General features: G+C 40.8%; 1 protein-coding gene across 1 annotated transcript; it reads left to right on the top strand.

The window, feature by feature from the left end:
* Positions 1-15,448: 15,448 nt before the first annotated feature.
* On the top strand, positions 15,449-58,605 carry LOC126957083 (UDP-glucuronosyltransferase 3A1). Its single transcript, XM_050794515.1, has 7 exons — positions 15,449-15,923; positions 18,202-18,303; positions 43,724-43,838; positions 45,934-46,465; positions 54,336-54,567; positions 55,896-56,115; positions 57,219-58,605. Exons 1-7 carry the CDS (start codon positions 15,830-15,832, stop codon positions 57,493-57,495), a joined length of 1,572 nt encoding a protein of 523 aa, XP_050650472.1. The 5' UTR covers positions 15,449-15,829; the 3' UTR covers positions 57,496-58,605.
* The last annotated feature ends 13,484 nt before the right edge of the window (positions 58,606-72,089 follow it).

The raw sequence follows: 72,089 nt of genomic DNA, 5'->3' as shown, positions 1-72,089 counted from the left end.
TCTTTGCACTGGGTACATAATTCCTCCTTTAGCTCTGAGAAATTTGATGGACTGAAGCCTTCTTCTCTCATCTCGTCAAAGTCATTCTCCGTCCAGCTTTGATCCGTTGGTGGCGATGAGCTGCGCTCCTTTGCCGGGGGAGATGCGCTCTTATTTTTTGAATTTCCAGCTTTTCTGCCCTGCTTTTTCCCCATCTTTGTGGTTTTATCTGCCTCCGGTCTTTGATGATGGTGATGTACTGATGGGGTTTTGGTGTAGGTGTCCTTCCTGTTTGATAGTTTTCCTTCTAACAGTCAGGACCCTCAGCTGTAGGTCTGTTGGAGATTGCTTGAGGTCCACTCCAGACCCTGTTTGCCTGGGTGTCAGCAGCAGAGGCTGCAGAAGATAGAATATTTCTGAACAGCGAGTGTACCTGTCTGATTCTTGCTTTGGAAGCTTCCTCTCAGGGGTGTACTCCACCCTGTGAGGTGTGGGATGTCAGACTGCCCCTAGTGGGGGATGTCTCCCAGTTAGGCTGCTCAGGGGTCAGGGACCCACTTGAGCAGGGAGTCTGTCCCTTCTCAGATCTCAGCCTCCGTGTTGGGAGATCCACTGCTCTCTTCAAAGCTGTCAGACAGAGTCGTTTGCGTCTGCAGAGTTTTCTGCTGCGTTTGTTACAGTTTACTGTGCCCTGTCCCCAGAGGTGGAGTCTACAGAGACAGGCAGGTTTCCTTGAGCTGCTGTGAGCTCCACCCAGTTCGAGCTTCCCAGTGGCTTTGTTTACCTACTTAAGCCTCAGCAATGGCGGGCGCCCCTCCCCCAGCCTCGTTCCTGCCTTGCTGGTAGATCACAGACTGCTGTGCTAGCAATGAGGGAGGCTCCGTGGGTGTGGGACCCTCCCCGCCAGGAGTGGGATATGATCTCCTGGTGTGCCTGTTTGCTTAAGGCGCAGTATTGGGGTGGGAGTTACCCGATTTTCCAGGTGTTGTGTGTCTCAGTTCCCCTGGCTAGGAAAAGGGATTCCCTTCCCCCTTGCGCTTCCCAGGTGAGGCGATGCCTCGCCCTGGTTCAGCTCTCGCTGGTCGGGCTGCAGCAGCTGACCAGCACCGATCGTCCGGCACTCCCCAGTGAGATGAACCCAGTACCTCAGTTGAAAATGCAGAAATCACCGGTCTTCTGTGTCGCTCGTGCTGGGAGTTGGAGACTGGAGCTGTTCCTATTTGGCCATCTTGCTCCGCCACTAGATTAAGTATTTATTGAGGCTCTCAGATGAAGGTCTTCAGGACTTAGACCTTAGTTATTCATTAAAAGAAGTTAATCTCTTACATCTTTAGATGAATGCACAGTTACATGTAGACATATAGCTTAGAATGTATATAAGCTCTGGAAAACGTTGAATTTTGAGTTGGTCTGGTGATAATTTCCAGGCCTTCTCTCTGTAACCAGTTACAGAAATAAAAACTCTCTTCCTCTCCAGTTCATCTGCATCTCATTATTGAGTCACGAGAAATAGCAGCCTGACCTTCAGTTTGGTCCAGGAACATTATGACTTTGGAGGACTGTTGGGAAGGCATGATTGCATTTTGCAATGTGTGAAGGACATGATTTTTTCAGGGGCCAAGGGTGGAATGATATTGTTTGAATTTGTATCCTTGCCCAAAACTCAGTTTTAATTGTAGTCTCCAGTTTTTGAGGTGGAGCATGGTGGTAGGTGATTGAATCATTAGGGTGGATTTTCTGCTGGGTACTGTGTCACACAATAGTGAGAGAATTCTAGTGAAATATGATAGTTTAAAACTGTGTGGCACCTCCCCTGCCCTTTCTTCCTTCTGTTCTGGTCATGTAAGATGTGGCTGCTTCCCCTTCACCTTCCACAATGACTGTAAGTTTCTTGAGGCGTCCTAAGAAGCGTAAGCTGCTATGTCCCTTGTATAGCCTGCAGAACCATGAGCCAATTGAACCTCTTTTTTTAAAATAAATTACCCAGTCTCAGGTAATTCTTTGTAGCAGTGAGAGAGTGGACTAATACAACTATATTGCCCAAAGTGACTTAGCTGGATTTCTGGTTACAGAAACATCAGGCTAGTTACCTCAGTAACTGGGCTGTTGTCTCTCAGCTTTGGCTTTGATCCCACCTTTCCATGTCCTACTCTGCATCTTCACCCCATGAAGATGGGGTGAAGACTCTGAAGATTGCATCCCAGCTCACTCCCTATTAGGATCCACTAATAGTGGACATATAGGGATACTGGAAGTCTTCAGGGACAAAAAAGGACTTGTTCCTTCTTGCTTGCTCCTTGTTCTTCTTGTAAACACAATAGCTATGTTTTTTGTTTGTTTGTTTGTTTGTTTTTTAATTGTGGTAGTGATGGTTTTAAGCACAGGAATTTTTTCTGCTTGCAGCTTTTCTAAATAACTGGAGTTAGCCTCACTGGGACCCTTCACAGATATTAGAACTGGCAGGCTGGTGATCCCTCCTCAAAGGTCTAATTTCAGCTCTGTGGATTCCCTCTCTGAGTTCCTAAGGCATTAGTACCAGCTAAGCAGGATTCTTATCCTTCCCCACAAGCCTTGCAGAACCTCCACTTGCAAGGCTCTAACTTTTATCAATTCTTTCTTCTTCCTTCTGTTTCCTTAGCCTCAGGAGTGGTAGTTGCTTTCCTTAGCTACTAACTCTAATATCTCAGTGTCTCTTATTTGCCTTCTCAGTTCTCCAGTATCTGGTTAACAAGTCTTTATTTTCAATTTCCTTGGTTAGAATAATTGAATAGTTAAATAATTGAATGTGGCTTCTGTCAATGAAATAAGTCAAACTCTGTAAAATATTTAAAGAGATTCATTCTGAGCCAAATATGAATAACCATGGCTCATGACAGAGCCCTCAGGAGGTCCTGTGAACATGTGCCTAAGGTGGTTGGGGTGCAGCTTGGTTTTATATCTTTTAGGAAAGCATTAGACATCATTAAGAAATACATTGATTTGGTCCAGAAAGGCAGGACAACTCGAAGCGGGGGTTGGGGGTAGGATTGCGCCGGGATGGTGCTTCCAGGATGTAGATACATGTAAACATTTTCTGGTTTACAAATGGTTGAGTTTGTCTAAAGACCTGGGATCAAAGAAAGGAATGTCTGGGTTGAGGTTGTGGAGACCAAAGCTCTATCACGCAGATAAGGCCTCCAGGTAGCAGGCTTCAGAGAGAACAGGTTTTAACATGTTTCTTCTCAGACTTAAAGTTGGTGTTGATATTAATGCTGGAGAGGTATAATGAGGTATGTTGGACCCCTACTTCCTGCCATGGCCTGAACCAGTTTTTGAGGTTAAGTTTTAAAAGAACCCTGGCTGAGGAGGAAGTCCATTTAGATGGTTGTGGAGGGAGGGGGCTTAGAATTTTATTTTTGGTTTATACTTCTCTCTCCATACTGAAGTTCAACTGACATATCAAGTTATTCAGACCATTCTCCCACAGGAAACAAGTTTTAAAAGTTGGATAAAAAAGAAAAAAAGAATCTTAAAAGCACCAAAGAGCTAACAGCATAATAAGAAATTACCAAGCCAAATTCAAAAGAAAAGCTGGAATTCTTAGAGGCAAAAGGAGGAAAGAACCTTTTGCCCCAAGGGTTTGTTGATCCCTGGTAGATTTGGACTTAGACTTTGGTTGTGAGAGGGGTAAATGTCAAGCCCAGAGATGAAGAGGCTGCATCTTCAAATTAATGATGAACTAGAGATAATTCTATCCCTCCCCCCTTACCCCCATGGGTCTGCATGGCATGCTGTCTTGGTGCTGAGCAGAGTAGGAGTTAAAAAAAAAAAGATAAATAGATAAATAAATAAAAAGAAAAGAGAAGAAAAAAAAGAAAAGGAATCTTATCCCTGAGAAGCTGTCATTATGGGTGTGGAAGGAAAGATAAAATGGGACAGAGAAATATGTAGAGGAATAATGAAAATGTTTGGATACTTTTCTAGAACTGATAAAATGATATCAATACATAGATTCAAGGGGTCAAAGTAAGAGATACATTATACAGAAATTTTAGAACCCCAGCAATAACAGAAACATCTTTAAAGCTGCCATGAGTGGGGGTGGAGGGAGATAGATTAAACTCATAGAGCCTCAGTTAGACTCCCAGCAATTTTTCATGATACACAAAAATGGAAACAGAAAAGATGGTGGAAGGATATCTTCAATGTGCTAAAAAGAAGTAGTAAATTTATCTTTTAATTATGAGGATGAAAAAAGTCACTATCAGGGAAAAGAAAAGGAGAAAATTCTCACTGTCTGATTCTCAATAAAGGAAATGCTATAGGATATACTTTAGGAAGAGGTGATTCCAGGAAGAAGGTCAGGGTGGAAAGAAAATACAAAGAATAACAGGATTATGGTGGCTCACACCTGCAATCCCTGCATTTTGGGAGGCCGAGGTGGGTGGATCACTTGAGTTCAGGAGTTCAAGACCAGTCAGGCTAACATGGTGAAACCCCATCTCTACTGAACATACAGAAAAAAATTAGCTAGTCATGGTGGCAGGCACCTGATATTCTAGCTACTTGGGAGGCAGAGACAAGAGAATCTTGAACCCAGGAGGCAGAGGTTGCAGTGAGCCACTGCACTCCAGCCTGGGCAACAGAGTGAGACCTCATCTTAAAAAAAAGTAAATGGAATGGAAAATACATGGATAGATCTAAGCAAGCATTGGGAATAAAAAATTTAAATAATAATATATGATGATAAAATTATTAAGTTATATATAATTTGTTTGGGTGCAGTAGATCATGCCTGTAATCCCAGCACTTTGGGAGGCTGAGGCAGGTGGATTGCATAAGCTCAGGAGTTTGAGACCAGCCTGGGTAACATGGTGAAACCTTGTCTCTACAAAAAATACAAATATTAGCCAGGCATGGTGGCATGCACCTGTAGTACCAGCTACTCGGGAGGCTGAGGTGGAAGAATGACTTGAGCCTGGGAGAGGGACGTTGCAGTGACATGAGATCACGTCACTGCACTCCAGTCTGGGTGACAAAGCCAGACCCTGTCTCAAAATACACACACACACAAACACACACACACACACCCCTTTCACAATATAGTTCATAATAAAGTTTACACATTAGGTATTCCAATGGTATAATCACTTAGCTTCAATCTTTGTACCACAGACAAGCATTGAAGATGTTAGATGGCATATAGAGGCATTAACAAATTATACCCCAAAAGCCCTAAATGATAGCTGCATGATCTCTCTTTGCTAAATAATGAAGTCATGCTTATGAGGAAAGCTGTGCTGCCAAATCTTATGGCTTTAAGTATACTCAAGACAGCCCAAGGGGGAACCTGCACCACCATAAAAATTGAATGCTGTGTTTATATTCCAGATGAATCTAAGAACATAACCTGACTTATGACTAATATGAAAACCCAGATAACCAACCTGTCAGATCCAAAACCCTCACTAATCAATTGGTTAAATGGTTGGTTTAAATCCTAGGGAACTTGGTGGCAGAAGCTAAGTGATCATACCATCGGAATACTGAATGTGTCCAAAAAGATTGTAAATAAAGAAGATTTGCTGATTTTTGCAAGGTTTGAATTACTTATCGTGGTGCCCAAGCATAACCTGAAAAACATTGTCCTAACCACCCTGGAAGTAACCACAGCCATAAGTTAGTGCCACATAGCCAATATGTCCCATCTGGAGCTAGTCAATAAATACCTAGTCACTGCATACCATCAGCGGCATGCTAGTCAGTGTCTTGTAATACGATAATGTGGTCACCGCATTCTCCAGGTATCCACCCCATATCTCTTGTACTTTTTGGCCATAGGTTCTTGGTGTGGTTTCTTTGCTCCCAGTATAAAGAAGCATTTTGACTGAGTTGGCCAAATGAAGGGGTGAGCCAGATAAATCCATCCCAAATTTGCTTTATCTCATTTTGAAAATGGGCTGTTGTTTGGGGTGTGGTTACCACTTCCTGTTTTTGTTGGGGGGATGCTAAAGTGAGAGCTAATGAGCTGATCCTTTCCCTTGAAATACTTTTCCTATGTCCCTTGTTCTTAAACATGTTTTTAATGGGCCAATTCTATATATTGTCTTTTGTTATGCCATTACTAAGGATACCAGGCCATTTCTGTGATGTAATAAATTTTTGGTATTCTATCCAGTCCTGACCTTGGAAGGGGGATACCCACCGTGGCAGACCAGAGCCACTGGAAAGAGGCATGAGTCCACATATCCAGTAGGTATCCTTTTATAATCTGTCTGTATAATCCTGAGCCCATTGTAGAAACAGGTTCATTTCATTGGCATCGGTGATTGGCAGTGGCACGAAGGTGTATGGACCTAGGATCAATGAATCAGTGATAGCAAGGTTGGGAAATTCACTTTAGTTACTAAAGGATGTTAAATCAGACAGTTTAAATGCCCTGTTCTTTATAAGATAGGAGTTGCTGTTATATCTAGGACAATAATTGTAACAGTTATTGTACAATAAACGTAGGCATTCCTTTGTATACATGCCTGGTCCTGTGTCTTGGCGTTAAACAGTCCACAACAGCTGTCATCTGTTTTTAATCGTGGGTCGAAGATTTATGTTTAGTAAACTGGAGGTAAAGGTCTTTGTTAGGAGTTACAGTCCACTCAGGAGGTTGTGCCTTTCTAAGATGAGAGATGTGAATCCATGAGTCTATACCGTCTAATTTTGCGGCATATGGATTTGTCAATGGTATCTGGTATGGGACCTTCCATCGTGGTTGAAGGGAATCCTTTATTAGATGTCTTTTCCAATAGACAAAATCTCTGGGTTACAGATCATGACCAGGCATCTCATCTTCAGGGAGCACACTGTAAAAGGAATTCTTTAATGAATCTTGGCTTTTTGAAGAGATGATAAAGGAGTCCCTCACAATATTGCAATGTATCTCCCTTGGGAAAAGTTGGATTGGTTATCTTCATTTCCATATACATGGCCTTCCTGTTGTAATTTCATAAGGGGACAGTTAATGTTTACCAAAAAGGGTGGATTGGGGTGTAAGCAGCACTAGGAGGAGTCCTTTGGGCCAGGGGAGGTGAAATGCCTTTGTGAACTTAGATAGATATGTTTTAATTATTCCACTGAGCCTCTCCACCAGGCCTGAGGACCAGGGATAGTAGACACATGGAAATGTTAAAATATGGGCTGAATTTTACAAATATTTTGAATAACCTGGCCAGTAAAGGGAGTTCCCCTGTCATTGTGAAGTACGCAGGGGACTCTACGCGGTGGCATAATTTTTTTCTAGTAGATTTTTTCCAGCTGCCATAGCTGTTACTTACCTGCAGGGAAAAGTTTCAACCCAAAGGGAAAATATGCAGACCATTATTAAAACATACTTGTAATTTTGAGATGATGGCAGCTGGATAAAATCAATCAATACCTCAAAAGGTCCAGCTGGAACAGGAAAATGACCCTTGGCCCCATGGAGAGACTTTCCTGAGTTATATTTGGACAAATATCACATGAAGAGTAAACCATTTGCCACCATGAAGGATGGTTTCCAGTAATATTTTTTTACACAAGGGTTTCATTTTATCTGGAATCCAATGGGTCAGATTATGAATATATTCCATAAGGGCATCTGATATCCCATTGGAATAATGGATTTATTATTAGGTCCACATCATATTTTAGTTTCGAAAGTCAAGGATCCCCCTGCTTGTTTCCAAGTGGATTTCTTTTTTGTTGGAGCTATGCTCTCGGTTTCTTTCAACATGTTCTTTAAGTGTTTCAGGTTTTATGGCCATTTCCTGGATTGGGGCTGGTGGCTCGAATGCTGCATTTTCAGCTGTGGCATCAGCCAATTGGTTGCCCTGACTTTCTGTGGAGTCTAGTTTTGAGTGACCTGAGATTTTTATAATTGTCAAACGTTTTGGTTTTAGTATAACTCCTAACAGCTCTGATATTTATTGTATATTTTATTATTATTATTATTTTGAGATGCAGTCTTGCTCTGTCGCCCAGGCTGGAGTGCAGTGGTGTGATCTCGGCTCACTGCAAGCTCTGCCTCCCGGGTTCATGCCATTATCCTGCCTCAGCCTCCCGAGTAGCTGGGACTACAGGCTCCCACCCCCACACCTGGCTAAATTTTTTGTAGTTTTAGCAGAGACAGGGTTTCACCGTGTTAGCCAGGGTGGTCTCGATCTCCTGACCTCGTGATCTGCCTGCCTTGGCCTCCCAGAGTGCCGGGATGACAGGTGTGAGCCACTGTGCCCGGCCTATTGTACATTTTTTATGGGTTGCTTTGAGGAGGTTAAATACTCTCTCTCTTTCCATAGCATCCCAAAGTCATGAGCAACCCCAAAAGCTGTCAGTGTAAATGTTTGCAGCCTTCTCTTTTGCCAATTGACAAGCTCAGGTCAGTTAGGGCAATCAATTTGGCAACTCCACTTGAGCTGATCTGGCTTAGGGAAGAGGACCGGCTTCAATTACCTCTCATAAGGAAACCACAGCATATCCTGCTCTAAAATTTCCATCCTCTCCTCTTAAATAAGATCCATCTGTATACTATTCTATCTTAGCATTATCCAGTGCCATCTATTGTAGGTCTGCCATGGGGGTAACAAGTCGGTCAGTCATTACAACACAGTCATGAGGGGTTTTGTTGGAAGGGCCCAGCAAGACAGTGGCTGGATTAAGATCACTATAGTGGGAAATAGTTATATTGGGAGATAATAAAAGCAAAAATTTATAAGACGCTAACCAGTTGACAGACAGATCTTGAGTGGGATGACAGTTTAGAAGGGTCTCCAGAGAATGTAGCACAAAAATGATAAGGGAGTAACCCATAATAATTTCTTCAGCAGACTTGTACAGAAGGGCCATAGCTGTGATTGCTCTCATACAAGGAGGCAGCCCTTGAGCCACAGGGTCCAGCTGTTGGCTACAATAGCCAATAGGTCTCTGATGATCACCATGTTTATGGGTCAGTACTCCAAATGCAGCACGTACAATTTCGTGTGCAAAAAGGGAGAAAGGAAATTTGTAGTTTGGGTTTTCTAAGGCAGAGGCATTACTTAGAATTTCCATTATTTGTTATACTGCTGATTGTCCCTCTGGAGTCCACGTGATGGGATCAGATTGTTCATTTTTTTAGGTATGCATACAGAGGTTAAGCCATAGGGAAAAAAGTCGGTATCCAGTTTCTATAATAGCCTGCCAGGCCCCAAAATCCTCTAAGTTGTTCCTTAGTGACAGGCATGGGGATAGCTGAAATTCCTCTTACACTGTCAGGGTTCATACTCAGTCCTTTGACAGAGATAATATGCCCCTGATACTTAAGTCTCAGTAAACATAGCTGAAGTTTGTCTTTGGACACTTTGAGTTCCTTGGTGGCTGTTTGAGTAAATATAGTCTATCTTCTTAAGAGGAAGAGAGTGTGTCTGAATAAAGGAGAAGGTCATCCACATACTGGATGAGTGTTGAGCCCTGGGTAAAAATTAAATCCTCTGGTTTGGTGCTGTGGTTCGTGCCTGTAATCCAGCACTTTGGGAGGCCAAGGTCAGGAGTTTCAGACCAGTCTGGCCAACATGGCGAAACCGTGCCTCTACTAAAAATACAAAAGTTAGCCAGGCATGATGGTGGGCCCCTGTAATCCCAGCTACTCTGGAGGCTGAGGCAGGAGAATCACTTGAACCTGGGAGGCAGAGGTTGCAGTGAGCTGAGATCTGCCATTGCACTCCAGCTTGGGTGACAGAGTGAGATTCCATCTCAAAAAAAAAAAAAAAAAAAAAAAAAAAAAAAAAAAAAAAAAAAATCAAATCCTCTAAATCAGCTTTTAATATTTGGGAAAAGTAAGTGAGACTTTCTGTACACTCTTGGGGCATTTCTGTCTGTGTATTGTTATTCTTGTGTATTGTTATTCTTTCCAAGTAAAGGCAAATATCCAAATATTGGCAGTCCAGACCTACAGGAATACTAAAGAAGGCCCTGCAGAGACCCACAACTGAGAAATACTGACTGTAGTGAGTATAGTTGATAGAAGCGTATGTGGGTTGGGGACTACTGGGTGCCTGGGTATTATGACATTGTTTATTGCCCTCAAGTCCTGCACACGTCTCCATCTTCTCCTGCTTAGTTTCTTTACAGGGAATATAGGGCCATTGCAGGGGATTGTGCAGGAAATAATGAGCCCCTTTTTCAGATAATCTTGTGTGATAGGGACAATTTCATCTATGGCTCCCTGTCATCGAGGATATTAAGATTGAGTAGGGGTTTCTTTGGGTTTTTCTCTACCTTTTGAGTAGTTGAGAATATATTCCCTATATCCGTATTTGACTGAGACCATAAGTGGGATGGGACATCCTTTAGCAAGTGCTCTGCTTCTGTTGTTAACAGGAAGACTGGGGAAGCTAAAAGGAGTTTTGCTGCTTTCTGCTATTTATTCCAATGTTCTTTCTTCTCCCCTAATATTTCCTTCTCTGTCTTCACTTCACTTTCCTGGTCACAAGAGAATGTTTTAACATTACTGGTACTAAATTGTGGTACATTGTCAGGACCTTTTTTAATTTGGTATTTTTGGTCCCCGGACTCTAATTCTTAAAAAAGTTCAACTTTTGATGAAAAAGAGATATGGGCATTATGGATGTTGAGGAGATCACAGACCAAAAGATTGACAGGGGCCCCAGGGCATATTAGAAACACATGGGACCTACTAAGCGTGTCACACTTAGAGCCTGTGTCAAGGGGGCTGATTCCGATGAAATGGTAAGGTATAAGTTTTGACTTAAAACATGAGATTGTTTTATTAGACACACCCAACATGTTAATTATTTTATTATGCTGAAGAATGAGGTTTCTAAATAAGGTGGGATTTATCAGAGATATAGTCATGTGTGTGTCAGTTAAGGCAGTTGTAAGCTCATGGTTTATTATTATATGAATCTCTCCCAATTTGTTTGTCAGGGTAGAATATTTGGAGAAGTGAAACCCCTGTACTTTCTCAGAGCATCCTAGTCTTCCTGAGTTGCATTCTCCTGCCTTTTCTTTTGTTTCAGCCTAAGGCAGTCTCTCTTAAGGTGTCCTGGTCTTTTACAATAGTAACAGACTGAGAGGCAAGAGTCTTCAGATGGAGGGAGCTTAAAATCTTTCTGGGGCTGAGAGATTTGAGAGGTTAATTGCTTTAGCTGTAAATGCATAACCCGGGCAATCTTCTATTTCTCCTTTTTTTCATCATAGTGCAGGATATTTGATCAGCTAAGTTAACTAGTTCATTAGTCCAATCATGGCCCAATTTGTCATGTGGCATTTTATAAGGGTGGCTAAATCATCATCCAGTCTGTTTAAGAAATTTGCATTTTATAATGTATCATTTTTTATTGTTTTCAAAGCAATCAGCTGACATCCTGCAATACTGTCTTAACGTTTTATTGAAATGTGTTAAATAATTTAAAACTGATTCATTTGGGTTCTGGTAGCATTGTCGAATTTTATTCCAATTCACAACCCTTTGGAACACTGAGGGAAAAATATTTAACAGAGCGGTCACTCATTCCCATGCCTCTTTATGCCTGTCTTCTGGATTTTGGGGGGTTGGTTGGTTGTGGCTCTATTGGGCCTTCAGGGGTTAAATCTGCTATAGGGTCTGACCATTGTGCTTTTTCCAGCCATTCCTTAGCTTTAGCTTCTGAGACCAACATGTGGACTAGCTGATACAGGTCTGAATGACTTGGGTCATAGCTTCTGATAATGATCTCATATTTTTGGGCAAACCCAATTGGATCTTCATGGAGGTCAGGAAATTCTTTAACTATGCCTCGTAATTCAGCCTTTGACCAGGGTTGGTAAACAATTGGCAGGGATCCCCTACCTGTTACAGGTTGTTCCTGAAATGGGGCAATCATGAGAGATGTCCCTGCCGGCTCCCTCTTTTTCACCCAGATGAGATGCTGCCATTGGGGCTGTCAGGGAATCGTCAGGGAGTGGGGTCTTTGAAGTCAGACTACTGTTGAGTGGTAGACATGGAGGACAAGGGGGGAACAGATCTTATCAGGGAAGTTCAGAGAGGTCAAGGTAGAGTGAAGGTGGAGATGGAGGTAGAGGAGGTGCCAATAGCTCTTTAAGAGAGAGATAAGATTAGAGAGTTCTTGATGAGCATTTCTAAGTTTTTCGTTGGCCTCCTGTAGGGAGATGAAGCAGTCTTCCTCCCTTTTGTGACTCTCCAGATACCATTGAAAGTAGCTCCCCCATTCTGGTTACTTAGTTTTTGTGCCTGCGTTTTCCACCCTGGTTCACAGGTACACTAATTTGGGCATATCAAAAGATCCCCATTTAGGTCATGGTAACTTAGAATCTGCTTTAGTTATTGTGGTGGTCCACTTGGTTAAATATTTGCATGACTATTTGCCACAATACCCATCTGGAGTTTCTGAAGGGAGAACTTTATGTTCTTCTAGGGTCTTAGAGACCTCATTCTCCATAATTTAGAGTTCCTTTTTGGATTTCACCAAGTTGGGATGTATGTTGGACCCCAAATATGCTGCCTGTAGACCTAGCTTTTCAGGGCCATCACACCCTGAACTGGTTTAGTCCACCCATATCACGGCTACCTGGCATATGTGTCAGGGGCCCAAGGTGTGGGAGGGGTCAACTCCTTATATGCACCTGTCAGTTGAGATTAGACCCTAAGTATGTTCTCCTGAGGGGGAAACCTATTCAGAGGCACTGAACATCTTAGAGGGTGTTTCTCTCCGTCACCCTCACATGATTCTCAGTCACCTGAGAATGCCCCAAAAGGCTGAGAAGAGCAAGGTGCTCTTATTTCTTTTTCAGAGTGGAAAATTCCACCCTCATGAGCTAGAGGGTTTGGAGTTGGTCAAATCTGATAGGGGAAAGAACCAACACACACACACACACACACACACACACACACACACACACACACACAACAAACAAAACTGGCAACAAACAACAAAATTGTTAACCAAACTAACAATAATGACACAAATTATATGATTTCTGAGTGCTCTGTTAGCGGGAAATTAACACCAGCTGATTGTTGATGCTAATTTTAGTCATTTAAAAGAATTTGCAAGGCAGAATCCCAAACCCATTCTTTACTTAGTGATGGAGATCCAAGCTGAAGTCTGCTTTCTGCTGATACAAAAGCAGACAGGCTCACCTTCCTTGATGGAAATGAGTGGAAACTCCCACAAAAAAACAGAGTTTTTTTTTTTTTTTTTTTTTTTTTTTTTAACAGCAAATAATAAACCTCAGACCACTAGATCCCTGAAAAACTTTGGAAGATCAGGGATCCCTGGAGGAAAGAGGTCCTGGACTTCAGAAAATTGTCCTATTGGTTTGGGCTATGAGGTGCCCAAGCTGGTACCAAACACCGAGAGATGAGAGACTGCAGGCTGGGTCACTTTCACTCAGGATCCCTCCATGGTTACTAGATGTCAATAGAGAAGAATGATGAGACAATACTCAATCATTTTAGGAGATTTATTTGCCAAAGTTAAGGATGCGCACCAGGAGATAGGTCTTTGCCTTTCTCCAAAGATGATTTTGAGGGTTCTAAATTTAAAGGGGAGATGGTAGGATATTGAGAAGTACACAATTTTCATGTAAGGGGTGGGTAGGGAAAAATAGTCATTCACACCTTTGTCTGGCTCAGTGAATCGGAGTCTCGCTCTATCACCAGGCTTGAGTGCAGTGGCGCGATCTTGGCTCACTGCAGCCTCTGCCTCCTGGGTTCCAGCGATTCTCCTGCCTCAGCCTCCGGAGTAGCTGGGGTTATAGGCACTTGCCACCAGGCCCAGCTAATTTTTGTTTTTTTTTTAGTAGAGACTGGGTTTCACCATGTTGGCCAGGATGGTCTTAATCTCCTGACCTTGTGATCCACCCACCTCGGCCTCCCAAAGTGCTGGGATTACAGGCATGAGCCACTGTGCCAGCCAATCTGCATTTTTTATATAAGATGACATAAAACAAATGGAGCAGAGAAAAAAATGCAGGGAATCTGCATTTTTACATAAGATAACATAGACAAAATGGGGCAGATATGCATTTATGTGTGGTGGACTGGGGGTGACTGCACCTGTAAAAATAAGCTATCAGTTTGCATTGCCACCACAAAATTTTAAGAGCTCATTAGGAATTTCCTTGTGGGCAACATATGGGGGCGGTGTGTAGCTTTCCATCTTGTAGCCATCTCATTTAGGAACCAAAAGGGAGAGGCAAGTTTGTGCGACCCAGTTCCAAGCTTGACCTTTCCCTTTGGTCAAATGAGTTTGGGGTCCCCAAATTTAATTTCCTTTCATAATAACATAAAATTCTTCTCCAAAGCAACAGTAACTACTTAATATCATCAAGTATTGTGCTCATTTTTCTCTCATACTCCAGTAATTTTTTAGAGTTGGTGTAAATCATACTAGACCTTTCATATCTCTTTCCTTGTTTGTTTTCTCTTGGTAGCATTTACCAAGAATATATTATGTATTTCATTTCTTATTGTGTTTAGCATCTGTCTGACAAGCAAACAATAACTGGTGTAATAATTAGCTGTCAAAATAATTGCTGAATAAATGGAGAGCTTGGAGCTTGATAGCAAGTCCTTTATTTTGCTAATGCATTATAAAAGGTATAAGAATAGATGGACTGGAGTCTTGTGATGACCGGTAAACCTTCCCTCGCCACACTTCTCTTTCCCCTTCTCCCTTTCCCTTCCCCCAGCCCGTGTGTGTGTAAGTGTGTGTGTGGGTGTGTGTGTATGTTTGTGCATGTGTCTGTCTGACTCTCTCTCTTTCTCATTTCCTCCCTCTCCACAATGGACATGTCTAGGTGAGGGATGCACAAATGCAATGCTTTAAACAAAATGTAATGCTTTAAATTCAGATTAAAAATATAATACTTGTAAACTGAAGGCAGGAATAGGACAAGCAGAATTCAAGGGCCCATTGCAGCCGGTAGATATAATCCATGGAAGGATTTCTCTGCCTATCTAGAATTGCTCTGAAAGCCTTTCCTAAAGGAAGTCTTGGTTTGAGGATAGAGAGTACAAAGGTGACCATATCTGGTATAGTGATCCCTGTCCTTCCCAGGGTTGACCTTTCAAGGGGGTGGAATTACAAGCTATTCTCAGTTTGTGCTTTGGGGAGATTATCAAAGTATCACCAGGTCTATTTTATGATACACATTCAGAATCATAGTCTCTGTGTTTGAATTTCAGTCTCCAGGTACAGACCCAGAGTGACTTCCAGAATTAGAACACTAGTAGCTCCTCTTCATGAACGTTATCTTCTAAAGAGGCCCTCAGAGAGGGTAGATCAGTTTCCCTTAAGGATTTGCTCTCGGGGACATCTTGAGCTTGCGACACTAGCTAGAGATTTTCAGCAGGTTTCTGGGGAAAATGGGGGCATGGAGATGGCACTGTGAGGTAATAGAGGCAGCTGGAAGGGAAGTAGAGTACCATAAGTTCAGACAGCTCCACAAAAGACAGGCAGTTTCCTTGGGGATAGAGCCTTCATTAACGTGGTTTACTGAGGCTCCTGTCATTCCTGGCTCTTAGTAAGGATTTTCCAGATAGGACAGCTGTGATTACACAGGCAGAGAAAGATGACAGATCAGGTTACCAACCCCCTCCTACTGACTTCAGGTAGTTTGATAGGGTGAGGGCAGATTAACGCATGGAGCATGCACCCAGGGAGGAGGGGCAGAGGGAAAGAGAACGAACAGGAGGGCAAGAGAATTGGCAGAATCCTCTCTCCTACGTCTTCCTAGGCCCACAGCCGGTGCCTTTGGCGCACTGAGGTGCACAGAGTTCCTTAACCGGGCGCAGGGCGCGCAGCCCAGGCTGAGATCCGCGGCTTCTGTGGAAGTGAGCATGGCTGGGCAGCGGGTGCTGCTTCTAGTGGGCTTCCTTCTCTCTGGGGTCCTGCTCTCAGAGGCTGCCAAAATCCTGACAATATCTACACTGGGTGAGTGCTTGGTCGGAGAATTCCCAGACAGGCGCGTCCCGGATACCCTCACTGCCAGGGCTCCAGCGAACGGCGCTTGATCAGAGTCATCCAGGCGATTTTCCAGGCTGGGCTTGCGGACCCGGCTGGAGGAGGGAGAAGCCCATCCAGCTGTGGGGCAGAGAGGGGCCTCTGTTGCTGAAGTGGGGAAGATAGTTTTGGAGAAAAGAGACTCTCCTTTCCTCTCTCTTCTTGTTCAGGACGCGCTCCCCATCCCGCAGGGTTGGGGCCAGAAATTTGAGACCAGGACCAGAGCTTGAGTTCCTGCGCTGCCTTCTCCAGAGCGCAGTGGGACTTTCAGAGGCTCACCCTAAGCTCCATGGGGCGGGGGTGCGCAGTAGCTTCCAGTAGAAACGGTGGTGAGCGTTTTCAGGCTCTTGGAGACCAGGGAAAGGCGCTCCTGAGGGCAGCACCGCAAATGTTGTGAAGCTGCGTCCGGAGCCAGGGTGGCGCAGGCAGGTATTTCATGGCTGCAAGGCCAGTGGAGTGTTTTCCTCCACGGGAAACCTGGAGAACTGCCCAGGGCTGAGGAGAGGACTCAGGTCATTCGGATCTTTTGGAGCCTCCTTCTTTTACCTGTGCCGCTGACCGTTTTTGAGGGATTCATGGAACTGTTAATTCAGCATTTTGGGCCTCAGTTTTATTTTACTTTTATTTCAAAGGAAGTAGAAGATGAAAGAGAATTATATATGAGCTCAATCCGAGGATCGAGCCTCCCCAAGACTTTATTTCAATCCGTAGTGGGCTCTAATGGAGTCCTTTTAGATCACGGAGAATCAGGGCTTGTAGAGCTGGAAGGAACCACGGATCAACTAATTTAGTGTCCACTTTGGTTTTTTGAGAGGGCAACTGAGGGACAGGAAGTGAGATGTCTTTCTTAAGAGCCCACGAGGCCTCCCTAATGTCCCATGAAGAATTGTTTAGGGTTTCTTACCCCAAGACCACGCTCACCACAACTTCTGCTCTGAAGCCCTTTTCACTAAGGATTTTCAAAAATCACTAAGAAACCGTGTTAGTCCATTGCAACAGAGCTTCCTGACTTCTTGAAAGTACACCGTCCTCCTTCCTCAGACTCCAAAAGGAAGCTGGTGTCATTTCTGAATCCAGGGGCCGGAATCCTGGTCTTTGCCCAAGAAAGCCATTTGACCTCTTAAGACTCACTATGAATGGCTGTTTCTGTGAGGACCCCTTCTTCCCGATTCCCTGTTCTTACATGGATTAAAATTTGAGCAAGACCTGTTGCAGATTTGTACTTTATACATCCCTCGTTGCTTTAGACTATTCACATCTGGGTATAAGTAAACCGAGTCATTCAGAGAGCTGCACAGTACTTCTCTACTCCCCTTCCACCTCCATCCTCAAACTCTTGGCATTTTTCCATTAATTTCTCTTCTGATCTTCCTTTTCTTTTGCTGCTGAGACCCTTAGATTCTAGTGAAGGATCTTCTAAGAGAAGATATTAACGTGATAAAATTTTTACCTCTTTTGAGGACCAAGCTTCTCTTTCCTTAGCGTGGTAGGGTTTTCCTAGAATCAATGATTCCTTAGTTTTTGGTGCAACCAGGATCTTGTAGGCCCACCCCAAGGGCTCCACAGTTGTCCTCAGATATCTTAATTATAAGTTGAATACTGGCCAAATTGAGTAATTTCCTGCCAAATACATTTGAATCACAAAGATTTGGGCTCTAAGTAGTAGCTTCTGTCCAATGGCAGTTTCGTAGACTCACCTTGTAACTTTATTTCTGTCTGCTACAGTAGCATACTTTTCCAGAATAGAATGACAGATAGCTCTGACTGATTGCTCATTAGGAACTCTTCATACTAATGTTGACACTACTGTGCTGTATTTTCTATCATTGCAGTTATATTTTGGAGACAGTGTCTCTCTAGGGCCCCAATTAACATGCAGTATGTACCTTAAGATGAGCAACTTTTACAGGCGTAATCACAGAGAAGCTCATTGTACTGACACAGAGACTTTGAGCCACAAATGGAAATCTTTGATGGAGGATTGCCACAGATCCTGCACATAGGACAGGAAGGCTTTGGGTGCATGTGCCAGGCATTACCCAAAGTGAGATTGAGGAACAGGAAGCGCTTGTGTCCATCTGCTCACTGTTCACCTTTCCTCTTCCCTAAACTTTTTCTGCTGAATTTCCATTCCCTCCTGCCAACTCCCATATTGTCATCAGAAACTCTATTTTCATCTGTACAGAATGACATTGTGCATTGTTTCTAGGTGGAAGCCATTACCTACTGTTGAACCAGGTGTCTCAGATTCTTCAAGAGCATGGTCATAATGTGACTATGCTTCCTCAGAGTGGAAACCTTTTAATCCCAGGTATCTTTTTTAAAAACTAATTTTTATATTCTTTTACTCTAAGAAAAAAGTGATAATATCTTTTTTATAGAGCTGCATAGTAAAATCTTTTTTGAATGTAGTCTTATTTCAGGATGAATAAATGTGTGTGTGGGTGTGTGTTCATGTTAAGTATTGGAATTCTTATTGGGGTCTGTAGACTAAGACTTCACATGCCATACTTCTGTGTTTTACCACTTACCTGAGTGTCATCCTATTCTAGACAACTTTCCACACATTATTATTAATAATTTTGAGGAACACTACACAATAGTATGGCTTAAATTTTTTTTGAACAGAAATATTTTGCCATATTTCAAGCTTTTATTATGTAAGTATAGAAGTTCTTCCTATCCCACAGGTTACTTTCTATTCTTGAGAGACTTGAAATTTATGAAAGATTTCCCAGGGAGCCTCTTAATTATGAACTGAGATGGGAATATATGATTAACATGACCTCATATGCTTGAAAATTTTGTAGCTATACATACATTGTGCATAATGATGTCAAAATTTCTTAATTGACTCATTGCCTCCAAAGAATGGTAACTAAAATGAAACTCATCAAATTCTGTTGACAGACACGTAGAAGGAGGACCAGAGAACTTAAATAATTTGTTTAATGTCAAATGAGAAATTAATAACAGAGTTGGGTGAATCTGGGTCTTCAGGTTCTGGGTTTCTCATTCTGAGGGTTTCTGAAACTTTGAACAACATCAAAAATTAACCATCTTGGGAGAAAAAGTCTGAGTCATTATAAAATTCTGAAGGTAAACTTTAGGCCTTGTTAATGTTCAGATAGTTTTAATGCACTCTTGATCACCCTCTAGATTGAGTTTCAGAATGTTCACTGAATATCCTTTTTATACATTTCCCTTTGTATCTGCCTTATAGTCAATCTGATTTCTCAGCAGTAATATATGGTCATCTTATTTTGGTGGTTCCAATAGCCTTTGAGAAACTGCTGAAAGCTATAGACCCACTACTTTAACAGACCATGCACACCAAAATCCACAATGATTCTGTGGATCCATGGATCTGTTCAGTTTTATCTTTAGGTTCAAGTGTTGGGGTTCAGTTGTTCTGGAGTTTCTTTCAGTATTCCTCAATCTTTGGACAGTTCTGAGGTTGAGATGAAATATTCTTTCTTCTATTTTGCAGTTGTATTTGGGTAGAGCTCTGAAAATAGGAAAAACACTTGATTGGGTTGTTTTTGATAGTCTGATAGCCAAATCAGTGTATTGAAATATTTCAACATTTGTTAACTACATGTTTCCATCCCTTCCTTATTTAAAACTTTAATAACTGAATGACTTCAGGGATACTGAAGAAGTGTAGGTTTCTTGTGCTCACATGTAATATTTTTCCAATTCATAACTGAAATATCAAGTATAGGATAGCAGCCTAAAGGAGAACATAATTATTTGAGGTTCTGACTCTTTTTCCTTTTAAAAAAGATTTATACTTTTTTATTGCTGCATAATAGATGTACATATTTTCAGGGTACATGTGATAACTTAATACATTTATATAATTTGTAAGGATCAAATCAGTATAATTGGGATATGCATGACCTTGAATATTTGTTCTTTCTTTATTCTAGAAACATTCAAATTATTCTCTTCTAGCTACTTTGAAATATACAATAAATTATTGTAAACTATAGTCACCCTACTTATCTTTCAAACACAAGATCTTATTTCTTCTGTAAAGCTATAGCTGTGTACTCATTAATCAACCTCTATCCATCTCCCCTCTACACTACCATTTCTGGTCTCTAGTAATCACCGGTCTACTCTTTACTTTCATAAGATCCACTTTTGTAAGCTGCTACATATGGATGAGAACATGGGATATTTCTCTTTCTATGCTTGGCTTATTTCACTTAATATAATGGCCTCTAATTCAATCCATGTTGCTGTAAATTACAGGATTTCATTATTTTCTATAGCTGAATAATATTTCATTGTGGATTTAAATCACGTTTTCTTTATCCATTAGTCCACTGATGTGCACTTAGGTTGATTGCCTTATTTTGGTTATTGTAAACAGTGCTGCAATAAACCTGAGAATGCAGCTATCTCTTCGACATACTGACTTTTTTCTTTTGGATTGTATATCCAGTAGTGGAATTGCTGCATCATATGGTAGTTCTGTCTTTAGTTTTTTGGAGATTCTTAGTAGAGTTTTCCATAGCGGCTGTACTAATTTACAGTGTATGAGGGTTCCCCTTTCTTGACTTTCTTGTCAGCATTCATTATTCCCTGTCTTTCAGATAAAAGCCATTTAACTGTGATGAGATGATATCACATTGTGATTTTGATTTGCATTTTTCTGATGATAAATAATGCTGAACATTTTCTTATATACCTGTTGGTTATTTTGAGAAATGTCTATTCAGATCTTTTTCCTATGTTTAACTAAATTATTTGCTATTAAGTTGTTTGAGCTGCTTATATATTCTGGTTATTAATCTATTGTGAAATGAATAGTTTGCAAATATTTTCTCCATTCTTTGGTTTGTCTTTTCATTTTGTTGACTGTTTCCTTTGCTGTGCAGAAGCTTTTTGGCTCAATGTAATCCCATTTGTCTATTTTTGCTTTGGTTGCCTGTACTTTTGACGTCTAACTAAAAAAGTCTTTGCTGAGACCAATATCTTGGAATAGTTCCTCAATGTCTTCTTCTAGTAGTTTCATAGTTTTAAATCTTAGAATTAAGTTTTAAATCCACTTTGACCTTATTTTTTTGTATGGTGAGAGATAGTGGTTTGGTTTTATTGTTTGTATCTATCCAGTTTTACAGTTTCTCCAGCATCATTTATTGTAAAGACTGTCCTTTCCTCATTGTATGTTCTTGGTATCTTTATTGAAGATAAGGTCACTATACATGTGTGAGTTTTTATCTAGGCTCTTCTGTTCCGTTGGTCTATGTGTTTGTTTTCATGCCAGGACCATGCTGATTTGGTTACTATATGTTTGCAGTGTATTTTGAAGTCATGTAGTTTGATGCCTCTGGCTTTAATCTTTTTGCTGAGGATCACTTTGGTTACTTAGGATCTTTTATGGTTCCATATACATTTTATAATTTTTTTTCTATTTCTCTGAATAATGTCATTGATAATTTGATAATAATTGCATTGAATTTGTAAGTTTGCTTTGGATAGTTTTGGCATTTTAACAACATTTATTCTTCTAGTCCATGAACAAGGAATAGCTTTCAATTTCTTGTGTCCTCTTCAATTTCTTTCAGTGGAGTTTTACAGTTTTCCATATATATCTTTTACATCTTTTGTTAAATTGATTTCTAGGTATTTTATATTTTTTTGTAGCTATTATAAATGGAATTTCTTTATTGCTCTCTTTTTCAGGTTGTTTGCTGTTGGCACATGGAAATGCTACTGATTTTTGTATGTTGATTTTTTTATCCTGCAACTTTACTGAATTTGCTTATGAATTCTAATAGTTTTTTGCTGGGGTCTCTAAGTTTTTTAAGTATAAAATCATGTTTTCTGTGAACAAGGCTAATTTGACTACTTCCTTTCCAATTTGGATGTCTTTATTTCTCTTGCCTAACTTCTCTGTCCAGAACTTCCACTATGATGTTGAATAAAAGTAATGGAAGTGGGCATCCTTGTCTTATTTCAGATCTTAGCTATTTTCAATTTTTCGCTATTTGATATGATGTTAGTTGTGGTGTCTCATATATAGCCTTTATGATTTTGAGGTATGTTCCTTCTATACCTAGTTTGTTGAGGGTTTTTTTTTTTAAATCATAAAAAGGTGTTGGATTTTGATGAATGCTTTTATGCATCTATTGAAATGATTATATGGTTTTTGTTCTTGGTTCTGTTAATGTGATGTATCATGTTTGTTGATTTGCATATGTTGAACTACCCTTGCATCCTTGGGATAAATCTCACTTGATCATGGTGAATGATCTTTTTAATGTGTTGTTGAATTTGATTTGCTAGTATTTTGTTGAGGATTTTGCATCTATCTTCATCTGTTATATTGGCCTATAGTTTTTTTTTTTTTTTTCCTTATTATGCCCCGGTCTGATTTTGGTATCAGAGTATGGCTGGTCCTATAGAATGAGTTTGAAAATAGTCCCTGATCTTTAATTGTTTTGAAGTCTTTGAGTAGAATTGGAATTAGTTATTTGGATGTTTGATAGAATTCATCAGTGAATTCATCAGGTCCTGGGCTTTTCTTTAATGAGAGACTCTTTATTATGGCTTTGATCTCATTCTTCATCATAAGTTTGTTGAGGTTTTCTATTTCTTCATAGCTCAGTCTTGGTAGGTTTTATGTGCCTTGGAATTTATCCTTTTCTTTTAGGTTTTCCAATTTGTTGGCATATTGTTGTTTGTAATAATATAGAGACTTTTAATGATACTTTGTATTTCTGTGGTCTCAGTTGTTATATCTTTTTTTCTGTTTCTGATTTTATTTTTTTGATCTTCTTTTTATTTTTTAGTCTGGTGTATTAGTCTGTTTTCACATTGCTGTAAAGAACTACTTGAGACTGGGTAATTTATGAAGAAAAGAGGTGCAATTGACTCACAGTTCCACAGGATGTATAGGAAGTGTGGCTGGGAGGCCTCAGGAAACTTACAATTGTGGCAGAAGGTGAAGGGAAAGCAAGCACATCTTACCATGGTGGAGTAGGAGAGAAAGAAAGCAAGGCAGGAAGTGCTACACACTTTCAAACATCCAAATCTCATGAGAACTCAGTCACTGTCACGAGAACAGCAAGGGGAAATCTGCACACATGATCCAATCACCTCCCACCAGGCCTCTTCTCCTACACTAAGGATCACAATTTGAGGCGAGGTTGGGTGGGGTCACAAAGCCAAGCTGTGTCATTCCACCCCTGGCCCATTCCAAATCTCATGTCCTTCTTATAATTCAAAACAAAACCATGCCTTTTCAACAGTCCCTCAAAATCTTAACTCATTCCAGCCTTAATTCAAAAGTCCAAGTCCAAAGTTTCATCTGAAGCAAGACAAGTCCCCTCTGCCTGTGAGCCTTTTAAATCTAAAACAACTCAGTTACTTCCAAGATACCATGAGAGTGTAGTCATTGGGTAAATACTCCCATTCCAAATGGGAGAAATTGTCCTCAACAAAGGGAGTATAGGCCCCATGCAAGTCTTAAACCCAGCAAGGAAGCCATTAAATCTTAAAGTGCCAAAATAATTTCCTTTGATTCCATATCTCACATCCAGGGCATGCTGATGCAAAGGATGGCCTTCCAAGACCTTGGGCAGCTCTGTCTCTGTGGCTCTGCAAGGTATAGCCCCTATGACTGCTTTAGTGATCTGGTGTTGAGTGCCTAAAGCTTTTCCAGGGGGATGGTGCAAGCTGTTGGTGGTTCTACCATTCTGGGGTCTGGAGGACAGCTCCACTAGGCAATGCCTCAGTGGGGACTTTGTTTGAGGGCTTCAGCCCCACATTTCTCCTCTGCACTGCCCTGGTAGACGTTCTCCATGAGTGCTCCACCCCTGCAGCAGACATGAAGGCATTTTCATATGTCCTCTGAAAACTAGATGGAGGCTTCCAAATCTCAACTCTTGCCTTCTGCATACCTGCAGGCCTAACTCCACATGGAAACCACCAAGTCTTGGTGCTTGCACCCTCTGAAGCAATGACCTTAGCTGTACCTGGGCCTCTTTTAGCCATGACTGGAGCTGGAGCAGCTGGAGGTGCCATGTCTCCAGGCTGAACAGAGCAGTGGGGTCCTGGGCCTAGCTCACAAAACCATTTTCCCCTCCTAGGCCTCTGGGCCTGTGATTGTAGGGGCTGCCATGAAGGTCTCTGACATGCCTTAGAGATATTTTCCCCATTGTCTTGGTTATTAACATTTGGCTCCTCTTTACTTATACAAGCTTCTGCAGGTAGCTGCTTGAATTTCTCCCCAGAAAATGGGTTTTTCTTTTCTACCACATGGTCAGGCTGCAAATTTTTCAAAAGTTTATACTCTATTTCACTTTGAAATATAAGTTCTTTTTGCTTATGCAAATGAACACGGGCTTTTAGAAGCAGCCAGACCATGTCTTGAATGCTTTGCTGCTTAGAAATTTCTTCAGCCAGATACCCTAATTATCTCTCTCAAGTTCAAAGTTTCACAAATCTCTAGAGCAAGGTCACAATGCCACTAGTTTCTTTGCTAAAGCATAGCAAGAGTGACCTTTGCTTCATTTCCCAGTAAGTTCCTCATTTCCATCTGAGATCACCTCAGCCTGGACTTCATTGTCCATATCACTGTCAGCATTTTGGTCAAAATCATTCAACAAGTCTCCAGAAAGTTCCAAACTTTTCCACATCTTCCTGTCTCCTTCTGAGCCCTCCAAACTGTTCCAACCTCTGTCTATTACCCAGTTGCAAAGTCATTTCTACATTTTTAGGTATCTTTATAGCAATGCCTCACTTCTCTGGTACCAATTATCTGTATTAATCTATTTCCACACTGCTATGAAGAACTACTTGAGATGGGTAATTTATGAAGAAAAGAGGTATAATTGACTCACAATTCCACAGACTTCACAGGAAGCATGGCTGGGAGGCCTCAGAGAACTTACTTTTACATACAGCAGAAGGCAAAGGGGAAGCAAGAATGTCTTACCATGGTAGAGCAGGAGAGGAAAATGAGCAAAGGAGGAAGTGCTGTACACACTTTCAAACAACAAGATATTGTGAGAACTCACTCACTGTCATGAGAACAACCAGAGGGAAATCTGCCCTCATGATCCAATCATCTCTCACCAGGTCCCTCTTCCAATACTAAGGATCACAACTTGAGATAAGATTTGGATGGGAACACAGCCACACCATATCATCTGGCTAAAGATTTGTTGATTTTGTTTATTCTTTTAAAAAGTCAACTTTTTGCTTCATTGATCTTGTGTCTTTGTTTTAGTCTCAATTTCACTTATTTCTGCTCTGATGTTTTTACTTTTTTCTTTCTACTAATTTTGATTTTTTTTTTGGTTCTTGTTTTTAGAGTTCCTTGAAGTGTATCATTAGATTGTTTATATGAAGCCTTTCGAACATTTTAGTATAGGCATTTATTACTATCAACTTAACTCCAGTGTTTCTTTGTTGACTTTCTGTCTAGATAATCTGTCCGTTACTGAAAGTGGGATGTTGAAGTTCCCTACTATTATAGTATTGCACTCTATCTCTCTCTTTAGATCTATTTATGTTTGCTTTGTATACTTGGGAGCTCTGGTATGAAGTGCACAGATATGTAAAATTGTTATTATCTTTTTGCTGAAATGACCCTTTAATCATTCTATAGAGACCTTCTTTGTCTCTTTTTACAGTCTTTTATTTGTATTCTTTTTTTTTTTTTGACAGAGTCTTGCTCTGTCAGCCAGGCTGGAGTGCAATGGCACAATCTTAGCTCACTGCAACCTCTGTCTCCCGGCCTCAAGCTATTCTTCTGCCTCAGCCTCCCAAGTAGCTGGGATTACAGACATGTGCCACCACACCCAGCTAATTTTTGTATTTTTGGTAGAAACGAGGTTTCTCCATGTTGGCCAGGCTGGTCTCGTACTCCTGACCTCAGGTAATCTGCCTGCCTCTGCCTCCCAAAGTGCTGGGATTACCGGCGTGAGCCACCGCGCCCGGCCATATTCTATCTAATCTGATATGTAAGTATAGTATTCCTGCTCGTTTTTGGTTTCCAGTTGCATGGCATATCTTTTCCCATCCCTTCACTTTTACTCTACTGTGTCTTTATGGGTATAGTGGTTTTTTTTTAAATGTAGCATATATTTGAGTCTTGTTTCTTTCTCCATTCAGCTATATGCCTTTTAATTGGATAATTGAGTCCATTTATATTCAGTACTTTTTTTTTTGATATGTAATTACTTTTTGTTGCTTGTTTTCTGGTTGTTTTGTAACTCCTTTCTTTCTTCCTTTCTGTCTTCATTTGTGGGTAAGTTGTTTCCTCTGGCAGCATGTTTAATTCATTGCTTTTTATTTTTAATGAATCCTATTATAAATTTTTGTATTGTGGTTGCCATGAGGCTTCTAAAATATCTTATAGACATAACAAATTATTTTAAATAAATGATAACTTAGGTCACAAAGAACAGAATACAAACAATAATCAAAAAGAGAAAAATGACCTCTGCACTTTAACTTCATCCCTCCCTCATTTTGACTTTGTGCTATCTCAATGTGTATACTTTTGTATTGCCTATCTATTAATAGGTTGCTGTGGCTATTATTTTGTTTTCAATAGATTTGTCTTTTGGGCTTCGTAGTAGAGTAATGAGTGGGTTTCACACCACAATTACAGTATAGAGTATTCTGGTTGCATCCATGCACTTAATTTTACTAGTGGATTTTATACCTTCAAATATTTTATTTTTGCATGTTAGTGTTTTTTTTCCCCCAGATTGGAGAGCTCTCTTTAGCCTTTCTTATAAGACAGATCTGGTAATCTAGTAGCTGTGAATTCTCATAGCTTTTATTTGGGAGATACTCTGTCTCTCTTTCGTATTGGAAGGATAGCTTTACTGTATACAATATTCTTGGGTAACGGGTGTTCTTCTTTCAGCACTTTGAAAATGTCATTTTACTCTCCCTGGCATGTATGGTTTCCATTGTGAAGTCTGTTTTCAGATGAATTATACCTCTTTTTTATGTTACTTGGCACTTTTCTCTTGGTGCTTTTAGGATCCACTCTTTGTCCTTGATCTTTGAGAATTTATTATATACCTTGGGGTAGTTTTATGTGGGTCTGTTTGGTGTTCCCTGACCTTCCTTTTCCTGGATATTTATCGCCTTTTCAAGTTTTGGAAAGTTTTCTGTTACTATTTATTTGAAGATTTCTATCCCTTGCTCTTGCCCAACTCCCTCTTGAACACCAATACTTTTTAGATTTGGTCTTTTGAGGTAATTTTATATACCTTGTAAGTAATCTTTGTTCCATTTCATCCTTTTTTTCTGTCTTTTCTCCTCTGACTTTATATTTTCAAATAGGCTGTTTTTGAGCTTACTGATTCTTTCCTCTACTTGATCCATCTTGCTGTTGAACATCTCTAATGAATTATTCAGTTCAGCAAATGTGTTTCTTGGTGCCAAGATTTGTTTGATTTTTTCCTATTATTTCATTTAAAACATTTTTTAGAGATAGGTCTTGCTCTATCACCCAGGCTGGAGTACAGTGGTGCTGCAATCATAGCTCATTGCAGCCCTGAACTTCTGAGTTCAAGAGATCCTCTGCCTTAGCTTCCTGAGTAGCTGGGACTATAGGCCTGTGCCAACTAATTTATTTTTTGATTTATTTATTTTTTTTGAGATGGAGTCTCGCTCTGTTGCCCAAGCTAGAGTGCAGTGGTGCAATCTCGGCTCACCGCAACCTTCACCTCCCAGGTTCAAGCAGTTCCCCTGCCTCAGCTCCCCGAGTAACTGGGACTACAGGCACACACCACCATGTCTGGCTAAATTTTTTTGTATTTTTAGTAGAAACGGGGTTTCACCATGTTGGCCAAACTGGTCTTGAACTCCTGACCTCAGGAGATCCACCCTCCTTGGCCTCCCAAAGTGCTGGGATTACAGGCACGAGCCTCCGTGCCCAGCTGATTTCTTTTTTTTAAAGATGGGGTCTCTCTATGTTGCCCAGGCTGGTCTTGAACTCCTGCCCTCAAGCAATCCTCCCACCTCAGCTTCTGAGTAGCTGATGTTACATGCGTGAGCCACTGTGACTGGACTAATTCAGTTTTTCAAATTAAATTTCTCTGATAAATTTTTGAATTACTCTTCTGTGTTATCTTGGAGATTGACGAATTTCTTTAAAACTACTCTTTTGAATTCTTGGTCAGAGAGTTTACATATTGCCATATTATTAGGGTCAGCCACTGATTTCTTGTGTCTGTCTGGGGAGGTCATGATTCTCCATTTCATGTTGTTTCTTGTGGATATAGGTCTATGTCTTTGCATTGAAGGATTAGTTATTTTTTCCAGTTTTCTTTGTCTGTCTTGTCTTGGTTTCAATTGGATATGTTTGGTTAGAAATTCTTTGCACTTTGCCTGTTGATTTTTTTTTTCTTGCTTTTTATTTTCCACTAGGCTGCTGCCTCCTTTTCAGCTCTAGATGGCACCTTAATCCCAGGTTTGCCTTGGTTCTAGCACAGTCAGAGTGCCACTCATCCTGAACCAAGAAAGTCCCAAAAGGGATATATTGCTAGTGTAGGGAGGCTGGTTAGGGATTTGCGTCGAAAAGACCTGTGGAATGGACCTTTTACAGCATGGTGTTACTGAACATCCATTCTGATTTGGCATCTCCTTTGACTGAGTTACAGAGCAGAGTATCCAGAGTTGGAAATGGTAGTCCTGCCTCCTCCCTTTGTTTCTGGGCTCCCTTTGTCTCTGTCCTCAAGGCTATTTCTCCTTTCAGACACTCTCATGCTTCTTGTGGGTTGAGGCAGGGACAGGTCTTCTATCAGAGGACCCAAGATGGTGGGGAAGTTGGTTGTCCACCTCGACTTCACTTTTTTCAGTGTAAAAGTGAGAGACAGGGGAAAATTTTTGACATGCTTGGTGATGGGCAGATATGGGGGAGGGGCATCATAGATATGGAATTTCAGTTCTCTTAATGCCTATTTGGAGTTTTTTCACTCTTCTGTGGCCCTTGGAACTGTCTCCTTCTCATATTTGAGTTCTGGGATATTGCAGGTGATAATTTCAGCACTGTACATTTATTTTTGGTTTTCTGTAATTGGGGAGAGAAGCTAGCTTGATTCTCTGACACCATTTTGGAAGCAGAAGGCCTCTTTTTCTTTCTTTCTTTAAGACAGTTTTCTGTGCCTCACTGTCTACCTGGTATATTTTTCTCCAAGTGACAGGTCCTCATTGTTTTTGGGTGACTGCCCAAGTTATATCAGTGATCTTCATGGGCTGACTCCAAACACTCAGGGCAGTGATTTTCTTCTCCTGACCAGAAAATTCTCATCCTGACCGGCAGGTCAATTTTGAGTTTTTTAGTAACTAGGTAGGAGAGCAGATCAATAGCTAATATGAGGAAATCTATAATTGCAATTCAGGTTTCTAATTTGGCCACTGGGCTTTTCTCTTTCTCTATAAGTGGTGTTTACCGTAGCCCTGAGGAGTGAAATGTACAGCATCTTTATCTGTCATAAAAGGTAAAATAATTTCATGTTGTTAAGATTTATGGAACTTAATAAAGTAAAATTGCCTTTCTTCTGAATATCAGAACCCATGGATAGATAATGACAGGAGTTAGATAATGATCAAAATGCCATACTTTTTCCAACTGCTTGGAAAACTTATCTTTAGATCTTTACTAAATATCAAGAGTTGAATCCAAGATGAGTAGGGGTTTGGAGAGAGGCCTTGTATGATGTCTGGGTATTATGCTACCTGATTATTTCTGGTAGTCATTCCTGACCTTGGTAGTGTTCTGACATATATGTACTGAGCTGTTCTCTGGAAGATCCCAACTTGACTTTTCTCTCTGCATCTCTCTCCCCTCTGGTATTGTTTTGTGAATTCTGTCTGTCTTGTTTTCTCTGAAATCTGAATCCAGTCTCCTCCATTCAGGGAGAAGCCCTGGAGCTCTATTATGAAAATGTTCTCCAGCCGGTAATAAATGTTCTGCACTGACTGGTGTGCAGTGTTTAGAAACAATTTTTTTTTTAAATAAATTGTATCTTCTTTATTTTTAGTTGTTTAAAGTAGGAAGGTAAATCTGCTCTATTACTTCCTCATGGCCACAGATTGAACTTCCTTTTCTTCATTTTTAAAACATTTTACAGAAGCAATATTGACCTATAAATAATAAACTGCATATATATAAAGTATACAATTAGAAGCTGGGTGCAGTGTGATATGTTTTGACTGTGTCCCCACCAGAATCTCATCTTAAATTCCCATGTGTTGTGGAAGAAACCTGGTGGGAAGTAATTAAATCATGAGGGCAGGTCTTTCCTGTGCTATTCTTGTGATAGTGAATAAGTCACATGAGATCTGATGGTCTTAAGAAAGGGGAGTTTCCCTGCACGAGCTCTGTCTCTCTTGCCTGCTGTGACGTAAGACATGCCTTCTGCCTTCTGCTATCATTCCCCAGCTATATGGAACTGTGAGTCCATTAAATATATTTTTCTTTATAAATTACCCAGTCTTAGGTATATCTTTATCAGCAGCATGAAAACAAAATAATACAGTAAATTGGTACTGGTAGAGTGGGGTGCTGCTGTAAAGACACCCAAAAAAGTGGAAGCGACTTTGGAACTGGGTAACAGGCAGAGGTTGGAACAGTTTGGAAGGCTCAGAAGGAGACAGGAAGATGTGGAAAAGTTTGGAACTTCCTAGAGACTTGTTGAATTTTTTTGACAAAAATGATGATAGTGATATGGACAATGAAGTCCAGGCTGAGGTAGTTTCAAATAGAGATGAGGAACTTATGAGGATCTTGCTATGTTTTGGCAAAGTGATGGGGGCATTTTGCCCCTGCCCTAGAGATTTGTGGAACTTTGAACTTCAGGGAGATGATTTAGGGTATCTGGTGGAAGAAATTTCTAAGCAGCAAAGCATTCAAGATGTGACTTGGGTGATTTTAAAAGCATTCAGTTTTATAAGGGAAGCGGAGTATAAAAGTTCAAAAAATTTGTGGCCTGACAATGTGATAGAAAATAAAATCCCATTTTCTGAGGAGAAATTCAAGCTGCTGCAGAAATTGCATAAATAAGGAGAAGCCGAGTGTTAATCCCCAAGACGGTGGGGAAAATGTCTCCAGGGCATGTCAGAGGTCTTCAGTCTTTACAACAGCCCCTCCCATCACAGGCCCAGAGGCCTAGGAGGAAAAGATGGTTTCGTGGACCAGGCCTAGAGTCCCAGTGCCATCTGCACTCTTGGTGCCCTGCATCCCAGTTGCACCAGCCATGACTAAAAGGGGCCAAGGTATAGCTCAAGCCATTGCTTCTGAGGTTGGAAGATCCAAGCCTTGGCAGCCTCCATGTAGCATTGAGCCTGCAGGTCACGGAAGTCAAAAATTGAGGTTTGGGAACCTCTGCCTAGATTTCAGAGGATGTATGGAAATGCCTGTATTTCCAGGCAGAAGTTTGCTGTAGGGGCAGGAATCTCATGGAGAACCTCTGCTAAGTCAGTGTGCAAGGAAATGTGGGTTGCAGCCCTCACTCAGAGTCCTACTAGGGGCACCACCTAGTGAAGCTATGAGAAGAGGGCCACTGTCCGCCAGACCCCAGAATGGTAAATTCACCAATACCTTGCACCGTGTGCCTGGAAAAACCACAGACACTCAACAGCTGCCCATGAAACCAACTGGGATGGAGTCTATACCTTGCAAAGTCACAGGGATGGAGCTGCCCAAGACCATGAGAATCTACCTCTTGCATCAGCATGACCTGGATGTGAGGCATGGATTCAAAGGAGATCATTTTGGAGCTTTAAGATTTGATTGCCTTGCTGGATTTTGGATCTGCATGAGACCTGTAGCCCCTTTGTTTTGGCCAATTTCTTCATTTGGAAGGGCTGTATTTACCCAATGCCTCTACCCCCATTGTATCTAGGAAGTAACTAACTTGCTTTTGATTTTACAGGCTTGTAGGCAGAAGGGACTTGCCTTGTCTCGGATGAGACATTGGACTGTGGACTTTTGAGTTAATGCTGAAATGAGTTAAGACTTTGGGGACCTATTGGGAAGGCATGATTGGTTTTGAAATGTGAGGACATGAGATTTGGGACGGGCCAGTGGCAGAATGATATGGGCTGGCTGTGTCCCCACCCAAATCTCATCTTGAACTTTCACATGTTGTGGGAGGGACCTGGTGAGAGGTAATTGAATCGTGGGACAGTTCTTTCCCATGCTGTTCTTGTGATAGTGAATAAATCTCATGAGATCTGATGGTTTTATAAAAACTTGTGTGTTTCCCTACACAAGCTCTCTCTCTCTCTTGCCTGTTGTGATATAAGATGTGCCTTTCACCTTCTGCCATTATTCTGAGGCCTCTCCAGCCATGTGGAACTGTGAGTCCATTAAATCTATTTTTCTTTTCTTTTGGCAAATTACCCAGTCTTGGGTATGTCTTTATCAGCACCATGAAAATGGACTAATAAAGAGTGGTTCATGCTTGTAATCCCAGCATTTTGAGAGGCCGAGGTGGGTGGATCACTTGAGGTCAGGAGTTCAAGTCCAGCCTGGCCAATATAGTGAAACCCCATCTGTACTAAAAATACAAAAATTAGCCAGGCCTGGAGGTGTGCACCTGTAATCCCAGCTACTCAAGAGGCAGAGGCAGGAGAACGTCTTGAATCCAGGAGGTGGAGGTTGCAGTGAGCCAAATCACACCACTGCACTACAGCCTGGGTGACAGAGTGAGACTCTGTCCAAAATAGAAAAAAAGTAAAAATTAAAACATATATACAATTTGATGTTTGAACATGTGTATATACTTGTGAATCCAACAACATAATTAGGATATGAATATTTCCATCATTCCAAGAAAATTTCTCTTGTCCCTTTACAATCCCCACTATGTGTCATCCCACCTTCCAGCTCCCATTGCTAGTTAGTCACTAACATATCACTATGTGTTAGTTTGTATCTTTTAAATTTTATGTAAATGGGATTATAAGGTATGTATTCTTTTATTTTGCCTTGTTTTAATTAACATTATTGTATTAGTCCATTTCACATTGCTATAACATGTCTATTGCCTGAGGCAGCATAATTTATGAAGAAAAGAGGTTTATTTGACTCACAGTTCTGCAGGCTGTACAAGCACGGCACCAGTATCTGCTCAGCTTATGGTGAGGCCTCAGGAAGTTTACAATCATAGCAGAAGACAAAGGGGGAGCTGGCTAGTCACATGATGAGAGAGGGAGCTAGAAAAAGTGGGTGGAGGTGCTAAGCTCTTTTGAACAACCAGCTCTTGTGTGAATTCACTACCATGGTGACAGTACCAAGCCATCCATGAGGTATCTGATCCCAAGACTCAAACACCTCTCACTAGGCCCACCTCCATTTTTGGAGGTCACATTTCAATGAGATTTGGAGGGGGCAAACATCCCAAGAATATAAATTATTATTTATAGATTCATTCATATTGTGTTTATGAGTTATTTATTCATTTTTATTGCTTACTAGTGTTCTATTGTATCCATTACTAAAATGTGTTTATTTAGTTTTCTGTTGATAGACACTTGGGTTATTTTCAGTTTGGGAATATTGCAAATAAACCTGCTATGACCATTTTGTGTACAAGTCTGTTATAACTTTCTTTCTTTCTTTCCTTCTTTCTTTCTTTCTTTCTTTCTTTCTTTCTTTCTTTCTTTCTTTCTTTCTTTCTTTCTTTCTTCCTTCCTTCCTTCCTTCCTTCCTTCCTTCCTCCTTCCCTCCCTCCCTCCCTCTCTCTCTCTCTCTCTCTCTTTCTTTCTCTTTCCCTTCCTTCCTCCTTCCTTCCTTCCTTCCTTCCTTCCTTCCTTCCTTCCTTCCCTCCCTCCCTCCCTCTCCCTCTCTCTCTCTCTTTCTTTCTTTCTTTCTTTCTTTCTTTCTTTCTTTCTTTCTTTCTTTCTTTCTTTCTTTCTTTCTTTCTTTCTTTCTTTCTTTCTTTCTTTCTTTCTTTCTTTCTCTTCCTTCCTTCGTCCCTCCTTCCCTCCATCCCTCTCTCCCTTCCTTCCTTCCTTCCTTCCTTCCTTCCTTCCTTCCTTCCTTCCTTCCTTCCTTTCTCCTTCTCTCTCCTTCCTTCCTGCCTGCCTGCCTGCCCTCCCTCCCTCTCTCCCTCCCTTCCTTCCTTCTTTTTTCTTTCATTATTTTTTTGAGGCAAGCTCTTGTTCTGTTGCCCAGGCTAGAGTGCACTGGCACAATCATGGCTCACTGCAGCCTCAGACTTGGGCTAAAGCAATCCTCCTACCTCAGCCTCTTGAGTAGCTAGAACAAGAGATGTGCACCCCCAATCCCAGCTAATTTATTTTTTGTAGAGTCGGTATCTCACTATGTTGCCCAGGCTAATCTCAAACTTCTGGCCTCAGGTGATCCTCCCATCTTGGCCTTTCAAAGTGTTGGGATTACAGACATGAGCTACTATGCCTGACCTACATTCTTTTCTCTGGGTTAGCAACTAAAAGCGCAGTGGCTGAATCGTATTGTTTAACTTTTTAAAAAATGGACATACTTTTCCCAAAGTGGCTGTACCATTTTAAATTCTTACCAGAAGAAGAAAGTGGGGAATGAACCATTAGTTATCCTTCTTAAATTGGGTTGTTGCAGTTTTTCACTAATTTTAATCACAGGGCATATTGATACTTAGAGATGCCCTAAGAGATCTTCTATAATGCAAACTTACCCTTTTTTACCTCCAATGTGTAGGAGCAACACAATTTCAACTTGATAATCAGGATCACCAATTTCAATCAGTACAGTAACTTCTTTCTTTGCCATTTGATTCAGAGGCATGGGAAACCAAAAATGGCTGGATCACATTCTTACTTTTCTGTTTAATAGAATTATTTTTGTGTCTCTTGGTGGAAACATTCTTTCATTTGGAACTAAAATCCCTAGTCTGAAAGAGCATAAGACTGCAGGAACAGGAAGCAAAAACATTGATAGTGGATCACTAGGGGAAATAGTGAGTGGTGATGCTGCCATTTCTACCCCTTGATACCTGAACCCATGAATCCTGGCTATAGGAGAAGCAACATCATATATTACATGTGATTAAGCACATATATAGTCTCCTGGAGAACACTACCCCAGGCTTGTAATGTATTTCCACCACCTGTAGCTGTAACTTTGTATTTTAAAAATCCTTCACTGTTTCATTAAGTCAGCCACTTTAGGATGGTGGGGAACATGGTAAGACGATAAATTCCATAATTATGCACTCATGCTGCAGTTCATTTGCAGCGAAGTAAGTTTCTTTGTCAGAGTCAATGCTGTGTAGAATTCCACATCAGTAGATAAGGCATTTTGTAAGTGCATGGATGGTAGCTTTGGCAGAAGCACTGCATGAAGGGAAGGCAAGTCAAATCCAGAGTAAGTGGCTTTTTGAGTAAGAATAAAGTTCTATCTCTTTCATAATGGAATTGATCCTGTGTAATCAATCTGCTACCCAGATAGCTGACGGGGTTACCCTGAAGAATGATGACAATCAGGCAATCAATGCTGTTCTCTGTCGCTGGCTGACTGGGTACTCTGCAGTGGCAGTATCCAGGTCAGGTTGGTGAGTGGAAGTCCAGTTTGATATGCCCATACATAAACTCCATCCCTACTACCATAGCCACTATGTTTATGAAACCATTAGGCAAATAACAGGGTTGGCTGAGGAAGGAACCTAGATGTTATCCACAGAACAGGCCAACTTCTCCACTTGATTCTTAATGTTCTTGTCTGCTGAGGTCACCCTTAAGTGAGCATTTACATAGGACACAAATATATTTATGTTTGGCCCATTCAGTTAAGTCTTACAACATACCTCTTCCCCAGAACTTCTTGCCACCAATTTTTAAGTTATGTTCCTTGCAGGTCTATGATGATCTAGCCAAACCATTGGCCACAGACAATGCAATGGACAAGTGTGATTTATTGTGGAAGAGAAATGTTAGTAAGTTTCATGCAGACTAAATGATGTCACAGAGCTGGAACATTGATATATCCTTGAGGTTAGAGAGTGAGGGTGTATTGCTGGCTTTGTTAGATAAAAGCAAACTGCCTTTGATGGCCTTGGCTAACGGGTGTCAAGACAAATTTGCCAGATCAATAGTTGCATATCAGGTATCAGGGATTGTGTTAATTTGCTCAAGCAATGAAACTATTATCTGGAAGAGTAGCTGCAATTAGAGTTTCCTATGTGGTTATGTTTATGACATCTATCATTCTCCAAGATCCATTTGTTTTCTGCACAAGTCAAAAATGCAAGTTGAATAGGGATGTAATGGGAATCACCACCCTTGTAATCTTTAAGTCCATAATGGTGCCATTAGTCTTCGAAATCTCTGTAGAGTGCAATATTGCTTTGGTTTTCTGTTTTTCCAGATACAGGTCATTTTAGTGACTTCTACCTGGACTTTCCAACCATGATAGTTTACACTCCACACTTCAGGGGAGCAGCATGATTATTCTGCCACTGCTGAGTATATCTATTCCAATTACACATTTCAAATCTGGGGAAATAATCACAATCAGTTTGGGGAATTAGACCCTTGGAATTAGGGTCTGATTTCAAGATCTAATGTTCAGTAGTCTCTTGAAAAATATAATTATTTTATTTCCCCAGTGCATAGCCACACTGGTAAAAAGCTGTAGGTTCCTTTGGAGAAGGCTGGAGAGGGGGTAACAGTATATATTTCTGGTAGTGTAGTGGGGTATTTTCCCAAGGGACCTTGCCTCCTCTTTGTTCCAGGGCTTTTGTGTCTATAGATTGTCTGAGGTCTGTGTGTTTGAACTGAAGTTATACTTTTGTTTAATCTATTTAGGACTCCTTTGCTTGTACCAATCAAGTAACAATTTTGTAAACTTCTCATTTTGTTTTCTTTTTGGGACGTCATGATGAAGTAGCTAATGCTCTAGGTCTCCATGAATCAGATTATTCTAATTATTGCTTTGACTCTACTATTCCTCATGGTAACCATGCCTACCTTGATTTTGGTGCTTAAGTGCTACCACTTGACCCCAGCCACCCCAAGATGCAATTAACTCCATTATATTTAGGGATCCCACTTCAATGGCATCATAATTTCCGACCATGAAGAAGAACAAACAGAGCTCTCACCCCTTGCAAACTCACACTCATGGTGAAAAAAAATGTGTCCTCTTGTTCTGTTTCCTTCCTGCACTGGGTTAGCAGGCCTTACATCTTCATTTCCCTAAGCTGTTTGATACTTTTCAGGGTACCAAGGCAGATCTGGCATTTTATTTTTATTTAGTGTAGGCCACCCTTTCATCCATGTTTAATTTAATTAACCAAACAGATCCCCTTTTAACCTATTGAGCTACAATGATGAATCAAGAATCTCTGTCTAGTGCCTCATATCAATAAATTCAATCTAATCAAACTTTACATGCCTTTCACCATTACCTCACATACTCTCCTACACATGTACCCCAGATTTTTGTCATACATATTGTTCTTTTGGTGTATAGTGAAACTTCTTATGGGTAACCTTTGACACTTCCTTGAGCTTGAGTCTATTTTTGAATCTAAAAGTAAAGAGGGATGCTAAAACAGTATCTTTCAGCAAAATAACTGAAAGAGACTGTACAGTTTCTCATGCAAATGAGATTAACTTCTCCAGATAGGTGTAGGAAAGTTGCTTCTACTGATAAAGAAGATTCAACAGAAGTTAGGGGTTCAATAGCCCCAGATTCATAGGATCTGCCCATATGTCCCCATCTCAATTTTTAGGATCTCATTTCCCAATCATTGCCTGGACTTCAACAGAAAATACCTTGCAAGGTGGGGAATTAAATTTCATTGTAATTCAGTCTCAGGAGGAGACTGGGTTTGATTTTCAGAAACATTCAACTCAGTAGCTGTAGGAGATTTTTTTTTTTAGGGCAGACAAAGAAGCTTTCAGGTCATTAATGTGGAGATGGAGCTTGGAATTTAAAGCCTTGACCTCATTCTTTTCTTTCTGTGCTTTCTCTATCAAATTAGGAGAAACCAGCTATACTCATCATACTCATGAGTTTGATTTAAATATCCCAGAACATTGCCTTTTAGAAACATTTGCTTAGGAGTATCCAATGATGATATTTTGCCACATATCTATTGCCACCTAATGCCACAGGATGAGTGCCCTCTTTAACACTGAAAAGAGTTATTGACTTCAAACATAATCAATATTTGAATCACTTGGTCCTTATAATAGAGAACCAATCCTAGGAAATCAGAATCTTAGGAAATCAGAAAAACAGTATCAATTGGAGACACACACACCCACACCCACACGCACACGTATTTCAAGGACTTGGTTTACATAATTTGAGGTGTTAGCAAGTCCAACATCTATAGGTCAGGTAGGCAGGCTGGAAAGTCTCAAGCAAGATCTGATGTTGCAGTCTTGAAGCAGAATTTATTTTTCCTCTGGGAAACCTCAGGGTTTTTTGTTTGTTTGTTTTTAAAACCTCTCAACTGATTGGTTAAGACCCACTACATTATTGAGGATAATCTATCTTACGTAAAGTCAACTGATTGTAGATAATAAGCATGCTATAAAATATTTTCATATCAACACCTAGATTAGTGTTTGATTAAATAACCATGTACTCTATCCTAGCCAAGCTTACAAATAAAACTAACCATCAGAGAAGAAAATTTGGAGTGCTCTATTTTATGGCTTCCTTCTCTACTTGTGAAAAAATCTTTGAAGTACAGCTCTGGACTTGAGGGTGGTGCTCTTCTTTCTGAGTCACATCTCTACTTTGGTATCTGAGTGCTATGTGGAGGGGTGGGCAGTAGGCATAGGTCTCCTTGCTTTCCTCTCCCAGCAGGAAACCTCACACTTACAAGGTGGGTCATGGTTAAGTGGCACCCCAGTATTCGCAACACTGCTGTGCCCAAGGTAGAGCTCATGCTTCACAAGTGGGGGCGGGTTGGTAGAAGGGAGTCCCTACCTCCTGGACACATTTGGCCAGAACTTAGCTGCAGCAACAGGTAGAAGAGGGCAGGATGAGAAATGTTTACATCCTGCTCCTCCCAGAAAAATAACTCTCTGGCTGAGAGCTGGGGTAGGGGCAAGAGAGAGGGAGCCTGCATTCTTGGCTGCAGTTTGGGAGTTGGTGGGAGCAGTCGGAGGAAGTCGGCCTCTCAGAGTTGGTTGAGTAAAGGGAGACAGTGGGTGTTCATTCAAATACCACAGACCCTAGGCTCAGTTTTCAGTGAATTTTTGTAGATTTTCTTGAATAAATATTTCTTCTTTTTCTGTATGCCCTAGAACAATGTCCAGCATTTGTGTGTGTGTGAGTGGGTGTGTGTGTGGTTTTCACCAGTTTTGGTATGAACAGTGTCTGAAGAGTTACTCATGCTATTATGCTGGGAATGGAATGCTGGTAATGATGGAGCATTGTTAAACTTACCAGGCAATTCTTCTCAGGAATGTAACTGAAGCACCATGCCTTCTACTTTGTGTGTGGCAATGGCACATCCCTTTTTGTGAGTTCCTTTTTATATATAGTATGTCTTGAATAAGTGCACCTTGTGTATGTCTTGAATGATTGTGCTTGATGAATCTCCTCCAAGGAGGACATCTTCATTGTAATGTCATAACTGCTCCTGGATATGGTTGGATGTGGTGGTGGTCTTCCTGGCAGTGATTGTGGGCCAGGATATTAAGGTTCCCCACAGTGAGCCAGTTACAGGTGATTTATGGCCTTTTAAAGATAAAAATAAAGGGAAACTGACTGAGATCCTATTGAAATAGGCCTTGAATGGAGCATATTTGCAAATCTATGGTTGCAAAATATTAGTTAGTTAGTATTCAAATGTAGTAAGCAATTTTTAATAACCATGGATATGAGGTTCTAAATGTGATGGATCCTGGCATTAAGGCTATAGTAAAATGTTGTGAGGCATCATTAATTCTTGCTAGGTTTAAAAATAGTCCAATGTGGGCTTTTAAAGGGAGAAAGAATGGAGACAATCAACCCTTTTCTAAATAGATCTTTCATAATGGAGTTTAATCCTTAGAGGCCCTGTTTTAATCTGTTTTGGACAGTGTTAATAATTTTAATATGTTGAAGCAGATCCACAGCATCCCTTTTTGTTAAGCCAATTCTAAGTGCCAAAGAAATAATTTTATGTTAGTTTTTTAATTGTTAGATAGGAGTAGCCATGCCCAGAATGGAATGGAGTATTTTAGGAAATGAGTCTTAAGACTATGGGGTACTGATATGGTTTGGCTGTGTCCCCACCCAAATCTTATCTTGAATTCCCACGTGTTGTGGGATGGACCTGGTGGGAGGTAACTGAATCATGGAGACAGTTCCTGTGCTGTTCTTGTGATAGGGAATAAGTCTCATGAGATTTGATGGCTTTTTTCTTTTTCTTTTTTTTTTTTTTGAGATGGAGTCTCGCTCTGTCACCAGGCTGGAGTGCAGTGGCGCTATCTCAGATCACTGCAACCTCCGCCTCTCAGGTTCAAGTAATTCTCCTGCCTCAGCCTCCTGAGTAGCTGGGACTACAGGTGCGTGCCACCATGCCTAGCTATTTTTTTTGTATTTTTAGTAGAGGCAGGGTTTCACCATATTAGCCAGGATGGTCTTGATCTCCTGACCTCATGATCCACCAGCCTCAGCCTCCCAAAGTGCTGGGATTACAGGCATGAGCCACCATGCCCAGCTGAGATATGATGGTTTTATAAGGGAGAGTTTCCCTGGGCAAGTTCTCTCTCTCTTTGCCTGCTGCTACCCATGTAAGACATGACTTGCTCTTCCTTGCCTTCTGCCATGATTGTGAGGTCTCTTCAGTCGTGTGGAACTGTAAGTCTATTAAATCCTTTTTCCTGAATAAATTACCCAGTTTCAAGTAGGTCTATTGGGAGAACCCACTCCCGATGTTTAACATGGGTTCTTTTCTATTTCCCAAGTGTCTCGGCTGGGTTGAGAAATAAAGGGAAAGAGCACAAGAGAGAGAAATTTAAAGCTGGGTGTCCGGGGGAGACATCATATGTCGGCAAGATCCGTGATGTTCCCCGAGCCGTAAAACCACGAAGTTTTTACTAGCGATTTTCAAAAGGGGAGGGAGTGCATGAATAGGGTGTGGGTCACAGAGATCACATACTTCACAAGGTAATAAAATGTCACAAAGCAAATGGAGGCAGGGAGAGATAACAGGACCACTGGATGAGGTGAAATTAAAATTGCTAATGAAGTTTTGGGCACGCATTGTCTTTGATAACCTCTTATCAAGAAACAGGGTTTGAGAGCAGATAACCTGTCTGACTAAAATTTATTAGGTGCGAATTTTTGTCCACCTGATAAGCCTGGGAGCACTACAGGAGACCGGGGCTTACTTCATCCCATCGGCTTCGACCATAAAAGACGGGACGCCTTATATAGGCTTCCCTATATAAGGCCGTCTATAGGCTTACCTTCAGGGCGTATTCTCTTTCTCAGGGATGTTCCTTGCTGAGAAAAAGAATTCAGCAATATTTCTCCTATTTGCTTATGAAAGAGAAGGAATATAGCTCTGTTTTCGTCCAGCTCACCGGCGGCCAGTTCAAAGTTACCTCTCTTGTTCCCTGAACATCGCTGTTATCCTGTTCTTTTTTAAAGATGCCCAAATTTCATATTCAAACACACATGCTCTACAAACAATTTGTGCAGCTGACACAGTCACAGGGTCCTGAGGCGACATTCATCCTCCTCAGCTTACAAAGAAGATGACGGGATTAAGAGATTAAAGTAAAGACAGGCATAGGAAATCACAAGGATATTCATTGGGGAAGTGATAAGTGTCCATGAAATCTTCACAATTTATGTTCAGAAATTACAGTAAAGACAGGGGTAAGAAATTATAAAAGTATTAATTTGGGGAACTAATAAATGTCCATGAAATCTTCATAATTTATGTTCTTCTGCTGTGGCTTCAGCCGGTCCCTCCGTTCGGGGTCCCTGACTTCCCGCAACATAGGTCTTTATCAGTAGCATGAAAACAGACTAATACAGGTATTTGGTACCAACGCTTAAGATGGGGCATATATGTTTGCCCTCTATATTATATTGGATAACTCCTTAAGAGTATAGAAGTGATATTACTTAAATTTAGTGAAATATTCTGATATACCTGTAACTTTTGCCCCGTTGTTGATTAAGGTTATTATGGTTTGCATGGGTGTATTCGATCTGATGTTAATCTAGAACTTATAATGTAGAGAGAAAACAGCCAATCAGTGTCCTTTAATTTTTCTGTAAAAATAAATGTTAGATTTCCAAAAGGTTAAGTTGTAGACCTTTGTTTTAGTTTTTGTTCTTGCATCCCACCTGTCCCCCTCCCCACCCCTTCTGGCTAACCTAATTCTCTCTTTCTCTTTTTGGTTGTTATCAGGTGTACTTTTGTGGTGGTGGGTGGGTGTCGTTTCTAACATGCTCATCTTTGTAAGTTTCTTTCTGAGAGAGTTCCAGTGAGTATCAGCAAGGTTAGAGACCTTCTTTCTGGTAATTTTGAGAGACCGAAGGCTTAGATTGGGTTTGAAAGAACTCTTTGGCTGTACATTGTTGTCATGGGTGCTTTTCCTGACAACTCTGTTCATCTGGAGCATTTTTAGCTATAGAGATATAATCAGCAATACAAGCAAATACATTTTCTGAGGTCCCAGTGGACCATCTATTTTTAGGATTGTGGATGTGAGCATGCCATGCAATGACTGCCATTCTTCACACCATTTGGTGGGATCATATATTGCACTGATGTCAGTCTTAACCCTGAGTGCTCTTTACAATGATGTGTGTGTGGGAGGTAATATCTGATTGGGACACATAACCAGTGCTCATAGGGTAAGAGTTATTCAACTGATCTAGTGTCAGCCACAGCTCGTGCTGTAATTGAGAAACACAATTCCATCTGAGTCATACAGATAGCTTTGGTTTGAGACACATCACCCAGAGCTACTGAAAAGAGGGTCCCAGTTTGTCATTCCTGTCTCACAATGCAAATTATTGAAACTTCTGATTGAAACTTGAATTGAGGTGAGGATTTTCCCACTTTGGCCTGGCTTGCTTGGTTTGAAGTTCTCATTAGTAACAAGGGAGAATGAGTTGAAGTTTTCTTCTTAGTTTGCCCAGATGAGACACAGAAAGTGAAGTAGGAGCTGAGGCTGGAAAGGAGTCAGCAGTCGAACTCCAAGAATGGAGTCAGACTTCTTATTACACATGGGTGATGGGGGAGGGGTGGGACTGGTAAATATAGTGAAGGGAACTACCATTTTTAAATTTTGCCCTTTAGAACTTTTTGACTTAATAAAAACCTATTTGTAGGTATCATTTTAAATAATGAAAATGAATTTTTCTGAAAGAGAAAAGAGTATGGGCTCTGAAATCAATCTGACCTATATTTAAAAACAAGCCCTACAGGTCATTATGTGTGCAAAGGAGACAAATTACCTCACACTGCATTACTCTCTATTGTCTCATCTATAAGTGTAATAGCTGTTCCTTTAAATAAAAACTTTAAGTGGAAACTTTTATAACTTTAAATTGAATAAAAGTGCCTGGATAATGATAAAGTCTCAACATTATCAGGTTGTGCAATAGAATGAATGAAAAAGAAAAACAAAACCAAATCAACATAAAACTTTAAAAGTAAACATTTCCATAAATGTAAAATTAATAGAATAAAACTTTAATATCATCATGATAATGTTAATCCATGTTGTATGATATATTTACCTTTTTTAACCAATTGGTATTTTCTTAGATATTAAAGAGGAGGAAAAATCATACCAAGTTATCAGGTGGTTTTTGCCTGAAGATAATCAAAAAAGAATTACGAAGCATTTCAATAGCTACATAGAAACAGCATTGGATGGCAGGTAACTTCTTTTTATTCTATGAAGCAAAGAGTCACTATTTTAGTAATACAAATGAATAGAGAGATGCATCATATTTGGAGTGAGTTTTAGAGAAATGGATGGGTGGGTGATGGATAGATGGAGGAATAGATGATATGTGAGTGGATGAATGGATAGATGGATGAATGGTTGGATAAATGAGGGGATGGAGAAATAGAGGACAGGTGGGTGGTCAGGTGGATACAGTAGACAAGGTTTGCATTCCCAACAATTTAGTCTATATTGTCCTTCTTCTACCATAAAGATTATATAGAAAGCAGGAGATTGCTCCTCTGAGCCTTCCTTACAACACTTCATGTATAATCTTTGTATGCATTCTCCCCAATAAAGAAGCTAGGATCTTCAACTCTTTTGTTTGTCAAGAAAAAAGAAACACCTATCCTCACTTATTTTCCCTCCTTTGTCCTTTCATAAATTCACCAGTGGAGAAAACTCTTATGAATATTGATTTTTCACACCTTGAACCTTCACCTTTTAAACTCCTTAAAGATAATCAAATACCTGGATCGTACACAATGAGAGATGAGCCTGAGACTTTTTGACCTCACCTGGAATACAAGGAATCTCCTTCATCTGCCACATAAAAGAGGAGAAACACAAATCCATGCCATTCTTAGTTAATTATAGTGGCTTCATCCTCTTTGCTTTCCTTGAAAATTCTACTCAGTAGTCAAGGTGGTGCTCAAATCTAATTATTCCATAAAGCTTGCTTCCTCACTCAAGTTGGAAGACCACATGCTCTCCTCCATAGATCTGGTATATAGCACTCATTTGATACTTAGTCTATGGCATCTTGTGTTGTTATACATTTTTAAAGTGTATGTCTTGTCTCTTTTCTTCCAGCTTGATTTCTTTGAAGACAGATTCCAGATACATGTTAAATATTGACTAAGTTACTGGGATCAGTGCCTTCCTGTGATTTTTTCAATTTATTTACTTGAAATATGATTAATGTTATACTTTTGAGAAGTTTATACTGTATACATTGAATTTATCCACAATATTTAAAAATCATTCTTTATGTAAAATCTTTTTAAAAAACGAAATAGTGGATAATTTCAGAGAATCATCATTGTTGTAATTTAAAGTTGATTCTTAAGAACAGGCAGAGATCTGCATGTCACTCATGAGTTCTAAACCTGTAGGCCTTCTTTATGTGAAGTGACAGGCTTGCTGGGCTATTGCTTCTTCCTTTCTTTATGTGATTAGGAGGTCTGTGGTCTCCAGAGCACCTGTACCTATTACCACTGCTCAGGAACTTCTTCATCTATTCTTCTGGATTCTATACAAACAGGATCATTTTCTATGCAAGCAATGATGGGAAGACATTGAAGGGCAGTAGCTTCTGGAATAGTGACATAGGCAAGAGTCTTAACTAGGTGTCAGTAAAACTTTAGCATTATTTTATATGAATGTTCCAGCCAGCATGAAGTGAAAAGACTGATAATAAACTTCAAACCAGGCTTTCATTTTTATTTGTTTTTTACTACTTAACTCCTAGGCTAGGAAGACGAATCTCATTTCAGCTGAGATTTTGGATTCTAATATTGTGATCAAAAAGTTCACTGCACGAGACAATCTGTCAAATGCAAGATACACAGTATTTTTTAAAAAGACTACGTCATCAATAGTTAAGGAGCCTGTCAAATTACTTACATAGATTTCTGGAGAAAAGATAGTCACTCACAAAAAGTCAGTATATAAATGAGGGTTAACAGAGCATCACAGGATTTATAAAGGAGACATAGAACTCTGAGACCTGCTATAGTCAGAGTTGGCTCCCAGAGTAGAAGGACATTGAATTGGCATTGATGGTGGGTGGGAACTGGGTCAGGGGAGGAAATAGGATGGGAGCAAGTGGGGACATTTTAGAGAGCAGAAGTATCTGGACCAGAGTGACCAGAGCTGAGAGTATTTGTTGAAACATTGTAGAATGGGTGGATGGATACTGGTTATATTCTTACACACCTGAAATATTTTTTTGAGTCCAACATTCTCCCAAATACTGTAAAATTATACTTTCCCAAATATTTACTATTTATTTTCTTTATTACAGAGACGAATTTGAAGGCCTTCTAAAGTTAATGGAAATATTTGGGATTCAATGTAGTTATTTGCTAAGCAGAAAGGATATAATGGATTCCTTAAAGAATGAGAACTTTGATCTGGTATTTGTTGAAGCATTTGATTTCTGTTCTTTCCTGATTGCTGAGAAGCTTGTGAAACCATTTGTGGCCATTCTTCCCACCAGATTCGGCTCTTTGGAATTTGGGCTACCAAGCCCCTTGTCTTATGTTCCAGTATTCCATTCCTTGTTGACTGATCACATGGACTTCTGGGGCCGAGTGAAGAATTTTCTGATGTTCTTTAGTTTCTCTAGAAGCCAATGGGACTTGCTGTCTACATTTGACAACACCATCAAGGAGCATTTCCCAGAAGGCTCTAGGCCAGTTTTGTCTCATCTTCTACTGAAAGCAGATTTGTGGTTCATTAACTCTGATTTTGCCTTTGATTTTGCCCGGCCCCTGCTTCCCAACACTGTTTATGTCGGAGGCTTGATGGAAAAACCTATTAAACCAGTACCACAAGTAAGTAAACCCTCAGCATTCAGTTTGGGATTCACATAGAGTCCTTGGGTGCATAGTTGGTGGCTGCCACCTGCCAGTGGATTCCTGAAGTTGAAGTAGGGATTGGCAAGGGAGGCACCTAGCGTATGTTCTTAAAGGAAGTGCTGACTTTCAGAGTTTGGCAAGTACAGTGTCAGGTCTTGCAGGATCCTGAGATAGAAGATTTCCTTAAATTGGCTCTTCTCTTGCCATGCCCTGGACTTAGAATCAGTGAGATGAACCCTTCAATTAAAGTTGCCATTTTAATTTTTATTTTGTGTGATCATGTGTAAAATAAATATGTACTTAGTGCCGATTACATGCAGTAATTGTTAAGGAGATGAGCTACTCACAGTGAAACAGACAACACTGTGGATTCGGAGTAAGCAGGGTGGGACTGCATGGGACTGACAGCAAGAACTGACAGTGGTATCTCCAGTGTTCCCTGCCTGTAGAGCCCTGGCTCCTGGCTCCACCTAGACTTTCTGACTTGATTTGTCTGGAGTGGGCCCCTGCTATTGTAATTTGTAAATGCTGCCGGGTGATTCAAACGCACAGTGCAGACTCAGAACCACTGCTATAGAAGGTTTTCAAAGGGAGGAGAACTCAAATGAGTTGGCTGCCTGTTGCCTCTGAGCACTGGGTTCCCATTTTACAGAAATCATCATATTTAGTATCTTGCCCTCTCTAAGGAGGTGTGGTCATCTTCATTTTTATTAATGGAGGAGGACAGAAGCACAGGTGATGTAGGTGACCGTCCCACCACTGTGTAGTGCAGAGGCCCCCAAGACCCTGGATTGGGCCTGGACTTTCCAGGTACCAAAGTGACTATTCTTCCTCTCCTGATCTTACATTGAGTAAGCAGGAAGAGTTGGGGAATGATCTATGGATGAGATGGGCTTTGCATTAGTGGTAGGTGTATTTAGGAATGGAGCTGGGAGGGAAAGCACCCCAGGTCAGAGAGCAGGGGACCTAACGTGTGGAGGTGCAAGTGAGATGGCCATAACACTGGGTTCTCTGGGTGACGCTGGCTAGATTAGTGTAGTAGAAGATTTGTTTGCATTAATAAAACCATGGGGATTTAGCCGAGGTCTTAGCTACTGGGAGGGTGGGTCAGGTCTTGGCATTGGGGCAGCTGTGGAAATTGTTAAGAAGAGAATAAAGGGAGTTGAGATTATGAGATAACAGATGCTTATTTTCAAATATTTTTTCTCTTTTTGATTATTTTAATTGCAGTCAAATATATATAATATAAAATATACCACTTTAACCATTTTTAAGGGTATGCTTCAGTGGCATTGAGTACACTTATATTGTTGTGCAACTATCATTACCATCTGTCTCCAGAACTTTTTTTTTATCTTCCAAAATTGAAACTTCCTGTGGATTAAACAATATGTTAAATAGAATGAGCATTTGACTCAGCCGTCAAAGATGCGATTCAGAATAAAGTGGTTTCCATTTTTTCTTAGAGGTGCCATACCCACCCCACATTCCTACAACTACAGGCATGAGCAGTGCACAGCACCTCCCCTCTTATCCCCTACCTTCCCACCTCGGTACCTGGCTGTGTCCACAGCATGAACAAGCCATTCCCAACAGCTACAAGGGGTGGGAAAAAAGTGAGGCTGCCATTGTGGCCCCATGAACCAGCTGGCCAGCGCCTCCCAGTGGGACTTTTTCTCCCCTGGCCAAGGAGTTCAGCCTGGCCTGAACTGGGGGAAGGCTATAGTGATTAAAGGAACCTATTTGCACAGAGCAAGAGGTTCTTTCCCCAGGACCTCCCCCTTTTGCCCCTTAAGCTGTATTTTTCTTTCTTTTATTTTTTTCGTTTTCTAAGGGAGAGGGTTCCTTTTCCCAGCACGCTGCTCCTGATAGAGAAAATAATGGAGGAGCGACCCCTGCTGGCTGATAACTGCAAATTCGGCAGGGCACATTTGAGACAATCTGAACAGACACATGCAACCCCTGAAATCTGTTTTTGTCCCAAACTCAATTCCAGGTTTCAGGCTGAGGCCCTAGAAAGGAAAACCTGATTTGAGGGATCAAAAGTCAGGCAACAGGCACAATGTAAATGGGCAGGACCAATTCCTGCTGACTAAACCCCCACTTCATGGAGGGAGGCTATTCTCCATGGCATAAATGAGGCCCAGGGAACTCAAAGGTTTTCAACAGCAGGGGAAATAGAGGCATAGGTGAGGGGAGATAATTCCTATTGTCTAGTCCCACCCTGCTTCATGGGTGCAGACCACAATGGCACCTGTGGGTGGCATCCATGAGGTTGCCAGGACTCAGGGACAACAGATGGAAGAGAAAGTCCCTTGCTTTCTCTCTCCCTCACACCCTGAGTTTTCGTTGAAAGAAGGAAGGGAAATGAGGGACACCTCTATTTCCCTGTCTTTCAGAATGGGCAACCAGCTCTCTTCACCACCCCCAGCTTATTCTCCTCTGGAGTGTATCTTGAACTACTGAGACTGCTTTGACCCTCAGAATCTGGAGGAAAAACACCTCATAGCCCTCAAAACAAAGGTTTGGCCAAATTATGAAGGACTGGCTTGGTCTCAGGAAGGAACCATTCATTTTGATACCATCTAGCAGCTGGACCTTTTCTGTAGACGTGAGGACAAATAGTCTGAGGCCCCATATGTGCAGGTTTTCTATACCTTGCAGGGAAATCTAGACCCTTGCTGACAGTATAGGATTGATCCAGCCCTCCTGCTTTTCATTTCAGGAGAGGCTGCAAAGGGCAATTCCAGGGAACTAAAGAAACAAATCCCAGAGGCACTCCCAACAGGGGAGCCAGCTCCCTCCAGCTCTGCTCCTCTGGGTCCACCTCAACCTCCCTGTCCAGCTTCAATCTCTCGCTTGCCTAATCCTAGAAATCCTCACCCTAGACAAGCCCCAGTCTCACTCCTGCCCTTCCAATAGATGCCTGGTGAATTTGGCCCCAGTAAGGTCCAGGTCCCCTTCCCCCTACAGGACTTAAAGTAAATTAAGGGGGATTTTGGTAAGTTTTCGCATGACCCTGACAGATATATAGAGGCTTTCCAGAATTTAACCCAAGTATTTGAACTCTCTTGGAGAGATGTTGTGTTACTTTTGAATCAGATCCTGATGGAACACTGAGAAGCAGTCTGCTCTGCAAGTAGCTGAGAGATTTGGGGATGAACTTTGTTTCACATATAGTATCAGGAAAGGGGGCAAACTTTATCCAACTGGAAGAGACGCAGTACCAGTAAATGACCCTGGATGGGATCCCAGTGATGAGATGGGAGACTGGAAGAGAAGACACTTTCAGGTGTGCATCATGGAGGGATTAGGTGGGACTAGGACCAAGCCTCTTGATTATAGCAAGCTATCTATGATAGAACAAGGATTTAATGAAAATCCCACTGCCTTCTTGGAGAGGCTAAGAGGGGCCTTGGTAAAGCACACCTCTCTCTCTTCTGGTTCAGTCAAGTGACAACTAATTCTGAAGAATAAATTTATTACTCAGGCAGCCCCTGATATGAGGAGGAAGTTGCAGAAATGGGCCTGGGACCAGATAGTACTTTAGAGGACTAACTGAAAGTGGCCACCTTGGCCTTTTACAATAGAGATGGGGGGACACAAGAAAGAGGCAAAAGCCTTAATGGCCGTGCAAGCCCAGAAAGCCCAGAATTCCCAGGGTACACTTGTTAACTGCTACAGATGTGGCAAGAACAGTTATTTCTCTTCTAAAGTTGAACTGCTTCTATACAAGGTTTAATTTCTTCCACCAGGGTGAAACAGCTCAAAGCACAATGTTATCAATATTTTGACTTGTTATTTCTGTGATCTTTGGCACTAGATTATTTTCTTGTATAATACACATGTTTAACTCATGCATACTTAACCTTATAAAACTTGGTGTTTCATCTCACCTCGAGGCCATCAAACTGCAAATGGTCAGGCAACCGGAGCCTCAGGGACAATGGCTCCCTTTTGCAAGGACTCTTAGATAAACCTCTGGGAGGAATCTGACTGCTGTTTTCTCCAAAACAATGCCCCCTGTCAGCAAAAATTAGCTAAGATTGGCCATCATTCATATTCTAATGGCAGTTAGATGTGCCTCTTCAGAGAGGGGAGTTGATACTGCTAGGAGACAGGGAAATACTGGGTAGAAGAGGGCAGTTCCTTGGCAAAGGTCCCACCTTCAAGCCTGGAAACCTCTGGCCCTAACTGAGAACATGCATTCCTGTTTTCACACAAAAAAGTTGCCTTTTGGCTCTCCACATGCCCCTGTCCTGTACCCATATAAACCTCAGACCTCAGGTTCCAGAAGCAGATGAAAAGTAGATGAACAGGAGAGCAGAAGAATGGCATAATGGTGTGGCAGAGAGAAAAGGAGAATCTGAACACCAAGAGGAGTTCAGCTGGGGGTGATTGGAGAGGAAATTGGCCACTGGACGGCTGAACTCCAGGAAGACCATCTTCCCATTCCATCTCCTTTCCAGCTCCCCATCCATCCCACCTTCACCACTCAATAAAACCCCCACATTCACTACCCTCAAGTCCATGTGTGACCTGGTTCTTCCTGGATGCCTGAGAAGAACCTGGATACCAAGAGAGCATTGAGCTGGTTAACACTTAAGCTGTCTGAGGATAGCAAAGCTAAAAGAGTGCACTGTAACACACACCATGCTCACTTGGGCTTTAGGAGTTGCAGGCACCCACCCTTATGCACCACTGTGGGGCTGGAGCCCCAAAGCACTCACCCAGGCTCCTGCACCTGCCCATCTGCATGCTCCCCCTACCATAAGGAGTTTGAGCAGCAGCGGAGGCTGCGGCCAAACTGACAAGCTACACCCTTGTCACATATCCTGCGAGGGAACTTTCCCATTTCGCTGTCATCAAAATTTATTTGACCATAATGCAAAAGTCTATTTCTGGGCTCTCTCTTCTATTCCACTGGTCCCTGTGTCTATCTTTATGGCAGTACTACACTACTCGGATTACTGTAACTTTGTAATATGTTTTGAAATCAGCAAGTGTGAGAACTCCTTCTCTGCTCTTTTTCAATATTGTTTTGACTATTCAGGGTTCTTGATAGTTCTTATACATTTTAGAATGATTTTTCTGTTGCAAAAGAAGTTATTGGGATTTTGATAGGATTTGTATAGAATATGTACATCCCTTTGGATTGTACATATTTGACATCTTAATAAGTGTCCCAATTCATGAAGCCAGAATGCCTTTCCATTTTTTGTGTATGTCTTTAATTTCTTTCAGCAAAATTTTGATGTTTTCAATGTACAATCTTTCACCTCCTTGGTTAAGTTTATTTCATTCTTTCTGATGTTATTGTTGATGAAATTGCTTTCCTAATTTCTTTTTTGAATTGTTCATTGTTAATGTATAGAAATGCAGCTGACTTTAGAGACTTGATTTTTTTCCCTTCCATTTTGCTGAATTTGTTTATTAGTTCTAACAGATTTTTAATTTTTAGTATGTGTGTATATTATGTTTAAGGTTTTCAATATATAGAATCATGTTATCTGCCATTATTTCTTCAAATAGCCTTTCTTTCCCTTTCATTTTCTCTCATAGTGCATATATTGATCCACATGATGATGTCCTATTGTCCCTTACATTTTGTTCATTCTTTTTTCTTTTTCTTTCTCAGAGTTGACAATTTCAAATAATTTGTTTTCAAGTTCACTGATTATTTATTTTGCCCGTTTGAGTTACCTATTGAAACTCTCCAGATAAAAATTCAATTTGATTATTTCATATTTCAGCTCCAAAAATTTCCCCTTTTTAAATTTCTCTTTGTTGATATTCTAAATGTGTTTAAATATTGATTTTCTTCTTTACTTTAGTTTCTTCCATGTTTTCCATGAGCTCCTTGGGCATATTTAAGACAGTTTCTTTAAAAGTATTTGTGTAGTAAGTCCAATGCCTGTGTTTCTTCAGGGAGGGTTTCTGGAAATGTATTTTGTTTTTTAAAATTATGCGTTTTGACTATTTCTTTGCATGCCTTGTGATCTTTTGTTGAAAATTAGACATTTGAACAATTAGTTACTTCTGTCAGTCTTTGCAGTCTGACATGGAAGAGCATGTTTTGAGTGTTTTTATCAAGATTAAGGTCTTCTCAGGTGTTTTTTTGGTTATGTGTCTCATCTGGACCTTTGTGTGTGTTTTTCTTCCCCCAATTCCCTCGGTATGCTCAACTGTTTTTGAATGCCTTACTTTCCCAATGAACCTCGCCCAGACTCTTCTTGGACTTTAGATGTTCTATTATATTCTTCTGCCCATAACCTCTTGACCCAAACCTTCATAGGTCTGCAGTATCCCTGAAGCTTTCATACGTCTTGGTACCTACCACTGCTTTCTATGGCTTCTGTCAGCTTGAAATCTGAGCTATGTCACCATTCCCAATGTGAGCTCTGAATCAGGTGAGACAAACCAGTCACTAAGTAGCCAACAGACAGGTTAGAATGTTGTAAATAGTTTCTATTCTGTTCCTTCCAGCTGAGGGAGGGAATGCACAATTGAGCTTTTGCTTCTGGACTGTGGTCTGCCACTCCAGGACAAAGGTAAATAAAATGGATTAGAAATTTATACTGTTTGAAAGTGGCTTTTTCTTGATTGGGCATTCAGTTGCTTGCTGTGTATGTTTGACTGGTTTTCAAAACTCTATGGAGTTATTTGTGTCAGTCTCCAGTTGATTTTCAAATGTTTCCCTGAAAGAACAAGGGCATGCGGCTTCTGATTAACATTATTGCTCTGCTTCTTTTGATTTTATATTATGATTTTATAATTACAAGAACAACAAAGCTGTTTCCAGTTTGTTAATTGAAATGGTAGTTCAGGCAGTGTTATGCTGGATGGAATCAAGTTATCCCACAGAATGACCCAGTAGAATGAAGCGCTCAGAACTAGAGACAGTCACAAAAATGCTGAGAGAGGAAGAGTCTGAAGAAATGTTTGGAAGTAATAAATGATGAAACAGTGCTAAAGCTAAGTTTTAGGGCATTAGATCATAATCTTTCTTAAGAATTACCTGAGGACCAAAATAGGCTGGGTAGCTATGCAAATATCAGACAAAATAGAGTGTATGTCAAAAATATTTACGAGAGACAAAGACATTACATAATATAAAATTTTATGTTTGCAATAACATAATTATAAGTATTATTTAAAAATATATGAAATATCGTCAACAATATATAAGAGCTATAAATATATATGCACCACACAACAGAGCACCAAAATATGTGAAACAATAATTGATGGAATTGAGGAAGAAATAGACATTACTACAGCAATAGCTTGGGACTTCAATACCCCATTTTTAGTAATGGAAAGATTATCTACACAAATGATCAATAAATAAATAGTTATCTTGAACACCATCATAAACCAACTGGACCTCATAAAAATTTAGAGAACACCCCACCCAACAACAGCAGACTACACCTTGTCAAATGCACACAGAATATTCCCAAGATAGTCCATATGTTAGGCTACAATATAAATCTCAATACATTTCAGAAGATTGAACTCATCAAAGCATTTTCTGTGATCACAATAGGATGAGCTAGACATCAATAACAGGAAAAAAACTTTAAAAAATCAGAAATTTATAATTTATATGCAAAAAAGTGTCCTCAGGTATCAGAAAAATGACTTCTAGGTCATCCAGACAGAATATGAGCACAGTGCAGAGGACACTGAGCTCTGCCAGGAGCCATAATAATAGCTTCAGGAGAGTGAAGACAAGGCACTGATGGGAGGGTGTGTTTAGTAAATAGACTGGGTTTCATTTCATGGCCACTTAGGCTTTCTCAAACAATTTTGTCACCTCCTTTCTTTTGTCATCTCTCTCTAGGACTTGGAGAACTTCATTGCCAACTTTGGGGATGCTGGGTTTGTCCTTGTGGCCTTTGGCTCTACATTGAACACCCAGCAGTCCCAGGAAGTCCTCAAGAAGATGCACAGTGCCTTTTCCCACCTCCCTCAAGGAGTGATATGGAAATGTCAGAGTTCTCATTGGCCCAAAGATGTTCGTTTAGCCACAAATGTGAAAATCGTGGACTGGCTTCCTCAGAGTGACCTCCTGGGTAAGGACTGCTGAGATCTGCTCTTCTCTTTCCATTGACCTGTCTTTGGGGCTCATTGGTGTTCTGACCTCTAGCTGGGCATTTGTACCAGCCTAGGAAGTAGCTAGTCATAGGTAAAGGTAACGCTCAGAGGGCAGGAAAAGAACAGCTAGCTGGAATTCTTTGGGAATCAGGCTGTACTTCAAAAGTGGTGAAAACAGTCATTTTCTCTTTTTCTTTCTAACCCGAGAGAGGCCTGAAGTTTCCAACCAGAGGTGATATGTGGTCATGTTCCCTTGACCCTACTACATTTGACACTGAAGAGTCACCCCAACACAATCTAAGACAATATGTAAACTCCAAGAGCACATATCTGGGGGTATTTTGCCCCTGTTCTGTGGCCTCCTGACCACCTGTTTAGCAATGAATGTGCCATTACACAAACGCACATGTATCTATATAAATACATCTTCTTTATCTACTAAGGAAGTGAAGGATTCATACACTCACAACATTGATTCCAACATTGTTTGAAGGATGTGCCACGATATTAGTGCCAAGGTGAGTAATCACATAGTCAAGTATTGAGTCATTTGGTAACAGAGTTCCTTACACTTCAATAGGTTTTATTGTCCTTGTGATAGTTTTTGGAGATTTCTCACTGACATCCTCAGTGACTGGATCAGAGGTTCATAACTAAGTTTATGGCTCAAAGTCAGCTTGGTAATTTAAGGTACAGATTTCTGTATATTTAATTTATAAGACATGGGGCAAGGAAAAATATTTTCATTTTCAAAGGAACACAAGTAGAATAGAATCCATGTTTCTGTTGAGAAACACAGATTTAACTCTACATTATCAAAAGTCACTAGCTTGCTCTAAATAAGGGTGGGGCAGGCAGACAGGAACTAGAAATACGGAAGTAGAAGTGTATGGTTTATTATTCCTTACTTTCACAGCACTCTTCAAATGGAGAAAATAGCATGTACAGTGTAGGTACTATGAAGGAACAGAGAGCAGGAAGTAAAGGGAGAGACGAGGTGAAGAGAGAAGGATGGCTGCGTGGATGGAGAAATATGCCTTGTTTATCATTCTTCTCTGCAGCTTTCCCTGCATTCAGAGCCTTAGATGGGTTGGGGCTGAGGTGAGGAATCTCTACAGAAAGGGAGGCTGGAATCTTGTTTCCTGGAATGTGCACACTTAAGTGCACATTTCCCAAGCGAAATGAATGAATTCATTTTCTCAGCAGACCTTGATTTCATTGGTGTTTCCTCTGACTTTTCTGCTTTACCTGGTGTTCCAAAATTTTTCATCCTGAAGTGTTCCACTCTCTTTCTTATTTGCCACAGCTCACCCCAGCATCCGTCTTTTTGTCACTCATGGCGGGCAGAACAGCGTAATGGAGGCCATCCGGCATGGTGTGCCCATGGTGGGATTGCCAGTCAATGGAGACCAGCATGGAAACATGGTCCGAGTAGTAGCCAAAAATTATGGTGTCTCTATCCAGTTGAATCAGGTCACAGCTGACACACTGACACTTATGTTGAAACAAGTCATAGAAGACAAGAGGTATGTGGCTCTCTGAGCATGTGGTCACTAAGGCTGAATGAAGATAGAAAACACAAAGGATACTCTGTATTTTTCACAATAATAGCTGAAACTTCTGTGACATGGAATAATATGTGTGTGATGCTAACAGTCCACCTGTTTTCTCTGGTAAGTCTCTAGGAAGACTAATTTAGGTTAGATGCTGAGAGTTTATCTGGGAGTACCTCTAGTGGAATTCCAGCTGCAGCAGGGTGTTTCTTTGTGTGGTTCCCCAGTGTGCCTGCTCTTCTCACCTCTGGCTTCTTTGTCTGTGCTGCTCCCTAGGACACCCTTCCTTTCTCTTCACAGGACTGGCTCCTTCATGACATTCGGGTCTCTTCTCCAATGTTTCCTCCACAGAGAGCGTTGTGTCTTTGACAATCCTAACTAGCCTCCTCTCTCACTCAGCCCAATCATAATATATTATTTCCTTCATAACACTTTTCAAGATTTGTAATGACTCCATTTATTTATGTTTTTAGTAATTGTCTGGCCCCCAACACAAGAGAGTAGAGAGTCAGCTTCATAAGTACAGCAGTGTGTCTCTCTTTTTTTTCAACTGTGTTCCCAGTGCTTACTGCAGAGCCTGCCACAAAATAGGTTTCCATGAATTTCAGTTAAGTGAGAAAATAAAAGTGGCATAGTGACCTTCTTGGTTACTGCCCATCCAGCCAATGATCTTATAATCAAGAAGGACTGAATATCTTATTATGGCTTCAGGAACACAAACCCTGAATCAGGTATATATTCTCTCATATATGGTCATATATATGGTGTTTTTTCCTTTAGTATACCATAAGCATCCTGGGGACATGGACTAGTTCTTAGAGATTAAATCACTTTCCTACAGCTTAACACTTTTAGAATTAATCATTGATCTTTGTATGTGGGTGTTTCTATTGAACTTTTCAAGAGGATTCAGCGAGACAGTGGCAAGGCCATGACAACAAATTTTCTTTGCAGCCCAGCCTTGGTGCATGTGTTAGAAAAGTGTTTGTATGCTTGTGTGTGCACTCACGCAACACAAAGTCTCTAAGACTTGTGAGGCTGTGTCAGTAACACACCCTCTCTGTCTCTGCCAACAGGTACAAGTCAGCAGTGGCGGCAGCTAGTGTCATCCTGCGCTCTCAGCCCCTGAGCCCTGCACAGCGGCTGGTGGGCTGGATTGACCACATCCTCCAGACTCAGGGGGCGGCGCACCTCAAGCCCTATGCCTTCCAGCAGCCTTGGCATGAGCAGTACCTCATCGACGTCTTTGTGTTTCTGCTGGGGCTCACTCTGGGCACTGTGTGGCTTTGTGGGAAGCTGCTGGGTGTCGTGGTCAGGTGGCTGCGTGGGGCCAGGAAAGTGAAGAAGACATGAGGCTAGGTGTAGCCTTGGGTGAGGGGAGGGCATCCCTGGTTCTTTGAAGGTTCTCCCCACCCCAGCACAGGCCACCCTGTGTTCTCTCTTCAGCTCCACCTGCCAATGATCCTGCAACTTGCTTCTTTCAATTATCTGCCTCTGTTTAGAAATCTTCATGCACTACTAAGGTTTCTTGACTTGCCCCTTGTGACCTGGAGCCCCCAGCTCAGATACGAACTTTCACCTGCCAGCCCTGCCTCCTCCTTTCTCCCTTTTCCTAGACACAGGACTCTGACAACTTCACCTTTCTTGTTTAGATGACTTCCCAATCTCCAGTCCCCATTTCTCCTTCTATCACTTTTCATAAAAAAACACAGGAAATATTTGACATATCTTCCATTTCAAATTCTTCCATTTTATATATATATCTTGCCCTTCGTATAAGCTCTCCTCAAAGCTCAGGAAACCTGGTCCGCTCTCCTGCATTTAGGAAAGGAGAACCTCGGCCAAGACCTTTGCTCACTGCCTGAGACCCCTTCCTTAGAGAGCACTTCCTTTGCTGGTCAGACATGGAGCCTGCACTTGGTCCCAGATGATACTGCTTTATTTCAGTTTTTACAGTTTCCTTCTTAAGATTCCCATCTTATAAATGGAGTACAGGAAACCTCAAGAAGCAAAGTGGAAGCCCATGTGTAAGGCTTTGTGGCTTCAGGTACCAGTGGCTAAGGCAGTTTTAAAGACTTCGTTGATTTTAGAAAAATTCCATCTTCCATCCCCTACATGGTAGTTAATACCGTTATATATGGTAAAACCTTAGAGATGACATTAATCTGCTAGGAACAGAAGCAAGAAAAACCATGGCATAAACAACCCCAGAGTTTTTGTTCGTTCGTTTCATCTTTCTTGATAAAGCCCGAAGGTAGCCCATTCAGGGCTTGTGTGGTTGGTTGCTCCATCATGTCATCAATAACCCATATGTTTTCTTTTTGATCTTCCTTAGTGTAACACCAGACTACCTTTCTGATAGCTGGTGTTCATGAAATATTTTACATTCAAATGATTGTACCTATTTTTGGCTTTAGAGTTCTGAAATAAAATGAAATTCCACTGTAATAAAACTGTCAAATGTGTGGTATCTGATGACTTAAAAACATAGAGTAGAAAACAGGCATATGGAGTGGCCCTGGATGAACCATAGTTTTAGATTGTTTAATTCTAGAATTGTGAAACAGATCTTGAAACAATTCAGATCAAAAGATGAAACTGTTACAAATGCTCCTGCAGAAATAGAGAATGCCCCCCATCAAAACCTTTGCCAGTTCCTTGAAAGGATTTGCTTGGAAGTCTGCAGAGCTGAGTGCTGGATGTCTATGCATTTTGCGAGGTCTCATGACACAAGAGCCAGAAGCATGAAGCATGCAGAAGTACATTAGAGTGTGTGTATCTGTGTGTGTATAATATAAGGTTTTATTGCTGTAATTTTTAATGAAACCACATGAATTGATCAATGACAATACTCCAATGAAGGGCAGACATGGAGCCTTCTCTATGTTTTCTTTTGAATCAACAGCCACAATTTCATTCCCCTCATGAACAACACAAGGTCTTAGGGATAAGCCTGCCTGGCCAGTAACTCCTCTCCCACCTCAGCACATAGCCTTTTTCTAACACTTGGTAATTCATCGAGGTCAACTTTGTGCCAGTTGTACAAACTTGCATCCCTAAAATCTGATCATAAGCAGCCAATCAGCCAGACTGATGCTTCTAATCTTGTTATTTCCAAGCACCCTCCACAGGGCTGTGAGCATGGCCCTGACAACCTAGAAATCTGGTGTTATCCTTCACTGTTTAAAATCTTTGTTCCCATTGTGTGGAATGTAATGGTCCTGGCTACCAATCTAGGCACACCTGGAGCAGTTCTCCACCTACTCTTTTCCAAATGTTCACTATACCCCCTCAGAACACATTTTGCTGTTTTTAACCTCTGGGCTTTGTCTATGCCCTTCCCTCTCTCAGAAATATCATCCTACTCTTGCTGGACTAAGAAACTTCTGCTTATCTCTCAATATCCAGTGTGATCATGTTCACATTGGTAAGCCTGTGCCTGACCACTACACCCGAAATGGAGCTCACTGCCTTCTCTTTTGAAGCATTTTTCTTACTACTATATGGCAATTATTTATTACAATATCTGTTTCCTATTTAGAAACCATAAGGTCTTTGTCATAAAGACATGGACTGGTTCCTGTTTATCTTGTTATTACAGAACCTGGCATAGTACCTGGAACAAATACTGCTGGGACAACTGGATAATATTTAGAAAAAAGGCAATATTTGATCCAGACTTCACACTATATCAAAAATTGAAATCCAATGCACCAGATATCTAAGTACAAAAAATGATACCATGCTGAGTCTAAGAGAAAAAGTGAATTTTTCCATAGCCTGCGTATAGGGAAAGACTTTCTAAATAGGAATCAAACCTCCTGATACAACAAGAGAAATGTAAATTAATTTGACATAAAAACTTTGGTATGACAAAAATCATGGTAAGAAGATTAACAATCCAAATTAAAAAGTCAGAGAAACATAGCTGCAACATATATCTCACATATAGACCTAATATTTATGATAAACTAAAAACTATTAACATTGAGGAAAGAATCTATGATACATATACATACTGAAATAATATTTAGCTTTAAACTACAATAAAGAAAAGCAGAATAAGCTATGGAGTAAATTCCAATACAGTTAAGTAAAAAGAGCAAAGAGTAAGAGTAACTATAAGATGTATCCTTTTTTTTTTCATAAGAAAAGGGAAAGTATGTATATGGCGGATAATGAAAAATGTATATCTATGTGCATTGCTTTGCAAAAACAGTGCAGAGGGAACAAACCAGAGTGTGATAGATTATCTATGAGGGTGGTATTTGAATAGGGTGGAAGGATCCATGGGTTTATGTTTTTACATAGTTTGGATTTTGGAAACATTGATACTTTGCATACCAAATATATGTTTAAATTAACAAGGAGAGAAAAACCAAGTACTGAAATACAGATGGAAACAAATGAAATCGATTTTTTTTCCAAATGAAAATGTAACTATACTGTAGAAAAAAAATTAACATCATTACCTTTTAAACACAGTACTTTTACTATATACTGTATACAATCAATCAAAAGACAAAAAAGAACTCCAAATGAATCTTGTAGTCTATTGAGTAATTGTATTCTCAGTTGGCAAATTAGTATATCTGAACCTAATTTCTGTGCATATTAGGCTTGAATAAATGCATCAATGACAGTGAGAGTCAGGTTTCTTATTTTGGAAAAAGGAATTAGAAATGTGGGAATGGGGAAGATTAGAATAACCTGTAGTGTTGTATTGGAATTAGAGTTATCAGTATAAATTTATAATTTTATGTAATACAAATATAAATATAGGTATAGTGAGAGATATAGGTATGTATTCTTTATACCCACATTTATATATGTATATTTCTTAGCTCTGTCCGTGGAAGAGGAACTACAAACAATGGTGCTTCATTAACAATGAACACACCTAGCAACATACCTTGTTTCTGAATATCACCCCTCACTAAAAGGTTTCCTTGAGAAATTGTAGGTTCTAAAATTGGGACAGGGAAAGTGCAAGGTAACCCTAGAGCATCATGTGTAAGAAATAAATAAAAAGCTAAAAAATAATGGAGCTTCCACAGGAGCAACACAATGAACAATGATAGTAATAGATTGTATCTTACTGAATAAATAAGAATTTAAGAGACAATACTGATAATAAATAAATAGATTACATAGATAGATAGGATCGAAGATAAATGTTAAACACAATGTGATATAAAACATAGAAGGGATGTTAGAGATTAAAAAGCATTAATTTGCCACCATCATGATAATTGATTCAGACAAGAATCCTAAAGGATGATAAAATGTGAGTGGAAGTTTGATAAGGAATAGGATGCTTATACAGTTTCAAAATAGCTCCACACAAATTAATTACTAATTATATGGGGAAATAGTAACTTTACAGTTGAGAATGTTGGTGGACATGACCTTAGCCAAATGATCGAAGCCAGTATCATGAATAATGGGACCATCTCAGGTCATGTGGCTCCTACTGTGATTCACTGAGATAGAGATGATGTACCTTTGTAGCATTTTAAGCAAAACTCCACAACACAAAGTATAATGAAAAATCATCAGATAAATCCAAACTGATAACCATTCTACAAAACAAATGGCCTGTATACTTCAAAATGTCAGTGACATGAAATATGAAGAAAGGCTCAGAAATCAGTCTTTATTGAAGGGAGTGAAATCTTCAGGATAATCAAATGCCCTGCATAATCCTGGATTAAGTTTTGCACTATAAAAATAATATTACCACGTGCGACATTTGATGTTAGTGGGACAATTGGCCAAATTTGACTAAGGTCTAAAGATAATGTTATTATATCCATGTTAAATGGTACCTTCATAATGAAGATTGTTTACTGGGAGGCTACAATATCTGAAATATAGTAATTGTGAACATGTATGCATGTAATGCCATGGTTTCAAAGAGTATAGCACAAGAATGCATAGAACTACAAGAAAAAATTGAATAATGTGAAGAGACTTTTAAAAGCTTTCCAATGAAAATTTCTAACATTTAAAAATGCAGTACTTAGTGTCTCCCATCCAGCCTCAATGATTACTAACTCCTGGCTGATACAGTTTGTCTCTGTGTCCCCACTCAAATCTCATATTGCATTGTAATCCCCAGTTTTGGAGAAGGGACCTGGTGGGAGGGTGATTGAATCATGGGGGCTGATTTCCCCCTTGCTATTCTCATGACAGTGAATGACTTCTCACAAGATCTGGTTGTTTGAAAGTGTGTAGCACTTCCCCCTTCTCTCTCTCTCTCTCTCTCTCTCTGTCTCTCTCTCTCGATGCTCTAGCCCTGTGAGACGTGCCAGCTTCCCCTTCACCTTCCCCCTTTATTGTAAGTTTCCTGAGCACCCCCAGCCACGCTTCCTGTAATAGCTGTGGAACCTTGAGCCAATTAAACCTCTTTTCTTTCTAAATTACCCAGTTGCAAGTAGTTCTTTATAGCAGTGTGAGAATGGACTACTATGTTGGCCAACTTTCTTTATACTTTCGGTGACCCACTCATTTTCCATTCCTTGTCGCCCAAATAATTTTGAAGCAAATTCCAGATATCATAGCATTTCATCCGTAAATATTTCAGAATGTATCTCTGAGAGTCTCCCTTTTTCCATACCACAATAACATTATAACACATCCCCAAATCAACAGTAATCTCTTAATATCAAATATTCATTGTTCAGAACTCTCTGATAGGGATATGAGATTTGTAAGAGTTCAGTTGGATCACCCTGATACCCCACCCTTCATGTGTCCTTCCCTGTTATTTATTACTAACACACCACATATTTGATTTATTTATTTTGTTATCACTTGACTCCCCAACAAGGATGTAAGTTCTGGGAGGCAGGTGTTTTTGTCTCTGTTGTTCAATGCACTCTGTGCAGCAGCAGAACAGTGCCTCACAGATACTTACCTATTAGTATGATTGTTGAGTTAATGAATAAGTTTAGGATGAAAAAACAAATTCTCTGTTTGCTAATGCATTATTGGAGGTCCAAAAATAATAAATGGGCTGGAGCCTTGTGACGCCTGGTAAAGACCTGCCCCTGCCCTTTGCACCAACTCCTCAGTGACCAATGAACATGGCTATGTTGCAGAAATGTCTAAGGATGCAATACTTTAAATTCAGATTTTTTTTTAAAAGGCATATGGACAGAAAACATGTAATAGTGCAAAGCAAAATTCAAGGATCCACTTCATCTTGCAGGCATTGAAGGACTTTCTCTGTCAGTTTGTTGTTTGTTTGTTTGTTTTTTAGATAGAGGATCTCAATACACTGCTTAGGCTGGCCTCAAACTCCTGGGCTACAGCCATCCTTGTGCCTAAGCTTCCTGAATAGCTGGGGTGACAGGTGCATGCCACTGTGCCTGGCTCTGCCTGTTTGAGAATTGCACTGAAATCCTTTATTAAAGGCAGCATTATATTGAGGATAGGGAATGCAAAGATGATATTTGGGAGTAGTGTGCCTGCCCCTTGCCAGGGCTGACATTTCAAGGGAGTAAAATTGTAAGCTGTCTTCAAATTGTCCCTGAGAAGACTGTGGAAAAAGCCTTGATTCTATTTTATGATACTTATTCAGGATTATAATCTAAACTTTAGAGATTCATGCTTTCAATGAAGAAGTGAAATTACAGGGGGGCTTAACCTGTGTGGACACTAGAATCATTTTATGGATATGGTATCTTCTAAGGAGGCTGCCTGAATAATAATCACAGGCCATTCCCCCTTTGTAGATCATTATGTCTTGGGGGATTGGCTTCCAGAGTTCTAGAGCTTGGGACACTAGCTAGAAATTTTATGCAGGTATCTGGGGAAATGAAGCACAGGGATGTCAGTATAAGACTATGAAAGTTGTCAGAATCAAAAGGTAGTCACCTGTGTTAAAACTGTGACCAGTGGAGCCAGGGAAGGCAGTGAAAGGAGGTTCTCACACAGTATCCCTGATAACAAGAACTATCACATAAGATTGCAAAAACCACAACCTTGGTTAGGCCACTGCATCCTTACACAAAAAAATACTTCTGTGAGGATATCTGTCCAGCAACTGCCTATCCTACCTTGGACTGATGTCACTCTTGTTATTGACCCTTCTAGCCAAGGATAACTGTCTAAAAATGACCTGTGTAACTCTCCTCATTTTTCATTTAAAAAGCCTCATTGTCTTCCTTTATCTCCCTGAATATGCCAATGTGTATTCCCACTGGAATGCTCGTTTCTTTCTTTTCTTTTTTTTTTTTTTTTTTGAGACGGAGTCTCGCTCTGCCGCCCAGGCTGGAGTGCAGTGGCCGGATCTCAGCTCACTGCAAGCTCCGCCTCTCGGGTTTACACCATTCTCCTGCCTCAGCCTCCCGAGTAGCTGGGACTACAGGCACCCGCCACCTCGCCCAGCTAGTTTTTTGTATTTTTTAGTAGAGACGGGGTTTCACCGTGTTAGCCAGGATGGTCTGGATCTCCTGACCTCGTGATCCACCCGTCTTGGCCTCCCAAAGTGCTGGGATTACAGGCTTAAGCCACCGCGCCCGGCCGCCCATTTCTTTTAAAGAGGGTCTCCAAAAGGTTTCTTTTAGAGAGCCTCTCTCAATGTAAGTTATTTGGGTTTGAGAAGGTCATCAGAGTAAGAAAGGAAGTGTGGCACCATAAGATCAGGGAAGGATCCAAAAAAGAGAGATGGGTTCCTTTGGTGCAGAGGGTTCCTTAGGTGCACAGGGTTCCTTAGGTAGGTGCAGGGCACACAGCTTAAGGGCTGGGTTCTGGGGCTTCTGCAAGAGTGTGCATGGATGGGCAGCTGGGCTCTGCTTCTAGTGGGCTTCCTTCTCTTTGGGATCCTGCTTTCAGAGGCCTCCAAAATCCTGATGACTACCACACAGGGTGAGTGCTTGGCGGGAAAATCCAGAGACAAGTATGTTCCAGGTACCAGGCATGGGCACTGGCAGTTCTGTCACAGGGTCATCCAGGTAGGTCTCCACGCTGGGCTGGTGTCTCGGGCTGGAAAAGGAAGAGGCTGGTAGGGGCCGTGGAGCCAAGAAGGGCCTCTAACCTGGGGTGAAAAAGACAGTTCTGGAGAAAACGGAAGTTTCCTTTTCCCTCTCCAGCTCTGGACGTGCGCTGCATCGCACAAGGCTGGAGCCAGCATTTAATTTCCCAGTCCAATACGTTCGCCCTGGGCCACCTTCCTCAGTGCTGGAGAGACGTTCCCTTGCTCATTCAGTTCTTCTAAAGGGGTGCTCGGTAGTTGCCAATAGAAATTGTAGCAAGCATTTTCAGGCTCTTAAAGACGGAGGAAAGGTGCTCCTGGACGTGCCACAGCAAATTGGGGTTGTTTTCGTCCATAGGAATCCCGGAGAACTGGCTGGGGCTGGTGAGAGGACCCCTGGACAATCGGGTGTTTGGAAGCTCTTTTATCTTTCATTCAAGCTACTGGAAAGGTTTTGAAGGATAAGTGGGGCAGTTAGTTTTGTATTTTGTGCCCCTATTTTTATTTCTTTTACTTTTATCCCCAAAGGAATAGAAGATAAAAGAGAAAATATATCATGGGAAAGGAGGGCGTGCCCCAAGACCCTTCTTAAGCCCACCCTGAAAGGATGGTGGGCTCTCTCTTAGATCAATTTAAGATGGTGGAGAATCTGGGATTCCTGGAGCTGGATGAAACCAAGGAGTCCATTTAATTCGGCCTTTCCCTTTTATTTTCCTAAGGGGGATACCAAGGATTAAGGAAATCGAGGCACCGTTTTCAACAGTGCACCCAGCCTTCCTAATGGCCCTTGAGGTGTTGACTCCTGATGCCTTACTCCGAGTCGGGAGTGGTGGCTCACGCCTGTAATTCCAGCACTGTGGGAGGCCGAGGTGGCTGCATCGCCTGTCAGAAGTTGGAGACCAGACTGACCAATATGGTGAAGCCCTGTCTCTACTAAAAATACAAAAATTAACCGGACGTGGTGGTGCATGCCTGTAGTCCCAGCCATTCGGGAGGCTGAGGCAGGAGAATCGATTGAACTCGGGAGGTGGAGGATGCAGTGAGCCGAGATGGTGCCGCTGCACTCCAGCCTGGGTGACAGAGCGACCCTCCATCTCAAAACAACTACAACAAAAACAGTTGTAGAAAGCGGTGACTCCGTGTTAATCCTTTTTTGCGTGTTTGTTTTTCCTGATCTTTAGGAGAAATTAAAAGTGGATCTCTTCAATTACACTGTTTCCCTGCCTCAGTCTTCAAGAGGGAGTTGATGTGGTTTGTGAGGTGCTAAAATCCCAGGCTTTGTTCTAGAAAACATTCTGGCTCATCAAGACCCACCATGAATGGATGCATATGTGGTCACCCCTTGTCTCTGCTTCTTACATGGATAAAATGTGAGTAAGAGCAGGCAGTCTGAGGGGTAGGAGATTTTCACTTTATGTATTCCTTATTACCTCAGACCACACAAGTGTGGATGTTAAAAATAGTCACTCCCACAGATACATACTATTTCTCTAGCACCACAGCCTCTACTTCGAATCCAGTCGCTATGGGACTTCAGCTCCCTAATAATACTTGCTTCTAATTTTTGGCCATTGCCATACCTTCTTTCCTGATCTGGCTTTCTCTGCTGCCAAGACTCTTAGATTCAAGAAAACGCCCATATTGAAGCATGGTTTAGGAGAAGACATATGTAGAATTAAATGATTCAGACTTAGAGCTGTTGGAATTTTAACTTACTCTGAGGCTTGAGAGGAATGTGAGTTACATAACATGCAGTCAAGTAGCATGCAGCTGCAATTTATGCTTCTCTGATTATAGATTAACCTCCTTCCTTATTCTTCTCTGGTAGATAATTAGGAAGACCAAGAGGTGCCAGAGACAAGACTCCCTCAGGTCCTAGCCCTTTTAAGGAGTAACAAAGTAATCTTCCTGGGGATGCAGCAATCTGTAACCAATCAAATCACTGTAATGTGTGCACTGATTTTGTATGGCAAATGTTGTAATACTGCTAAAACTTCTCTGTTCTTACCTTTTAAGTGAAATCTTAACTTCTCCATTTCAGAACACTGACCCCATTTGTTTGGAGTCAGTGTTTTCTGGGTGGTCATCCTCAAGCTTTGCACTTGAATAAACTCTGTACCTAATCATGTTTTCTAAATGTCATTATGTAAGGTCGACACATTAGTGTGATGGAACTTGTACCTCTCCTGAGAATCAAACTTTTTTTTCCTTAGTATCCCAAGATTGTTCTAGAACGGGCGACATCCCATGGAATCCAGTTGCAAGAGAGACTAGGATGTCGCCCGTTCTAGAACAATCCCACAATTTTCCTGAATGTCTTAATTTGACTTTGCACAAAATTCAGGCCCCAAATAAGAAATATCCTGCCAAATATTGAAAGTAATGGCAAAACTGCAATTACTTTTCCACCATCCTAATACATTTCAATCTCAAGAATTTTGGCTGTAAGTGTTGACTACATATTTCTCCCTCCAGTGGAAGTTTCTTGGACTCACCCTTTAGCTCCTATATTTCTATCTCCTACAGTAACATAAAATTCTGAAGTGAAGGATCCCAGAAATAGCTCTGATTGGTTGTCCATCAATAATTCTTCAACTCACATTCACAGCTCTGTGCCATATTTTCCACCAATGCAGTTATTTCTTTTGGACACAGTACTTCCATAAAATCTCTGGTCAGAATGCAACATGTATCTTGGAATAAGAAATGCCTAAGGTCTGAGCACAGAGAAGAAGCTCATCACACTGACATGGAGACCACGAGTCATAGAAGAAATCTTTGGTGGAAGATTGCCACAGATCAGGGATTTGGGCAGTTGGAATATAGGTGCCTGGGCTGGGGCTTACCCAAAGTGAAATGGAAGAACTGGTGAAGCTTGTCTTCACGTGTTCACTATTCCACTTCTTGTTTCCTGGACTTTTTTCTCCTGGCTTTCCCCCATACCTCCACAAACCCCTATCATGTGAGCTGCACCCAGCAAAATCATAGAGGTGGAATTGCCTGAGGCCTTGAGGGCCCAATCCTAGCCCAGCGTGTCCAGGAGGTGGCACATGGGGTCAAAAGAGATTATTCTCTAGCTCTAAAATTTAATGTCTACCTGCCTTGCTGAGTTTTTGTCTTACTTGGAGCCTGTTATTTTTGTTGGGAGAGGGAGCATGGAAGGGTGCTCTTTCTCACTTCTGGAATGGGACTGTCTGTCTTACGCCTGTATCACCATATGCCTGTATCACCATTGTATCTTAGAAGGTGTCACCTTATTTTGATTTTACAGGTTCACAGATGAGACTCTGGATTTTGGACTACTGAGTTGATACTGAAACCAGTTAAGACTTTGAAATTAGAGGGTTGGAATGGATGTATTTGTATGTGATAAGGACATGAGTTTTTGGAGGGCAGTGACAGAATGTTCCTGATATTCCAGTCTTGAGGCACAATATCTTCAAATAAACTGCTTGCAGATATTAATCACATCTAAAAAATAACATCAGAGCAACACACAGATTAGAGTTTGATTTAATAACTAGGTTCAATGGCATATGTCAAGTTGACATTTAAAAAACACAGTTTAATACAACTCTTCTATAGCATGCTGGGAATATACTAACTCTTCCCCAGAGTAGAGGTCCTTGGGTGATGTTCACTCTTATCTCTGATATTCTGTAACATAAATACTGTGAAGTAATATATTAGATTTTAAGGTGATAGAGTGAGAAGAACACAATAGTATTCTACACACTCACAAATTCATAACAAAATAAAAGGTAAATACTCATAACATTTACAATCCTTTTGCAACTGATCATACGGTGATAGCTAGCATTTGTATATCATATGCCCTTTGCCCTCGACAAGTACTGCAATTGATTTTTTCCTGACTGGGAAGGGGTTCCAAATATTCATTTTTGAAGAGTTGGGGTTATTAGTTTTCCTTCCTGAATTGGGCTATTGTAGATTTTTTGTTGACTTTAATAAAAAGGCATGGGCATATTTAGTGATGTGCTAACAGAGTTCCTATATCCCAGGCTTACTCTTCTTTTTAATGACCTATAACAGTAAACCAAAGAAATGATCGCAGTTGTGACAAGTGCTACAAAGAAAATGAAAACATAGTATTTGCTTCTTTTTTTTTTTTCCCAACTTTTATTTTACGTTCGGGGGTTTATGTGCAGGTTTGTTACACAGGTAAATGTGTGCCATGGTGGTTTGCTGCACAGATCCTCCCATCACCTAGATATCGAGCCCAGCATCTATTAGTTATTCTTCCTGATCCCCTCCCTCCTCTCCCCACATCCTCTGACAGGCCCCAGTGTGTGTTGCTCTCCTCCGTGTGTTCATGTGGTCTCATTATTTAGCTCCTATTTATAAGAGAACATGCAGTATTTGGTTTTCTGTTCCTGCATTAGTTTGCTGAGGATGGCTTCCAGCTCCATCCATGTCCCTGCAAAGGACATGATTTTGTTCCTTTTCAGACTTACTCTTTACATCAGCGTGTAGTAGCAACCCAATTTCCCTTGGTAATCATGTCTTGCATGATAAATCCAGTCCAACATTTCAATCTCCCTACACCTTTACATACCTTCCTCTTCAGTGTCCCAAGGCAATTCTGGTATTTCAGCTTCATTTAGTGCAGGCTACCCTTTGTTTCATTTTTAACTCAACCAGACAAACACAGAGCTGTATATAACCCATCAAGCTGCAACTCTATATTGAGAATTTGTGCTTTGTGGGCCTGTATCAATAAATTCATCTCGAGTGAACTTTATGTTCCTTCAACCATTATTTCACACTATTAACTTACATTCTCACATGTATTCACCAGATTTCTGTCTGTATAAATTGAAAAAAATGCGCACTACTTTTGGTATGTACTATGTTTTCCGTTGGTTCACAATTTTAATTTCTCTTTCAAGCCTGTTGGGACTAGAGTCTAGATAGAGTTCTACAAGTCAAGAGGTTTGGTGGAAGTAGATTCTTTTTTTTTTTTTTTTAATTAATTAATTAATTAATTTATTTATTTATTATTATTATACTTTAAGTTGTAGGGTACATGTGCATAACGTGCAGGTTTGTTACATATGTATACTTGTGCCATGTTGCTGTGCTGCACCCATCAACTCGTCATTTACATCAGGTATAACTCCCAATGCAATCCCTCCCCCCTCCCCCCTCCCCATGACAGGCCCCGGTGTGTGATGTTCCCCTTCCTGAGTCCGAGTGATCTCATTGTTCAGTTCCCACCTATGAGTGAGAACATGCAGTGTTTGGTTTTCTGTTCTTGTGATAGTTTGCTAAGAATGATGGATTCCAGCTGCATCCAAGTCCCTACAAAGGACTCAAACTCATCCTTTTTTATGGCTGCATAGTATTCCATGGTGTATATGTGCCACATTTTCTTAAGCCAATCTGTCACTGATGGACATTTGGGTTGATTCCAAGTCTTTGCTATTGTGAATAGTGCTGCAATAAACATACGTGTGCATGTGTCTTTATAGCAGCATAATTTATAATCCTTTGGGTATATACCCAGTAATGGGATGGCTGGGTCATATGGTACATCTAGTTCTAGATCCTTGAGGAATCGCCATACTGTTTTCCATAATGGTTGAACTAGTTTACAATCCCACCAACAGTGTAAAAGTGTTCCTATTTCTCCACATCCTCTCCAGCACCTGTTGTTTCCTGACTTTTTAATGATTGCCATTCTAACTGGTGTGAGATGGTATCTCATTGTGGTTTTGATTTGCATTTCTCTGATGGCCAGTGATGATGAGCATTTTTTCATGTGTCTGTTGGCTGTATGAATGTCTTCTTTTGAGAAATGTCTGTTCATGTCCTTTGCCCACTTTTTGATGGGGTTCTTTGTTTTTTTCTTGTAAATTTGTTTGAGTTCTTTGTAGGTTCTGGATATTAGCCCTTTGTCAGATGAGTAGATTGCAAAAATTTTCTCCCATTCTGTAGATTGCCTGTACACTCTGATGGTAGTTTCTTTTGCTGTGCAGAAGCTCTTTAGTTTAATGAGATCCCATTTGTCAATTTTGGCTTTTGCTGCCATTGCTTTTGGTGTTTTAGACATGAAGTCTTTGCCCATGCCTATGTCCTGAATGGTACTACCTAGGTTTTCCTCTAGGATTTTTATGGTATTAGGTCTAACATTTAAGTCTCTAATCCATCTTGAATTAATTTTCGTATAGGGAGTAAGGAAAGGATCCAGTTTCAGCTTTCTACTTATGGCTAGCCAATTTTCCCAGCACCATTTATTAAATAGGGAATCCTTTCCCCATTTCTTGTTGCTCTCAGGTTTGTCAAAGATCAAATGGCTGTAGATGTGTGGTATTATTTCTGAGGACTCTGTTCTGTTCCATTGGTCTATATCTCTGTTTTGGTACCAGTACCATGCTGTTTTGGTTACTGTAGCCTTGTAGTATAGTTTGAAGTCAGGTAGCGTGATGCCTCCAGCTTTGTTCTTTTGACTTAGGATTGTCTTGGAGATGCGGGCTCTTTTGTGGTTCCATATGAACTTTAAAGCAGTTTTTTCCAATTCTGTGAAGAAACTCATTGGTAGCTTGATGGGGATGGCATTGAATCTATAAATTACCTTGGGCAGTATGGCCATTTTCACGATATTGATTCTTCCTATCCATGAGCATGGTATGTTCTTCCATTTTTTTGTGTCCTCTTTTATTTCACTGAGCAGTGGTTTGTAGTTCTCCTTGAAGAGGTCCTTTACATCCCTTGTCAGTTGGATTCCTAGGTATTTTATTCTCTTTGAAGCAATTGTGAATGGAAGTTCATTCCTGATTTGGCTCTCTGTTTGTCTGTTACTGGTGTATAAGAATGCTTGTGATTTTTGCACATTAATTTTGTATCCTGAGACTTTGCTGAAGTTGCTTATCAGCTTAAGGAGATTTTGGGCTGAGACAATGGGGTTTTCTAAATATACAATCATGTCATCTGCAAAGAGGGACAA

The sequence above is a fragment of the Macaca thibetana genome, chromosome 6, assembly GCF_024542745.1.
Source record: "Macaca thibetana thibetana isolate TM-01 chromosome 6, ASM2454274v1, whole genome shotgun sequence".
Lineage (NCBI taxonomy): Eukaryota > Metazoa > Chordata > Mammalia > Primates > Cercopithecidae > Macaca > Macaca thibetana.
The sequence above is the reverse complement of the archived record's forward strand: the minus strand, read 5'-3'. Positions and strand labels throughout refer to the sequence as shown.

Coding starts and splice junctions, on each gene's coding strand:
- LOC126957083 (XM_050794515.1), top strand. CDS start 15,830: ATGGCTGGGCAGCGGGTGCTGCTTCTAGTGGGCTTCCTTCTCTCTGGG. Junction 15,924..18,201: donor CCTGACAATATCTACACTGG/GTGAGTGCTTGG, acceptor CATTGTTTCTAG/GTGGAAGCCATTACCTACTG. Junction 46,466..54,335: donor CTATTAAACCAGTACCACAA/GTAAGTAAACCC, acceptor ATCTCTCTCTAG/GACTTGGAGAACTTCATTGC.